Source organism: Lactuca virosa, chromosome 5 (genome assembly GCF_052849685.1).
Source record: "Lactuca virosa cultivar CGN04683 chromosome 5, Lactuca_virosa_CGN04683_v6, whole genome shotgun sequence".
NCBI lineage: Eukaryota > Viridiplantae > Streptophyta > Magnoliopsida > Asterales > Asteraceae > Lactuca > Lactuca virosa.
In genome coordinates, this window is record NC_136430.1 from 373193600 (window position 1) to 373265688 (window position 72089).

The 72089-nt window shown below is 35.0% G+C and overlaps 3 protein-coding genes and 1 long non-coding RNA gene across 4 annotated transcripts; 1 reads left to right on the forward strand and 3 right to left on the reverse strand.

The window, feature by feature from the left end:
• The first annotated feature begins 17556 nt into the window (after window positions 1-17556).
• Window positions 17557-17988, forward strand: LOC145113647 (uncharacterized). The gene has a single exon (XM_079049714.1). The coding sequence runs from the start codon at window positions 17557-17559 to the stop codon at window positions 17986-17988; it is 432 nt and encodes a 143-aa protein (XP_078905840.1).
• Window positions 17989-34085: 16097 nt separating this feature from the next.
• LOC145111233 (RING-box protein 1a-like) lies at window positions 34086-35762 on the reverse strand. Its single transcript, XM_079047530.1, has 5 exons — window positions 35483-35762; window positions 35364-35414; window positions 34978-35037; window positions 34342-34413; window positions 34086-34255 (listed from the first exon to the last, which is right to left on the reverse strand). Exons 1-5 carry the CDS (start codon window positions 35637-35639, stop codon window positions 34218-34220), a joined length of 378 nt encoding a protein of 125 aa, XP_078903656.1. The 5' UTR covers window positions 35640-35762; the 3' UTR covers window positions 34086-34217.
• Window positions 35763-47135: 11373 nt separating this feature from the next.
• On the reverse strand, window positions 47136-47608 carry LOC145113460 (uncharacterized). The gene is made up of 3 exons (XR_013710781.1): window positions 47484-47608; window positions 47335-47395; window positions 47136-47236 (listed from the first exon to the last, which is right to left on the reverse strand). It is a non-coding gene; the product is annotated as an uncharacterized LOC145113460 (long non-coding RNA).
• Window positions 47609-50099: 2491 nt separating this feature from the next.
• RIPK (Protein kinase superfamily protein) lies at window positions 50100-52791 on the reverse strand. The gene is made up of 5 exons (XM_079053599.1): window positions 52323-52791; window positions 52063-52198; window positions 51308-51444; window positions 51096-51219; window positions 50100-50990 (listed from the first exon to the last, which is right to left on the reverse strand). The coding sequence occupies exons 1-5, from the start codon at window positions 52707-52709 to the stop codon at window positions 50461-50463; spliced, it is 1314 nt and encodes a 437-aa protein (XP_078909725.1). The 5' UTR covers window positions 52710-52791; the 3' UTR covers window positions 50100-50460.
• Between the last annotated feature and the right edge of the window lie 19298 nt (window positions 52792-72089).

The window sequence follows — 72089 nt, forward strand, 5'->3', positions numbered from 1 at the left end:
TAAGGCCCAATTATCCATCCCTTGCTATTGGGCCTAAAGTCCCAGTCCAAAATCCTTAATGGGCCACTTGGCCCAATAAGGCCCAATCAATATATCTATGTTCCACAACGAATGAAATAACCCATAATTCCCAGAATACCACCAAGCCTAATAATCAAATGAGGCCCAAAAGCTCAAAGGCCAAAAACAGATTTGGCTCCACTGTGATGCGTACGCTTAGCGTACCATCCTGGTACGCGCAGCGTACTGAGGTTCTAGGGCTTACGCGCAGCGTACACTGGGTTACGCCCAACGTACTAACGGTTTAAGCACTTTTTCCATTAAGTGCTTAATACTCGATTACTTTACGTCTATAAATCAGATCTAACCCTATTAAGACGACCTAAGGCATAAAGTTGGCAACTTTATGCCTTTGCATGTCTCATATGCTCCCAACACCCTCATTAAGACCTTTTTAAAGCTCTTAACCTATGCATGAGGTCAAAATACCCACCAAGACTCCATTTTTATGCTGAAAAAGGACTAAGGGACCTCATATCTGTCATTTCCATCCTTTGGAGTTGCATAACTCACCAATGGAGGTCCAAAATCAACCAAAAGGGACAAGGAAGAAAACCCTAGCTAAATCTAGAGATTAAAGAAGAAAGATCCAAGCTTTTTACCTCCAGTAGCTTTGCAATATGACTAAGATGCAGGTTCTTGAAGCACCAACTCGTTCCAAGCTTGTTTATCCACCTCTTCTTCTTGGAAAGAACACTAAAAAGGCCACAATGCACTCTTTAAAGCTCAACAATTGTCTCACAAGTTTCTCTGGAGTGTAAGGACGTTCTAAGGCAGTGGAGGCTCTCTAGGGTTAAGTCCAAGGGACTTAAGGTTGCTTAAATAGGTCTCATGTCCGAAAATTAGGGTTTTGGACCCCTGGCACGTACGCCCAGCGTACGGCTTGGTACGCCCAGCGTACCTCCAGTTCCTCCGCGACCATTGATGTGTAGTACGCTAAGCGTACACTTAAGTACGCCCATCGTACGTAAAGGGCCAATTATGTTAAAATGAAATTCTTGAGGGTTTCAAGACATACCAGCTTTAGGGTGTTGCAACTTTCCCCCACTTGAACTAGACTTCGTCCTCGAATTCCGTAGCTGTAAACAGTTCGGGGTAATGCTCCCGCATCTCCTCCTCTGGCTCCCAAGTCCATTCGGAGGCCTTCCAGTGCTGCCATTGTACCTTTACCAGCTTCACTTCTTTGTTCCGAAGACCCTTCGTCTTCCTATCTAAGATAGCGACCGGCTTCTCGACATAGTTCAGGCTCCCATCCACCTGAATGTCATTCGTGGAAACAACTGCGGACTCGTCAGCAACACACTTCCAAAGCTGAGACACGTGGAAGGTGTTGTGGATCTGACTAAGCTCCTCTGGCAGCTCCAATCGATATGCCACTCTGCCCACCCAGGCCGTGATCCTGAACGGGCCTACAAACCGAGGCCCCAACTTGCCCCTATTCCGGAACCTGACAATCCCTTTCCATGGAAACACCTTCAGCAGTACAAAATCCCCCACCAGAAACTCGAGATCCGAACGTCGTCGGTCAGCATAACTTTTCTGACGGCTCTGCGTGACTCGCAACTGGTCACGCACCTGCTGAATCAATCCGGTGGTCTTGAGCACTACCTCAGTGCTCCCCATGACCCGATGCCCAACCTCGTCCCAACACACTGGGGTCCTACACCTCCGACCATATAACATCTCAAATGGGGCTCGGTCTATACTAGTATGATAACTATTGTTGTACGAGAACTCTGCCAGTGGGAGGTATGTATCCCAACTCCCTCCAAAACCTAGTACGCATGCTCGAAGCATGTCCTCCCGCGTCTGAATCGTCCTTTCACTCTGACTATCAGTCTTAGGGTGGTACGCTGTACTGAAATGTAGATGAGTGTCCAGCTCCTCGTGGAACTTCCTCCAAAACCTGGAAGTGAACTGGACATCTCTGTCGGAGACTACAGACACGAGCACCCCGTGTCTAGCCACTACTTCCCGGACGTAAATGTCTGCCAGCTTCTCCGCGGAGATACTCTCGGAAATCGGAATAAAATGGGTACTCTTCGTTAGTCTGTCCACGATCACCCAAATAGCGTCCACTCCCCTCGCCGTCCTAGGCAACTTCGTGATGAAGTCCATCGTGATCTCTTCCCACTTTCACATGGGAATAGGTAGTGGCTGAACCTTGCCATGAGGCCGCTGATGCTCGGACTTGACCTTCCTGCAAGTCAAGCACCGTTCGACGAACCAGGCGATCTCCCGCTTCATGCAGGGCCACCAGTAACCCAGCCTCAAGTCCCTATACATTTTCGTAGCTCCTTGGTGTATAGAGAACTTGGACTTGTGCGCCTCCTCTAATAACCTCTGTCTAACTCCCCCTGTCACTGGTACCCATACATGACCACATTGCGTCAAAAGTCTGCGGCAATCCTTCACAAACAAAGGGTATTATCCTCGAATCTGCTCGATCTTCCAGTTCTCCTTCTTCATCCCTTCGACCTGAGCCTCTTTGATCATGCCCAACAAAGGAGAAGTCACTGTCATCCTCATACAAATGTCCCTAATCAGGGACCCTACCGTCTTGCGGCTCAGTGCATCAGCCACCATGTTGGATTTCCCTGGGTGGTATACAATCTCGCAATCATAATCCTTCAGCACATCCAGCCACCTCCTCTGTCGCATGTTGAGGTTCTGCTGATCCATCAAATACTTCAGACTCTTGTGATCGGTATAGATAGTGAACCGCACTCCATATAAGTAGTGCCTCCAAATCTTGAGGGCAAACACCACTACCCCCAATTCCAAGTCATGAGTGGGGTAATTCGCCTCATGAGGCTTCAACTGCCTCGAGGCGTAAGCTATCACATGCCCCCTCTGCATCAGTACCGCCCCTAACCCTGAGATCGACGCGTCGCAGTACACCACCAAATCATCTAACCCCTCAGGTATTACTAGAATCGGAGCCTCGCATAACCTCCGTCTCAGGGTCTCAAAAGCCAGTTGCTGATCCGCACCCCACCGAAAAGTCACATTTTTCTTGGTCAAGCGGGTCAATGGCACGGCAATCTTGGAGAAATCCTGAATAAATCTCCGATAGTAGCCCGCTAAGCTCAAAAAGCTACGAATCTCCGATGCATTCTTCGGTACTTCCCACCGCATCACAGCCTCAACCTTGGCTGGATCAACCGAAATACCCTCCTGATTGATGACATGCCCCAAAAATTGTAATTCCCGCAGCCAGAAATCACACTTGGAGAACTTCGCATAAAGTTTTTCCGCCCTCAGGGTCTCTAATACCTCCCTCAAATGCTACTCGTGCTGGTCCCTGGTCTTAGAGTAGACCAGAATATCATCAATAAAAACAATCACCAACCGATCCAACATCGGCCTACACACTCTGTTCATGAGGTCCATGAACGCTGGTGGGGCATTGGTGATCCCGAACGGCATCACCACAAACTCATAGTGCCCATACCGAGTCCTGAAAGCCGTCTTCGGTATATCCTCATCCCGAATCCTCATCTGATGATACCCAGACCGAGGGTCAATCTTGGAAAACCAAGACGCACCCTGAAGCTGATCAAACAAATCATCAATCCTCGGCAACGGATAACGGTTCTTCACCATTAGTTTGTTTAGCTCCCTCTAATCGATGTACATCCTGTGCGATCCATCCTTCTTTTTCACGAAAAGAATTGGTGCCCCCCACGAGGAACTGCTCGGACGGACGAACCCTCGGTCTAGCAGCTCTTGAAGTTGTGTGGATAACTCATGCATCTTCGGTGGTGCCAACCGATATGGAGCCTTTGCTATCAGAGCGACACCCGGCACCAAGTCAATATGAAACTCCACCTGCTCTCCGGAGGCACTCTTGGTAACTCTTTGGGGAAAACGTCCCGAAAGTCCTGTACAAATGGCACACTGCCCGCATCCGTCGCGGTCTCTACCCTCGTATCCGAGATGTAAGCCAGAAATCACGTGCAACCCTGCTGCAAAAACCTCCTAGCCCTTGCAGCCGAATAGAGGGTCGGTCCCTGTGAGGCCCTCTCACCATGAATATCCAGTTCTCCCCCACTTGGGGTTCGAACCCTGACCAACTGGCGCTCACAATCAATCATGGCCCCGTTGGCCCCCAACCAGTCCATCCTGACAATCACTTTCGACCCTCGCAACGGTATCGGAACTAGATCAACATGGAACCTTTCACCCAACACGTTCAGGACACAGACCTGATATACCCTCGCAACACTAACGGTGCGGTCGTCTACAATCTCTACCTCGAGCGGGGAATCCAAGATCCCCGACGCGTCCCTAAACTTCTTGCTAAGCGCAAGTGACACAAATGATCGGGTAGCACCCGAATCAAACAAGACATGAGCAGGCATACCATTGACCAAAAAGGTCCCTATACAATCACAGAATACACATAAGTCACATAAATCCTAATGAGCAGAGGATAATAGATATGTACCAGCCACAACGTCTGGTGCTGCCCAAGCCTCCTCGGTGGTCAACTGAAATGTGCGGCTCTTCACCGCCGAAACATCCGCCTTGACAGGGCGGCCATCGGTAATCCTCAGTGTGGCGGGCGCGGGCGCCGCCACTGCTCCTCCCCCTCCCTGCAACTTCAGACAATCGGCCCGCTTGTGGCCGGTCTGGTTGCAGTGAAAACATATCAAGCCCTTCTTGGGGCAGTCCCTGCTCACGTGGCCCGGCTGACCACAGGTATTACACGCCGTGCCCTGTCCCCTACAAGCTCCTCCATGTGACCTCCCACACTTGGCGCACCGGCCCCGGGCCTGACTAGATGGATCCAAGGTCTTTGGCTTTTTAGCCTGACCTACTACTGTCTGGGCCTGCTCAGGCTTCCGCTTCGTGCGGAAGTCCAACTCCATCTCCCGCTCACGGGCCTTCTCCACCATCTCATTCAAGGTTTTTCACCCCGTAAAGCTCACAAACTCCCGAATTTCATCCCTCAGCATGGAATGTTATCGGGTACACCTCAACTCCTCATCAGTAGCATACTGCGGAATCAACAAGGCTTGTTCCTGAAACTTGGCGGTGATCTCCGCCACAGTCTCGGTGGTCTGCTGCAAGTCATGAAACTCCCTCACTAGTCGTTGCACCTCAATAGGTGGTGCAAACTCCGAATCAAATCGCCAAACAAACTCGGCCCATGTCATCTTTGCCACCCCGGCTGGCCCCACCTGGCTAGTAACCTCGCCCCACCAATCTCGGGCCCTATCCATCAGCATACATGAAGCAAACCCAACCTTTTCCGCATCCGGGCAGGAACTCGTGCGCTGGGCGTTCTCGATATCCGCTACCCAGTGTCGGCTAACAATGGGGTCCCTGACCCCGGAAAACTCCGGCGCCCCACACGACTTGAACTCCCGAAACGAGGGAGTTCGGGCCCCAATCTGACCCGCGGCCAACTCATCCCTGAAAGATCTGAGTCTCTCCTCCATAATCTCCATAAGCCCTCCTTGACCGTCCCGAAAATGACTAGGGTCGCGTCAAGGATACCCCTGGTAACCTCGGCTGCAATGAGCTCGCGTAGCCTCTCATCGATGACATCAGTAGTGTCTCCTGATCCCGCCCCGGATCCAGACCCAGATCCTGATCTTCCTGCTCCAAATCGTGTCACCACCATGCTGGACTGAAATATCATAAATTGCAATGATCAGGATTTCCATATAAGGGATCTTCCCACACTGGTCCTCCTTGAAATCGTCAAATCTAACATTGGTTCGGGTGCAGATCCTGTGCTTTCAGTAGTACGGGCCCAATACTACCTTCCACACCTACCTGTACCTTTCCCCAATGCCCTACCTGACAACCCTAAATTGTCCCAAAACTAAACCATATTCCACAAACTACCGCATACATCAAATCTCAGGCCGTCCTAAGATTTATTCTACTCACATCTATCAAACCAATCCTGATAGGTTCCCTTTTTGCATGTAAATAGTACACAGAAAAAGGATCAAATAGACTTTCGAATAAAAGATTCTACCCTAGGACCACAACCAAACAAGGAACAGGAAATAAGGCCAAATCGATCATTCTGAGGCTATAAGCTCCTAACCGTATACAATTTAAAAGCATACACATAGCAAGTCCCATGTAATCAACAAGCTCAAATATCAATATAACATGGCTAACATATTGAGGAACTACTTACTTGGCTCGGCTGATCACGCGCGTTGCACTCTTACCTTTTCATTTCCTTTTGAAAGCCCTTTTTAAATTACTTTTTGAAAACTATTTTACCATTTCCTTAGTTTGAGTCCTGACACACTCGAGAGTGTGCCCGAATCCCTCAAACCAAGCCTCGGATACCAACTTGTAACAACCCAATTTTAACAAAGAAAATTTTCATTTTTAATTAGTAAACACACTTGCATAAACCATGAAATTCCAACATAATTGTTTAAAATCCACATTCATTACAGCTTTGTTTAAATCATCAGAGTGTCCCAAAACATATTAGTGAAAAAGGGAGATAGAGTGCACGCCGCGCCATCACGCCTTGCCTTTGCCCTTGGGCTCAGATGTACCTGCAACAAATCTACAAACGGTAAGCTTGGAAGCTTAGTGAGTTCCCCAGAGCACACCCACACAAGAACACATACAACATGTCATGCTAGCTAAACAGCAATACAAAACACATAATCCATGTAAAAAAACACATAAGGAAGCCCTGGAAACCCTCCAGGGTCTTACTCCGGGTGCCATGGGAACCCCCACATGGTCTTAGCCCAATGCCCCGGGAACCCCCTGGGGTCTTTGACCTAGGAAGCCAAGGAAACCCTCCAAGGTCTTATACCTAAGTCCCTCGGGAACCCCCCGAGGTCTTTGACCTAGGAAGCCAAGGAAACCCTCCAAGGTCTTACACCTAAGTGCCTCGGGAACCCCCCGAGGTCTTCCATACACAATACATAGAAACAACTAGCACATTGCATATCAAATAGTCCAAATAGCATATACGTAACAGTTAATGGGCCGGCCTTGGTGCCTTCGACCCATTGGTATGGTGAGGAGACTCACCTCTGTCTGCTGAATACAAAAGCTGCTCTCCTAACAGTCTGCAACCTCCGGTGCTGAATAATAATATTAGATAATGTTAGGACTTTGAATAACCAAGGGAGACCCAAACTCCCAACCCTTCCATAAGGCCTAATTATCCATCCCTTGCTATTGGGCCCAAAGTCCAAGTCCAAAATCCTTAATGGGCCACTTGGCCCAATAAGGCCCAATCAATATATCTATGGTCCACATCGAATGATATAGCCCATAATTCCCAGAATACCACCAAGCCCAATAATCAAATGAGGCCCAAAAGCACAAAGGCCCAAAACAGATTTGGCTACACTGTGATGCGTACGCTTAACGTACCATCCTGGTACGCGCAGCGTACTGAGGTTCCAGGGCTTACGCGCAGCGTACACTGGGTTACGCCCAGCGTACTAACGGTTTAAGCACTTTTTCCATTAAGTGCTTAATACTCGATTCCTTTACGTCTAGAAATAAGATCTAGCCCTATTAACGACCTAAGGCATAAAGTTGGCAACTTTATGCCTTTGCATGTCTCATATGCTCCCAACACCCTCATTAAGACCTTTTTAACGCTCTTAACCCATGCGTGAGGTCAAAATACCCACCAAGACTCCATTTTTATGCTGAAAAGGGACTAAGGGACCTCAGATCTGTCATTTCCATCCTTTGGAGTTGCATAACTCACCAATGGAGGCCCAAAATCAACCAAAAGGGACAAGGAAGAAAACCCTAGCTAAATTTAGAGATTAAAGAAGAAAGATCCAAGCTTTTTACCACCAGTAGCTTTGCAAGATGACTAAGATGCAGGTTCTTGAAGCACCAACTCGTTCCAAGCTTGTTTATCCACCTCTTCTTCTTGGAAAGAACACTAAAAAGGCCACAATGCACTCTTTAAAGCTCAAAAATGGTCTCACAAGTTTCTCTGGAGTGTAAGGACGTTCTAAGGCAGTGGAGGCTCTCTAGGGTTAAGTCCAAGGGACTTAAGGTTGCTTAAATAGGTCTCATGTCTGAAAATTAGGGTTTTGGACCCCTGGCACGTACGCCCAGCGTACGGCTTGGTACGCCCAGCATACCTCCATTTCCTCCGCGACCAATCATGCGTAGTACCTTAAGCGTACACTTAAGTACGCCCAGCGTACTTAAAGGGCCAATTATGCTAAAATGAAATTCTTGAGGGTTTCAAGACATACCAGCTTTAGGGTGTTACCGATGTCAAGGATGTTATGTTTGTCGGGCGTGATAAGGACTTTTGGATCGTGGTCAGGGCCAACGGTCCAATTATAACATCCATCCACCGATCATAACATCCTTATGGAATCGAAAACCGTTGTGGTGAGATAGGGATGACTGGGTGATGGTAGATGATTATCGGGATATGGGACTCGGACTAGTGCGCTTTAGGCTAACAAGGTGACAATTCCTCCACAGTAAATTTTTCCAGATCGGGTCGTTCTGATGCGCATGAGCTTATGGGAAAGAAACGATATGAGTGGGGCTGAGGTACAGTTCTGGGTGGGCCATGGCATAAAGAATTCATAGTTGTTCTATACCAGAAATGGTGCTTCACTCCTCTTTAGGGATGACCATCGAAGCAATAATCCGGTGGGCCACTTCCATCACTCACTGGACGATAGATCAGGCTTTGGTTGCACTTGAATTGTAGATAGATTCACAGGTAATCTCACACCACCAACTAAGTTCATTGTATCCACCAATCGGTTGAGTGGATCCAAAAGTGTCTTGTATAGGGGACCCATTAATAGCATTCATTTGGTCCAAAGTGATTCAGCAGTCACGATTCATAAGCCTGAAATTTAGGACACCATGGTCTAGATAGATAGAGGAAAAAAAACTCAGCAGTTGGCATTTTGTAACTGAGTTCATGGACTTGCAATAGTCATTTCCATCCAACATTTTTGAACAATGTATGCACTTGATGGTAGACATGTATTTCACGAAGGGATGACACATGAGAGAATTTTTGGATAGTGTGGGTACAGTAGAGGAAAGACTCAAACTTGGCTTCTCTGGAGTGGGCCAAGACAGTTGACACCACCATGACTCGTGTTAACCGGATGAGGGGGTGGTTTATTTGGTGTTGGGGACAGACAACGAGACGAGGCAGTGGACTTGGTGAGTCTAGTCCTTTTTACGTTGTTAATTATCCATGTTCAAATTGGCCAAGTCAAAAAGTCAACGGGTCAAAAGGTCCAAAATTACAATTGCCTGACGGGTCCACTCAACAAGAATTTTGGTTTCAAAAAATTCAAGGGAAACTCATATTTGAATGATTCTCAAGTTATTGTCCAGTCCAAAATTACCACAAATGCATGCAATTTCACTTTAAAAACACAAAATCAACAATTCAAGAATTGGAAAGATTATACCGAATCGTTGTATGGAACCTCGCAATTTGTGATGATATCTACTTCTCCTTCCACCCCAATCTTGCCTATAATAAGAATCAAGCACAAAAACACCAAAAAATTATAAAATTTTCGAACCTAGGGTTTGTAGAAATCCTAAAATCCACCATGAAAGTGCACGAAAATGGTGTGTATGGTGTAGGAGATGAAGTGTAAAAGATAAAAATCAAACCTTTTTGAAGATTTAAGCAAGAATCGTGAAAGAATCGAGGATTTTGAAGAGAAAATCGGACTTGGTGTTTCTTGGGGGAGAGAAAACTGTTTTAGGGGGTGTTTGTGGGGGAATGAAGTGGAAAACCCCATTTTTAAGTGAATAATATTATGCTAGTTCATGAAAACGGCTCGTGTCGATTTGAACTATACCACCAGGCCCCATGTTGGCGCAGGTTTTGCAGGAATGAAATTTCGAAAAAATTCAAATACCATGCGTGTCGATTTGAACTAAACCAACACGAACCGTGTTCACGACGTACTTCTGGGATGAATTTTTCAAAAAATCGAACACGACCCATGTTGAATCGTAAGCCAAAAATGAACACGACCCATGTTGAATCGTAAGCCAAAAATGAACACGACCCATATTGGTCTCTGTTTCCAAGTGCAATCTTGATTTTCCAACTTTTTCCGCTTCGCCTCTAATTGCTGCGATATCTTCACCCATGCATTCTGGCACCTCCCAAAGCGTGTTTCCACCTCCGGATCATCTGAAAAGACCGTAAAAACATGCAAATAAGGCTTTTCTACTAACTAACATGACTTGTGATGAAATGTATGTAAAATGAAATAAACTATACTAAATGGATGCATAAAATGGACGAAAAGGTGTGCAAAAAGGTGCATAAACATCTTATGGAGTTTCAGTTTTTAGGGTTTCAAAATCTATTCACAAACACGATTTCAGATTGTGTATTTACACACATACATAAAACATGATTTCTTATTCACATAAATGAAACCCACACACATAACCCCCAAAATTGAAATAAGTTAGGGTTTCGAAGAAAGATAAAAAGATGGAGAAGGGTAGATAGATATGAAACGGAAACTGTAACTCACTATATGTGGAAGCGGTTAAAGGTGGCAGCGGTTAAAGGTGGAAGTGGTTGAAGGTTCTGCGTTTGGTTCTTATATCGACAGTTGGTGATAGTTCTACGTTTGGCTCTCAGATCGACGAATAGTGGTGGCTCTATGTTTGGCTCTCATCTGTCATCGTCATCACCGGAAAAACATGGGTTGTGTGTAGTGTGGGTAGTGTCTATAACCGTTGGCGGTCACCATCGCTAAAAAAACATGGGTTACGTGTAGTGTGGGTTGTATCCAGAACCTTCGGTGGGATCTGTCGCCATTTACGAATAACAACTTTTTCCTGAAACCCTAATCCGTAAGTATGTATCCTTATTAGATTCAAGTTATATATATATATATATATATATATATATATATATATATATATATATATATATATATATATATATATATGTGTGTGTGTGTGTGTGTGTGTGTGTGTGTGTGGTGTTTATTCATCACCTTTCAGATCTGATGTTCATCAGAGTTCTTTATGTGTTCGTTGTCGACGGTGCTATTTAAAAACACACCTTCGACTTTTCATGTGGTTGTTGTGGAACTTAACCCATATGTGGAACCATGTAAAAAACTTCAGAGGATGTTTGAGATTAAATTGGGTACCAATTGCGTGTCCGACAAAACTAGTTGATAGCAGGTAGCTGGTACCGTTTTGTCAAACACTATGTGAGATAGCTTTTAAATTTAAAGTGTTTTGTTTAAACTAAATGGTAAAAGCTTGTAGTGTCATTTGGTGTCGATTTTACTAACTCCAATCTAGACAGGATGTAGTTGTACGTCATAAAAAAATTTATAAAAAATAATAATAAAATAAACCTAAATTTAACCCTACATAATCGATTCGACATATCTAATATTAAAACATATCAATTGAAAAAGAAGCTTTAATCACTAGGGGTTGGTTCATGAAGACCTAGAGGTTATAGATGAGGAAGGGAGAACTGCGATGGGAGACCTGGTGGATAGGTGGTGGTGGTAAGGTGGTAGATGGGGATTTAGGGTTTAGGTTGTTTGGGCAGTGAGTTATCTTTTAGTATTTAAAACATTTATTTAAAATAGAAAAAAAAATAACATTTGATAAAAAAATCAATCATGGATATAATAGTAATTTTAGATCAACTTTGAAACAAAATGAAACCACATGGATTAATTACGTATGAAATAAAACACAACGACCAAACGTACAAACTTGTTGCTAGTTGTACTTAATCAACATGTTTTGACAAACTACCACCAATCGTATAATTTTATCTAAAAACTAACATTATATTGTATCAAACCTTTTTATATTAATATGAATATTTCAATATTAAACTAATTAATGACAAAGAGTTTTCTATTTACTTTTAGGTTTAAAACTGATTCCTTTTATTCCATTAATATTTGCAATATCATTACAAATTTATGGCATTGTGCAACTCTTGAATGTTAACATGAGTTAGAACTCAAAAGATGTATTCTAAAATTAGAAACTATTCTTTTACGACCTTTTTATGTTTGTGCTCTTTTAAAAAAACAATTGTTGATTACTTATATAAATATCATGTAATTGTTTTCCAAAAAACAATCTAACACCTTATTTACCAGTAACAAATAATAATAATAATAATAATAAACAAAAGCATGCCGCTTAAACTTCAAATAATTGCACAAATATATATATATATATATATATATATATATATATATATATATATATATATATATATATATATATATATATATATATATATATGTGAGAGTGAGGTGTCCCCACCCAATGTCTGACCGCAAATAGTGGCGCTATCTCGGCCAAGAGGACTTGAGGAGCCAGCCTTCTTTGTTTCCTATCAACATATAATGCCGCGTGATTACTGCTTTCCCATACCTGCCTCCCTCTCATTTTCTTTTGTGCTAAAAATACCAAAATGGTAACTTCAGTTTTGTGAGAGAATACCATTTTGCAATAACTATTCAATACTATTTCGACCAAAAAAATCAATTGTAAACATTCATCAAAACAATATATGATTGACGCTTCATTACGTTATCCTATCTATCTACATATAATATAATATCTCTTTTGTTTGCTTCTGATTGATGGTAAGATTTCACATTATATGGATATTTTGCAACTGAAGTGCGAAACATATTTTTCTTATTAGTTTTAAAGATATTATTTTTAACAATTGGGATCTTCATTTCAAAATGGTAATATTTGATGTTTGTTTGATACAATGGAATTGAATAATAATAAAATAAAATAAACAATGTATCCAAATGTGTATTGAAATCAATGAATCTTCACATTTTGTTACCATGTTTGGTTATCTCGAAAATAAAATAAAATGAATCATTCAAACATATTGTTTATTACAATATAAATATAAAAATAAAATAAAATAAATTTGACGATAAATAAAATGTCAAAATTGACGTTGATATAAAAGTGTAATGTAATACAATGAAATCAATGAATCTCACATTTTGTTAACATGTTTGTTTATCTCGAAAATAAAATAAAATGAATCATTCAAACATATTGTTTATTACGATATAAATATAAAAATAAAATAAAATAAATTTGACGATAAATAAAATGTCAATTTATAAAAAAAATAGACGTTGAATATATATATATATATATATATATATATATATAGAGAGAGAGAGAGAGAGAGAGGAGGGTTCAATTGAGAAAAAAAAAACTGTTGAGAATTGGAGAAAAAAAAACCTTGAACAGTGTAGATTGACACTGTGAATCTAAACTGTAAATATTTCAATTTTCAACATTCACAATGTGAAAAAAAAACTCGATCAGTTCATATTCACATTGTAATTTGACTTACTATTATACACACTATGAATCTGAGAAAGTTAAAAAAAAAATGTCGATCGGTGTAGATTCACACTGCGAATCTAAACTGTAAATATTTCAAATTTTAACATTCACAATCTGAAAAAGTTCGATCAGTTCAGATTCACACTGTGAATCTGACTTACTATTATGCACAATATGAATCTGAGAATGTTTACAATGTGAATATGAACAGGTTCACAATATGAATCTGAACAGGTTCACAATGTGAATCTGAACTGAAACATAGTTTTTTTTTCCCGAATATGAATCTATGTTTAAAAAGTATAACAAAACATGAATTTTGATATACTTATTATTTTTTTCCTATAAAAAAATAGACCTTAACTTTTCAACAAAGAAAATGAAGTGAGTTTTTTTTGAAAAAAAAATCGTTTTTATATATCATCATGGATCTCTTTGGAAAGAGGACGAAAAATCCGGTACATGTGCGTCCATTGTAAAAGTCTACAACCCTTCCTTTTGCCGTTGATCGCTTTAAATTTCGACGCTTTGGATTGGTTCCTTGGTTCCTTGATTAATAAATGTTCTCTATTGAACTTTTCCATATATATATATATATATATATATATATATATATATATATATATATATATATATATAGGTAATGGTTCAAATGAGAACCAAAAAAGATTAAGAACCTGTAAGAACCACTTTTTTTGACAAATTAAACTTAAAACTTATTATTATGTATCAGATGTCAAACACTAAAGTACTCAAACTCTTTCAAACTCTCTCACCAAACTTGAAGAACACACCAACTTTACCACCACCTACCACCAACCACCACCGCACCATCGTTGTTGCCGTCTCCTACCACCGGCCAACCACTTCCATCAGATTTTTATGCTCCAAACGATTTCAGATCTTCATTTTCAGTTTCAGATCCACGATTAACGTCACTAGATCTATGATTTTCTGTTCCAGATCTACAAGTTCCGACAAGCAACGAAGATCCACCAATATCGTCAATGATCGTCACCGCTGTTATCATCATCCTCTGACCTCCGGTGAAACACCATCAGATGTGTCGCCTCCTTCTATTTCTCTCGCGTCCTTCTCATCCTCTCTGATATTTGGTGAAAAACTACTAGATCTTATGTGGATTTGATGTGTTTCAGGTTACATCTGATGTGTTTCAGGTTACATCTCAAGTGAAACATTACCGTCTACGTCGCATCAGAGCTTACTCACACTAGATCTATCATCTTTGTTTCCTCTACTGCAAGATTAAAAGTTTTCTGGTCCAGATCTATGATTTTCGCCACCACAAATGTCTAGATCTGCGATTTTTGTCAACATAGATGTACAGGTTTACAAGTTCCGACGGGATTTGGTTTCGTTTTCTTCAAGTCTCAAATTTAGTGAAACACCGCCAACTTTTGTCTCCATCTTTTTCTCTCTGATCTCTGGTGAAACACCACCAGATCCGACATCAGGTATGTCAATTTTGTGTTGATTATTTTTTCCTTTTGTTAAACTGTGGATTTAATGTTTTAATCTATTTTTTATTGTTTACTTTTCTTAATATTAGTTTTAACTACTATTAAGTTGTGAATTCAATGTTATTAATACGCGAATCCAAGTTTATGTTCTTATTTGTTATGATACTTGCATAGATTTTTGTTTCATAACTTAGGTTTTTTAGTTGTTATGTTGTGAATTGAATTTAAAATGTGTTATAATGTTAATGTTTTCTCAAATAATGTGAATCTAGGCTTTTTAAGTTGTGAACTGTGATGTTTAAATATTATTATTAATTTTTTAACCATGTTAATATTAGTTTTAAATGTTATGAATAAGAAAATGTTAGTTTTATGTTGTGAATACATGATTTGTTACAAGGTTAAGTTGTGAATATATGATTTTATAAGTTTTAAGCTGTGAATGCATGTTTTATATTTATTTTTCTACTTACATCTATTATAGATCTCTACGGTGCATTTTTTTATCGTTTTTGTTCTTCTGTTAAGGTGTGAATTTAATGTTTTAATCTTTCATTTGTTTTTTTTATAATCTTAGTGTTAACTTCTATTAAGATGTGAATTTTCTGTTTAAACTGTGAATTGACTATATAAGATGTGAAATTTGTGTATTGAATTGTTCGTTCATTGTATTAAGCTGTAAATTTTGTGTATTAAACTGTGAATTAATTGTATTAAGAGTATTAAGTTGATAATATGGTTGTGAATGCATACTTTTTGAATATTAAACTGATATTTATTGTACTAAACTATGAACTTTGTATATTAAGATGTTATTTTTGTGTTTTAAATTGTGAATTGACTGCATTAAGCTGTGATTTTTTTGTTTAAACTGTGAGTTGATTGTATTAAGTTATGAATTTTTTGTATTAAACTGTGATTTTGTGTTTTAAACTATGAATTGAATGCATTAAGTTGTTGATTTTCTATATTAAACTGTGAACTTTTTATATTAAACTGTGATTTTTGTGTTTAAAAATGTGAATTGACTGCATTAAACTATGAATTTTTTGTTTAAATTGTGAATTGACTGCATTTTGATGTGAATTTTTTATTATTTGTGTTAAAATATGAATGATTATGTATAAATTTTTGTGTTAATTTTCTTATGAATATATTTATTTTTTGTTGTATAAATTTGTAAGAATCCACTAGTTTTTATAATTGTTTTGCATTAAATTCAAAACGAGTGAAATAATAGGCTTTATTAGACTGTGAACGTAGTATTTAAGTTGTTAATGCATGACTTTATCTATAGATCTGATTTGGAAGAAATGGCGGCTACTATGTTGATACAGATGGTTGGTGGTGGCAGCATGAGATGGTAGAGTTTGAGTTTTTTACTTCTTTAAATTAGTGAATTAATGTAAAACAGTTTATACTAAGTTGTGAATTTTTTGCATTAAACTGTAAATGGATTGTGTAAATATGTATTTAATATAAGTTTTGTTTTAAAATATGAGAGCATATACGGATGAAAATATTAGACTGTAAAAATTATAAGTTTGTTCTTTTCATACCAAAAACACAAAAAAATTAGGATTTTAGTATGTTTAATATGAGTATCGTGTAAATATTTACTAATTAATTTGGGTTCTTAGGGTTCTTAATCTTTTATGGTTCTCATTTGAACCACCCATATATATATATATATATATATATATATATATATATATATATATATATATATATATATATATATATATATATATATATATATTATTTCATGTATCTGTATATCAAATACTTAAAAAGAATTATTTATCATTTAAAGATATTGTTAAAAACTGAAAAGTTAAATTAACAACCATGAAACCTTACAAAAAAATATAATAAAAAAATTACTATTGTTTGAAAAAAAAAAACTTCTTTTTTATATAAAAAGATTAGTATTATTCACAAATATATAAATAATAGTAATTTATGATAATAATATATCATTCTATTTTTTAAAGGAATGAAAAAATTAGCTCCTCATTAAAATGAAAAGCAGCCTAATGAAAGGAATCACATTCAACAAGGAATCATTTTATTCTTTTGTAGCAAACAAATAGGATTTTTTATCCCACCGTTATGCTTCAATATATTCCTTTTGATTGTATATCAAACACCACCTTCCTATAGAGTTATAAAAAATTGTATAGAGTCTAAAACATATCTCACTAAACTTGGAAATTATGCACTTAAAGGTGTTTCAAAATGTTACATACACAATTATTTGCAGTATAAACACAAAAGACAACAAAGAGGTTATGGAAACCATACTTGGAGGACCATTCTATAACTTATCTTTAGTATAGGGTGTAAAATGTAAATACTTAGAGTTAGTTATAGTTTGTTATTCTTGTTTTTGTATAAACACTGTAATGTTGAATTAATCGAGTTCATTACACAAATTATGTTTCACTCTCTAAAATTGAAATTGTATCAAAGCATTAGATCCATTTTTGTGAGATCATGGATTTAATTCCAGGCAGTAATCAGTCTTCTTTGATCAATTCTACACGTAATTATACACCAAATTCCACACCTAACTCTAAAAAAAATAATCCAAACATGTTTCTGGTATATTAGCATCTTATCGCATCTTACTGGAAGCGAAAATTACATGCAATGGAAGTATTCGATTCAAATTGCTTTAGGAGCAAAGAAGAAAGTTGGATTTATTGATGGAACCTTGAAGAAACCAAAGGTTGAATGTAGCGATCTTGATGACTGGACCAACAATGATTGCATGGTTCGATCATGGCTACTAAATGCGATTTCGAAAGAAACCATTGGAGCTTTTATTTTTGATACCACTGTTCGTGAACTTTGGAACGAGCTTGAAGAACACTTCTCCGAAAGCAATGGACCTCTCATCTATCAGCTTCAAAGACAAATCGCCTCAATTAACCAATGTGATTCCTCTGTTTCTAAATACAATACCAAACTTAAACAATTATGGGATCAGTTGAGTTGTCTTGTGCAATTGCCTATGTGCAATTGTGGATCTACAAAAGCCATGTCAGACTTTGCTGCTTCTACTCGACTCATGTAGTTCCTTATGGGATTAAATGATACTTTTGCAAATCTGAGAAACCAAATTTTGGTTCTCGGTCCTTTACCTTATGTGCACAAGGCTTACTCCATGGCCTTGAGAGTTGAAAAACAAAAAAAAGTCCAGATTAATTTCTATTTCGACAGAATCTGCTATGTTTGTTAAATCTTCTGCACAAAATACCGATGATAAAAGACAATTCTATTATAAACCTAAAGTTGATTCCAAGAAAAGAACAATAATGATAGATACTGTAATTTTGCAAAGTAAATGGACACACGAGAGATACATATTTCAAACTAAATGGCTATCTGGATTAGTATAAGGATTTGAAAGATAAGAAAAAAGGAAACATCAATGTTGTTCATATGGCAAATACCAATCAACATGATAATAATCCTCTATTTAACAAAAATGATTCCACACAAGACAATACAAATTCTGTGAATGCTATTTTCCAACAATTCAGTCAATTCATGAAGGCAAGTCGAAATTTTGAAGATGGATTCTCACTTTGCAAATTTCTCTCACTTTGGAGATTTTTAGGTATGAATATCCCTTTGTTGGATTCATTAAAGAGTGATAGGTTTGATAAGAATGTGTGAAGTTTAGATACTGGAGCAACCGATCACATGTGTTCACATTTATCCTATATGACAAGATTAACTCAAGTAACTAGTTACATACCTATGTTCCTACCTGATGGATCAATCAATTTTGTTACTCATACAAGTGTCATAGAATAAAGCCCTAAGTTGGTTTTAGACAACGTTCTTCATGTACCTGATTTCAAATTTAGTATTCTCTCTATGAGATGTTTGGCATTCACTGCATACATTATGTTTAAGTTTTACTCAACACATTGTGTTTTGCAGGATCTTGAGACAAAGGAAGTGGTGATTGAAGGAAAAGTTTCAGGAAAACTTTATATTCTTGATAGTAATTGTTTGATGAGTCTTATAGATAGATCCATAAATGTTCATACAGTTGTCGATGATAAATCTTGTAATGCTACACATTCATGTAATGTTGATGATATCATAAATAAGGACTCTTTTTCAATCTGGCATAAGAGACTTGGGCATTCTTCGTAATTTTTGTTACAACATTTAAAGTTAATTCCTTCAAAATGTGAAAATGAATTAACTACATGTGTTCCTTGTCATATGGAAAAACAGAAAAGACTTCCATTTCCAAACAGTGAATCTTATGTTAATGAGATTTTTTATATAGTCCATGTTGATCTATGAGGTCTATATAGATCAAAAACAGTGTCAGGTGCTTCTTATTTGTTAACTATTGTGGATAATCATGCAAGGTCTGTTTGGACATTCTTGTTGAATGATAAAACTTAAGTGTTTCAAACACTATCTCATGTATTTGCCTATGTTACTAATTAGTTCAAGACACCTGTAAAGGTTATAAGAATTGATAATGGAAGTGAGATTGTCAACCAAAACAGTTTGAATCTCCTCTCAAAATTGGGAGTTATTCATCAGAAAACAGTTTCTTATCCGAATTCAAATGAAAGAGTTATGTTTCTTCGAAGTTTCACAATTAAACCAACACGGCTCTGCGTCTCGTAAAAAGTAGATTTTTGATAAATTACTTTTTAGCCTAGGAGTTCTAAATGAAATTCATGGTAGTCGCTAAACCGATAACGTGCATATAGAGAACGTCCAAATCTGACTTCGTGAGAGGAAGTTATGATTTTTCTAATATTCGGCATAACAGTATTCTGCTCAAAAATCGAATTTTAGATCTTTCGTTTTTAGCCAAAATAATATAAATGGAAGTTTAATATCTCATTAATAGGAGTTCAACGATAAAAAGTCTGTCGAACACATACACCGAATGAGTGAGTTATGCTTTTTATACGACCTTTAACAGTCTAAACCTGTGTGAAAAAAAATAAAGTCAAAACTAGCCGACATAGTCTAAATGAAAGTTGTAGATCTCGTCGAGATCTTTCCGGGGATATAAAGAAGTCAAAAACAGAGATCTTATGAAGAAGATACACAATTTTGAAAATCTGAAAATAGGCACGTTTATGCACGACGCACAAAAGGTTCTAGAAGCTGCTACGCCGCCCCACCCAAATCGTGTCACGCGTCAGCAGGCCTGAGGATCCACGACACATTATGCACGGAGTGCCCCCATACTGCACAGCGCGCATCCCAAGGGACCTGCCTATAAATAGCAGCTCACTCATTCTTTCATTCTCACACCCTTCCATTGACTTCTCTCTGAAATTTTCGATACTTAGTCCCTTTTTCCTTCGTTTCTGCTCTGCGGTGAAGCCCTGCGACGCCCCAGAGTACTCATATGAGTAGTAACCTTCGAGTAGGAGATCTCGAGTCAGTATTCTACCCGCGTAGATCCCGGTTCTCATCTATTGTACTCTGTAAGTGAGCTACACTTACTCTACTTGTGTGTAATCTACAATTATAGTTATAAGTCATTACTAGGAACTTGTAAGTAAGATTTATCAATGATTCGAATTCATTATACTGCTTGATCTATTTATGGGAGTAATGTTGAGGCTGGATTTAGTGAGGTGTTTAAAGTGGGATTTCCAAACAGTATACTCTTTATACCAAACGGACGCTACCTCTGATATGATCCTACCTGGTTATTCCTTATTTAGATCTTGAAGTAGACTTTGGGATTATTGAGGAATCTAAATCCTTAGGATAATAGTTCCTTGAAGTATGAAATTAGACTAGGACTTAACGTTATGTACATTTAGGTCTTTTGGAAAAGGTGTAAAGCGAAGCTCTGCCCGATTCACCAATCACCAGACACTTTTGTTAGATGAGTGCGTAGTTTCTATCAAGATCATAATCTAAATTAAAAGTATTATTTGTATAAGACATTAAACGCTTGCCTGTATTATCTATGCTATTTGTATAATTAGGATAATATTATTGAATTAGAAACCGTAGTGGAAATCGATTGCCTTTAAGCATAAGTATTGCCTTAGGTTAAGAATAAGACTTTTAAAGGATACTTAGTTGAATTTAGGTTAGATATCGACTAGGTATTATAACTGGGGTAGGGTGTGTGATATCAGAGTGGAGTGTTTCTCCTCTTTCTTGGATGGCCATAAATGGTGGGTCCATATCAGACAATTGGCAAGTATGTCTGGGTTATCGACCAGAGTAGATGACAACACTTGACTATTCTAGGCAGTCTAGTGAATTATGTTGCTAACATGGACTTATAACCAATGGATGTAGATAAAATGGGATACCATATTTATCAAATATCTAAACATTGGTTTCCTTATATGACTTACAGTGGCCAAGGATACCCCTAGCTGTGTATTCAAACAGTTGCTCAAACGATTCATTGGGTTGGGTGATTCCTACAGATAATCATTGCTTTAGGATCCATGAGGATCAGTTAGGTTGGGTAGTTAGTCTTAGGTCAGATCTTATATCAGTTATTTGATAACGTTGTTTGCAGGAATGATATTAATTATTATCATTAAATTGTTATGGGCTTGAAAACCCTATGTATCTCACTAGGTTTTCCCAAACCTGACCCACTCATTTTTATGCATCACAAGTAGTGGAACCAACCCCTAGCTGTGTATTCAAATAGTTGCTCAAACGATTCATCGGGTTGGGTGATTCCTCCAGATAATCGTTGCTTTAGGATCCATGAGGATCAGTTGGGTTGGGTAGTTAGTCTTAGGTCAGATCTTATATCAATTATTTGATAACGTTGTTTGCAGGAATGATATTAATTATTATCATTAAATTGTTATGGGCTTGAAAACCATATGTATCTCACTAGGTTTTCCCAAACCTGACCCACTCATTTTTATGCATCACAGGTAGTGGAACCAAGGCTGCAGTAGTCTAGTTAGAATGTTGAGTGGAATAAAGAGATGTGCCTGTAATCTATAGTTTCGGGATCTTTTATACTTTACGCTATAACGTATGTTTAGATATAAACGAATGACATCCTCAATGTTTTAATAAAATAACTTTTGTTATCTTAAAAATGTTTTATTTAACTAGGAGTTTCCGCATCTTAATTTATAAAGCGTAAAGAAAATGTTTTAATTGGTTCTGAAAAATGGGGAATGTCATACTAAATAAGTTTAACTTTCCTTCCATTAAGGGAAAGTAAGATCCATCCAAAAGATGAGGGAAATAAAATTTCAACCGGGAATCTTGAAGATTAGTGTATTATCCTTTTACTTCTAACAATACATATCAAACCCCTCTGTCACCACCTGACAACACCCACCACCATCATTGCCACCATAGCTACCACCACCAGTCAATACCTCCTCCATCACCACCACCAACGCTACAACTACCCACCACGACACTAACATTACATGCACCTCCACCTTCGCCACCAGCCACCACCATCGCCACCACTACCAGCCACCACCTACGACCTCCGCCTACCACCAACCACCACCTCTGCCACCACCACCACCGATTAGCACTGCTGCCGCCACCATTTCCATCACCTCTGCCACCACCACCTTCACCATCATTGTTGCCACAACCACCTTCACTAACATTGTCACCACCACCACAACATCCATCACCATCGCCATGACCATCTACCACCTCTGCCACCACCGACACCACCACTAGCTACTACCATCGCCATCACAACATCTACCACAAACACCCACCACTTCTGCCACCAACACTACTACTACCACCCACTATTACTTCCTTCACCACCACCCACAACCATCGCCACCACCACTGACACCACAACCACCGCCACTACCATCTACCATCCATCACCGCCACAACCAACCACCATCATCTCCACCACCACCCACCACCATTACTTCCACCACTATTGTCACCATCCGCATCACTGCCACCACCACCCGCCACCATTGCTACCACCACCCACCACCATTACGACCATCACCATTTATTATTTTTATAATTTATATAATATATCTTTGTATAGAAGTTATAAAACACAGTAAAATTAAGCAAAAAAGGCAATTATGTCATTTTATATTATTCCAACTCCATTTCCTACCAAGTAAACATAGTATGGAATTAGATTCAAATTCTAATTCCTGCCAACCAAACATGATATAGAATTGGATTACAATTCCTGACAAATTTCAATTCCTTAACAAATTTCAATTACCTTCGAAAAGTTCTACGAACCAAACACACCCTTAGGGACATTTTCTTGGGTTTTCTGCCAAATGCCCTTTTAAAACCTTCAAACGTAATTTCTTTGGATTTGGGGTCTTTGTGCTACCGCAATGAAACTCTAGTGGTTGAGGTATGAAATTCCACATATGAGGTCTACAGTTTAAACCATGGCACACCCAATAATCAGCAAGTGTTATGTGATTAACCTCCCGTATGGGGATTGAACGGGTTGACATGGATCACTTAGATGAGGCAACTTATCACTTTTTTTATATTATTTGTTTCATAATTTTTCTCTTTTATTTGATAAATAAGGCTTTTAGTAACGACATTTGGGATCCTCTAAGTTAATGTAATATACTCTTATTTACCTAAAATTCTCATTTTTCATATTTAGGGCAGAGTACTAAAAATAACAATTAATGTAATTATAAATTCAATATACCTTAACTCTTATCATGTGAAAGTTCACCGGTGTTTTATTATTGAGTAAATTACACGAGTCGTCCCTCGTGTAGGTGCCACAAGGTACGTTCAATCCTTATTTTCAAAAATTAACTCAGACCGTCCCTTAAAACACAAAAACTGCACGCTTAGTCCCTAACAGCATGAAGTGACTATATTGCCCTTTTCAAATTCTTTTTCAATTATATTTAATGTTTCTAATTAATTTTAATTATTAAAAATATTTTAATTTAATTAATTTGTTTATTATTAATTAAATTTTTGAAAAAGCCCACTACACCCACACCCACTTTTAATGAATACGCGCACTCTCAAAACCCTAACTCCTAGTCCGGAGTTGTAGCAGAGAAAGGAAAAAAAAGAGAAAAGAAAAGAAAAGAATGGAAAAGAAATTTGTCTTTTGTGTTCCTGAGTCGGAGAGAAGTGGAAAGAAAATTAAACATTTTGTTCTTTCTCTCCAAATCCTTCCGAATCGGAAGGAAAGTTACGAGGGAAAGTGATCATTCCATTTCCCTTTACTTCTTTCCTTTAATGAAAGTCGAGAACACCAATTTCTTTTACTTTCTTCTCACTTCCGCTCATTTCCTCTCTTTTCTCTCGTTAAGTTGAACTCGGGAACTAGGTGTAAAACCTAAATCCCTTTCTTCTTTCTTTCATTAGAAACCACCGTCCACCACCTATCCACCAGACACCACCCTCCACCGCTTTGAACTACCAACCACCACCTGTACGCCGGAAACAACCATCGACTACCACTGAAACCAATGGTTTCTCTCCATCTCTCTTACAGACGACCAAGACAATCAACAAATCAGTAAAAAGCATAATCTCAGGCAAGCAACATCATCATCGGATCTGTTAACGTCGTCGTCGAAGATTAGATCCACCGGAAAGTAGCACCTGCATGTTGTCCCTCTCTTCACCTGATTTTTTTCCATCTCTTCAGCATATCTATACAACCACCACCTTAGATTTAAGGTTTCAACGGGCGAAGCACACATTTGCTAGTTTCAACAGGTGACGAATAGATCTATCAGTTTCAACGGCGCAAGGGTTTCAAACGACGTTAAGGTTTTCAAGTGGCGATGACGGAGCTAGGTTTCAGGCGAAGATTAGGGGAGGGGATATCATAGGGAGAGAAAACGATGGTGGTGATGTTTTTTCAAACGGGGGTCTACATCTGTGACGGTGGTCCACATCTCCGGTGCAGGTGGTACGTGTCGGACGTGAACAGACGGGAAATGAGGTGGTAGTCAGTGGCGGCCATCAAGAGAACTCTAGTGGTGGTTGTTCACATTTCCAGTGATGTTGGTGGTGCAGCCGGTGGTGGTGGTGGTTAAGTATCCTTCAGCAAAAAGAGACAGGAAGATATATGTATTTGTAGATATTAGGTTTATAGTTTTAAAAAGATAAGGTGGATCATAATTTCAATTAAAAGTCTTTTCTAATAATTAAAAATATTTTTTAATAATTAAAAATAATCAAAAATATTAAAAATAAATGAAAAATAAGTTGAAGAGGACATTATAGTCATTTCATGTCTCGCAAGGGATAAACCGTGCAAATTTAAACTAGCGAGGGATGAAACGTGCAACTTTTAACCAAATGACGGACGACCCGAGTTAATTTTTGAAAATAGGGATTGAACATGCATTTTGGCAGTTGCACGAGAGACGATTCGTGTAATTTACTCTTTATTATTTCTCCATTTATTGTATCTACATTCATAATAGATTTAATACCATTACTTAAACAATTAGATGGCATTTTCTCAATATAAGATTAAAGCATCTAGCCTCCAAATCCTATGTTACATATATCTATGGATATATCATAGGTGCATTGGTTTGCTTCGAGAGTTAGAACCGCATACTTAAATGCTCACAATTTACGACAGTTGTACAACACTAAATTATGTTAAATTTTGGAAATAGGATTTTATAAAGTTTGAGTGATCTCCACAAGTTGTTACAGTCAATGGATTATTGGGGTCGATGACGCCTATAAATTGTGTCAAGCATCAAGTTGGTTTTTTGTGAAGCTCATCATGTACCTTAGTATGTCGGCTCCTTAGGAAAATATGGTCCTTTTATTTGCATGTTTATACAGTTATTAAGTGTGTGGAAGGACTCGAAAGTATAAGGATACTATTAAGGCCACTATAGCTTACCTTATCACATACTTTATAATTATATATGTGATATTGTATTTTTTATGATATAGAAATAAATGCTTAGTTAAATATTAGATATATAATGTTTTTGTGGCAAAATTTTACATTAAGTACAAGATAGCTAAAGAACTATTTATGTAACTAATTATTTTTCTTGGAATTCCAGATATCCATCCGGATATAACTCCTTGTCTTCATCAATTCATCAATCCATATTCCTCACTGAATTACTTTTGGAGCAGCTGCCAAAAGTCTAGTTTGTCGTTGTAAATCAATTTTCCCATTTTTCTAATTTCCTTTTTGGTTTCTTCAATACATTTTTTTTTCTATGATTTTCTTTACAAGGTGGATACTGTGCCACATTATATCCTTGCACTCTTCAACATCCTTTTTGCTCCATGGTTTAAACATGTCCATACAATAATCTTACATCTAGCCGGGTATCGTCGATGGTATTGTGTACCAAGAGGAACCCAAGGATCATATGGAACCTATGTTTCAGGATATAGGATATATGATTGATCCTTTGTTGTTATAAACCGAAGTTAGGGATCCATGGTTTCACAAGGTCATTTAATCTTATCACACAAAAAAAATATTTACTTTTCCGGCTTAATTGGACAAGGCAACAGACAATCTTTAATAAAAAAATTAAAATAAAGTATATAAAAAATTAAAATCATTTATGTATGAAACTTCAACATTTTTAGAAAACATATATGCATTTCACTAAGAAATCAAAGGTGTGTTCTATGGAGAGTGTGCTCATTGAGGAAGGAGATGTGATAGCTTCTCATACAAATTGCTTTAATTTTAATAAGGTGTGAGACTGTGTATTACACGGATTTATTAAAGTTAAAAGTTTTATATCAATATGTAAACATTAAATATTTTTAATGCCTATTTCATCTTAAAGTTTAACAAAACATATTTTATTATATCTCAATTTTCACAATATTGGTTTATAATATTTCATTATTTTAATTTGAAAAATTAAATATCTTTCTAACTTTTGTTCCTATAAATCATTCTACCCAATTAAATGGTGCTCATAATTTAATGATATTTTAGTATAGTAATGTGACATATGTCATCATTTAAATGGGTAGGAGGATTGATAGGAACAAAAGATAAGAAAATATTTAATTTCTCTTTTAATTTATGTAACAAAAAAATCATAACAAATGTTTTTAGTGGTAGAAAAAACAAACTATTTATTATTATATTCATTTTATAGAGAAATATATATATATATATATATATATATATATATATATATTACTTTAAATAATAAATGTTTCATTAATTATAGTGTTGATTTACACATTTAATACAATAAATATTTTACATATATAATAATAGATGTGTTAATTAGTAGAATTGATTAATTTTTTATTAACAAAAAAATGAAAATACCACATAATGACATGTGGAATTTAAGTAATTCAAAAATCTCACATAATGTCATGTGGTAAAAATCTTGAGGAAATGACAAGTGACAAAAACAATTTCATTTATTAGGGCAGATGTTTATGCTCCTCAAGATAGACACCTTAAGAAAGCGGTTTGGGATTATATTATGTTGGCGATTTTAATATTATCAACATATTTTAGTGTAGTTATTATTAATATTGAGATAGGTTGAGTTCTATTTACTCACCGAGACTGGAGGTGCGGGGTGCACACTCGGAGTGATAAATATGAACTTGGAAATACGGGGTTCCTAGGATAACACCCTTAGGTACAGGGTTCTAAGAGGCAGCGCCCCTTGCGGGGTCCAAGGGGCAGAGCCCCTAGAAGTGGTATCTTATAACTACCTTTCTAACTATCATTTTTGGCGCCAAAATGAATGTAACCACCATTTAACCATGTTTATTCCTTGTATAAGAACATAGAAATTGTTTCTGAAAAGGGTTGGATGATCTATACTCAAAATTATCATCGGATTCTCTCTATCTCTCTAAACACAAAATAACAAGGTACTTTCTGTGTTTCGAATTTAGAAGTGGTCAAATTGTCTCTTTTGGATTATCCCAAATAAGATACCTCAGACAAAAGGATCGAAATCACAGATTTTGGAAAGTGACTGCAATCATAATCCTAAAAATGATCCAAGTATATATCGATATACTTAGACCCAAAATCTAACATATTACTACTTTTATGAGACATAAGAATGGTGAGTTCATTGTTTTTGGCGGCTTCAATGTAGTTTGGGAGGTTAATGAAAGAAATGCAACAATTTTTTGTCAAAATGAAGTAGGCGGCTTTAATAACTTTATTACTGAAACATATCTTTTGGAATTGGGTGGTAGAAGGTTCACGACGGTCGACAAACAATTCTTAAATATGGCAAAACTTGATCGATTTCTTGTTTCTAGTGGTGTTATGAACTTGTTTCCTAACAATGGGGAGGGGGGTGTTCTTCCCGAATTTGGTCTGATCACAACCTTATTATGCTAAAAAATAAGTACAATGATTATAGCCCTACCACTTTTAAATTGTTTCACTCGTGGTTCTTGCTTGGGGGTTTAAAGCCACGATTTTGAATGCTTGGATAAATGATGATTCAGAGGTGAATTCTAATAAGTTCATTGTCTTTGAAATAAGATGGAGAATGTTAAAGAGAGATTAAAGGAGTGTCATAAAATTGAGGTGAATTCTAGTAAGTTCATTATCTTTCATTTGATGTTGGCTTGGATTGATATCTGCACATCAAGTGAAAGATAAGGTTTTTGAGTTTTTTTAGAGATAAATGCTAAGTGTTTTATGTAGCTAATATTTATCAGCCTAGCTCCGACTAGAATAGCTTGCCACAACCCAAAGAACGGTTTGGGCTCTCGGTTTTCTCATGATGAAGTAAGTGTTTCTGTTTGTTCTTATAGTAGTGATCATGCCTCAGGACCGGTTGGTTTTTCTTTCCGATCTATTAGGAAGTTTTAGGAGATTATAAGATAATATATTTTTAATTTTGTTTATGAATGTTTTGATTCAGGATTGATTCCTAATGGCTACAATTCTTCTTTTATTACTTTAATCTTAAAGGTTAGCAGCCCCAAGTTTATCAAAGAGTATAGGCATATTAGTCTAATTGGGGTTCAATATAAAATTATTGTGAAACTTTTAGCTAATAGGTTGGATCTCGTGATTGACAATATAGTTAGCCCGGTTCAGTTTGCTTTCATCACAGGGAGACAAATTTTAGATGGCCCTTTGATGGTTAATGAATGCATTGATTGGAGCAGATGATGACAAAAAATGAAATGTTTTTAAAGTGGACTGGATAAGGCCTACGATTTAGTGAGTTGGAAGTATCTTTTTCAAATTATGGGATATATGAGTTTTGATCAGAAATAGATAGGGTGGATTAGAGCCTGTTTGGTTTCGTCATGTGCTTCCATTTTCGTGATAAGAAATCCTACTCAGGAGTCCCCTTTGCAGCGAGGTCTTCATCAAGGTGTCCCTTTATATCCCTTTTTGTTTATTGTGGTCATGAAGGCTTTAAATGTAGCGATTGATCATGTTGTGAGTCAGGGTTTATTTCGAGGTGTGGTCGTGGGTGAGGAGGGATGTACTTTGTCTCATCTATTTTATACAGATGATGACTTGTTATTGGGAGAGAAGGAGGACCGAAATATTGAAAATATGATCACAATTATGAATTTTTTTTATTTGGTTGAAAGATTAAAAGTTAACCTTTAGAAACCCGATTTGTATGGATTGGGAATTGATTTGCAACATATGTAAGACATGGTTATTGTTACGGGATGTTCTGTTGCTACTATACCTTTTACTTATCTTGGTTTACATGTGGTCTCGAATATGGTTCATGATGAAAACTAGAATACAATCCTCCAGATGTTTAAGAAGTGATTGGTGAATTAGAAAGTAAAATTACTTTATATAGGGGGGATTGACTTTGATCATGTTGGTTCTTGGTAGTATGGGTATTTACTATATGTCCATGTTCAAGATGCTAGAGGCCGTGGTAAATTACTTGGAGTCTTTAAGAGCCAAGTTCTTTTGGGGAAGTAATGATTTAGATAAAAATATTCCTTGGGTAAAGTGGGATAATATTTTAAACTCCAGAGACAAGGATGGATTGGGAATTGGTAGTTTAAGGGATTTTAATGTAGCCTTACTGCTTAAATGGAGTTGGAGGTTCCATAATGACTGTAATTCCTTGTGAGTGTAGTAAGAAGCATTTATGAAGTGCATGGAGGTCTCGACCCTCACATGTACAATTTGAAGGGAGGTTGTGTTTGGATTCTATGGTGAAGCTTTTTGACAAAATGCACGCAAAAAAATAATTCCTCATTTGTTTTTTACGAAAGAGAATTGGGAATGTAGATACCACTTATTTTTTGGAAGATACTTGGTTAGGTGATGATACTCTTATGCATAGATTTCCTAGGCTTTATGTGATGGAAACTAATAAAGTGCGTTTCATTTGTGGTAGATGGTGTGATGGGTTGTGGAGTTGGAGTTGGAATAGACCTATTAGAGATAGTGGGATTACGACTTCCCAATTTTTGACCTTGAGGGACATTCTTTCTCAAGTGCATTTTTGAAATTATGCAGATAGGTGAGAGTGGGAGATAGGATCAGATGGGGCTTTTGTTATTAACACTACTAGACAACATATTAATGGTATCTTGCTTCAAGATAGAGTTAGTGCTACAAGATGGTGTAAGATAGTCCCTGTCAAGTTAAATGTTCTTATTTGGCACGTTGTGCTTGATACACTCCATACTAGAGTTAACTTGATGGATCAAAATGTTGATGTTCTTTCAGCGCAATGCCCATGCCCTTCTTGTTCTTTAAAGGTGAAGATATTGTAGTCAGTTGTTTGTTCATTGCGAGGTGTCAACCAAATTTGGCGGAAAGTTGTTAAGTGGTTCGATTTTCCTTTTCGTCTTTTTCAAAATATCGCGGAGTTGTTGTCTTAGACAGATTCTACCTTGAATTTGGCAAAGAGGCGAGCTCTATTAGTCATTGTGGTGGCCACAATCTGGATGCTTTGGAAGTACAAGTGTAGTATCATTTTTCAAATAGCTACCATTAGGAAAAGTTTTGTTTTTAAAATTATTGTTATGAATTCATATGAGTGATTTTCTAATGGATATAGCGAATATAGCATAACTTGGACATTGTGGTTACCCTAGTGATCCATAACTCTTTGTTTTTGCTATTTGTTTCTAGCTTCTTGCTAGTTTGATGTTTTATAAAATTCAACCGTCCAAAAAAATCACAAAGAAAATGAATTTTGTAATAGTCATTAAAACTTAAGATATTTTGCTACAAAATGGAATTTCCAATAGACCAATACACCTTCTATCTATATCCACTTTTTATGTCGATAGAGTTGTTTATGGTCATTTTGTTATTCTAGACAAAACTATTATAATTATGTTAAATAGAACCTTCCATTTTGTTTTTGCTTTTCGTCTTAACCCTATTCTTTTTCTTGTTAAAAAACACCCATTATAACTAATTAGACCATAAACAAACTCAATTTCAATATTAATAATAAGGGAAATCTCCATAAAAGTCCCAATATTTACTGAAAAGTTACACTTTAGTTCCAAGATTTTTTTTTTTTGAACGAAAAAATCCTGAAAACCGGCAAAAATTTACAGTTTGACCATTTTTGACCGGTTGAAACCAGTACCTAATTAATTTGGGACTATTTCGTAAACCAACCCAAAATATTGGGACTTTTCTGTAACCCAAAAATATTAAGACTTTTCTGTAAGCAAAAATATTAGGACTTTTCTGCAAACAAAACCCTTATTATTATTATTATTATTATTATTATTATTATTATTATTATTATTATTATTAAGAATACTATTTTTTGAACTTGTATTATTAATATTGTTAATAAAACATATAAATGCATTTAAATGAAAAATTAATGACATTGTTTAAAGGTGGAGGTGGAAGAGATGGTGATGCTTTTAGCATTGAAATCATATGAATTTATGCTTGTATATTTTTACTTTTTATATGGCCATTTCACATTTGTTATTATTGTTTTCAATTCAGAATATTAATACTTAACAATTTAAAAGAAATAGCATTTTTGTAAAATTGTTTGTAAATAGTTTAAGGTAGAAGGAGTTCTCAGTTTGTATATAAAATTGTTTAAGGTAGAATGATTACTTTCCAAATCCAACAGATCCACTACAAACATCTACATAGATAGGTAGCCCATATCAAAATTCAAAAGTATTAATTACAATATCTTGTTTAATAAAAAGTATAGGACATGTTTTTTGGATTAATACTTTTGAATTATTCCTATTACATTTTATTAAACAAGATATTGTCATTAATACTTTTGAATTTTGATATGGGCTACCTATCTATGTAAATGTTTGTAGTGGATCTGTTGGATTTGGAAAGTAATCATTCTACCTTAAACAATTTTATATACAAACTGAGAAATCCTTATACCTTAAACTATTTACAAACAATTTTACAAATATGCAATTTCTTTTAAATTGTTAAGTATTAATATTCTGAATTGAAAACAATAATAACAAATGTGAAATGACCATATACAAAGCAAAAATTCATGATTTCAATGCTAAAAGCATCACCATCTCCTCCACCTCCACCCTTAAACAATGTCATTATTTTTTCATTTAAATGCATTTATATGTTTGATTAACAATATTAATAATACAAGTTCAACAAATAGTATTCTTATTTATATTTTTAATAATAATAATAATAATAATAATAATAATAATAATAATAATAATAAGGGTTTTGTTTACAGAAAAGTCATAATATTTTTGTTTACAGAAAAGTCATAGTATTTTTGGGTTACAGAAAAGTCATAGTATTTTTGGGTTACAGAAAAGTCCCAATATTTTGGGTTAGTTTACGAAATAGTCTCAAATTAATTTGGTACCGGTTTCAACCGGTCAAAAAAGGTCAAACTGCAAAATTTTGCCGGTTTTCAGGATTTTTTTGTTCAAAAAAAAAATCTTAGGACTAAAGTGTAACTTTTCCGTAAATATTGGGACTTTTCTGGAGATTTCCCTTAATAATAATACAAGATCTGATTCAAAATTATCTTCGAAACCCCGACATATTTAAAAGAAACGCAATCAAGAGCAACATATAGACTCCATGTTAAAGGCCTTCCACAGTTATTCCCTCAAAAATGTTTTCTAATACACAAGTCCACAACAAAAACAACTAAAATGAAGACTTTATAAGTCAACATAGAAAAAGTTTATTCTTTAAGAGGCAAAAGGCCTTTATGGTGACCTACTTTTGCCCATAATTTGTATCAAGATCTCAAGTGTTTACATAATCGAGGACTCCCCTTCTTTCACTCGAGTTCGACACTTTAAACTTCCTTTTAATAATGGTCAATCACCTAAAATTGATTCCATAGTGTACCCATGTCACCTTTTTTTTCCACCGATTATCATATCCATTAATTGCATCCATAATATTTTGATCATGCATATAAATAATTTACACACTCAAACAAATTCCCTTTAAAAAGAAACTAGACACGCATTATTTAGGTGGTAGGGGATATATATGATTTAATAGTAAGTGTTATACAGCTTCAAATTTCAATACCCCACCATTAACCTTCTAAAAATAATAGGAGAAATACAAACAATGGTGCACCAAAAAAGCACTAGTAACTTTGGTACATATATATCCAAATTCCAAATGTATGATTGACAAATGACAATGCATGATTTCAGCAAGCAAACAAGTACATGATTTGTGAAGCAATTTCCACTAAAATATTAGTAGTATAACCTACAAAATCGTTTTTGCAATTACTAAGATTTGGTTGTAACTTGTAACATATTATAATTAGACGGAATATAACATAAAGAGAACCAAACACATGGTGAGTTGGATATATATATCTTAAATTCTACCTTTTTAGGATGTAAAAACATCAAAATCATAAAGTGCACATGCGATGTTGGTTATAGAGTTAAAGATTTATAAAAGTTTTCCGTACGCAATTAATGAAAAACGTACACATCAATTAAGACGTTATTCTACTTTCTGTTGTACTTTACATACATTGGTGTTAATATTTCAAATTTACAATTTAATTTACTAATTGTAATCATCGGAAAAAACAAAAACAAAGAACAAAGAGCATCTAACAACAGTATAATTTTGTGTGGGGTTGTGTGGTGTAGATCTCGGGAACAGCAACATACAGAATTTAGTGATTTAAAATTATAGATAATTTAAAATAAAAAAAAGAAGCTGGATCTAATTCCAGCTATGCAATTTGAGCAAGCATGTGGTAGAAGTTATTTAAAATAAGTCTCAATAACAAGAAGATTCCTAATATTACATGATATGTGAATATAAAGTATTTCAGTAATAATAAAGTTGTTTGTTAAATGATTGAATGAAAATGAAGTAGAAAGCTTCTAGTGACCATACTTCTGGAATTCCCATTCACTGTTATCTGCATAAACAAAAAAAAAATGAAAATATAAAAAATAATGTCATGAATGAAGATTGGAGAGGAAGTAATTATGGGAGATGGGGTACCTAATGGGCAGACTTGACGAGTTTTGAGCCATCTGCTAATACAGTGAAAGTGGAAGGCATGATTGCAGACACCTAAAGATGTGGAAACAAAAGGTTTTGATTTGATTTAATAAAACACAAGATAAGATAATAAACATGATTAGCAAAATAAAAGAAGGAAGCAATACATAAGCGATTAAAATTAAAAGCCGACATTATGAAGAGGTAGGGTTTGTACCCATTGATAACAATTTTCAAACATGAGCCCACTTTTTAAAATGTTTTTTTTCCAAATTTTATTGAAACATATCGAACATTACAATTACAGAAACCAAATAAATGGTAGTCTAGGTTCACCTATGTTAGGAGGAGGAGAAGCCAAGTCAAATACTAGTATTTAGTAGTCAATATAATAAAAGGTTGTGGTAGGGGTATTTATGTCTTTCTCTTTGTTAATTCGTAGGTAGCACTTAGCAGGATAAATACGTAGACAGAGAGAGTTTGAGGCATCGAATTCTTGGAATTCTTTGTTTTTTTCTAATACAATTGATCAATCGAAACTTGCTAACTTAAATTTTACAGTCTATGAATAACATATACTTTCTTATGTTATCAAAAGAATGGAATTGGAATTTGAAAGAGAGTTACATTACATACCCCAAGCAACTGTGCATTCCTCACTGGTAGCACTGGCTTGGTTAGCTTGACATTCAATGCCTGTAAATCAACACACCAGTGAGAGTTTGGTAAGATAAATGTATAAAATTGCGTAACTGATGATTGAAGTATATGGACGGAGTTTTGAATAGATTTATAAAGTTGTGATTTTCATGATGAATATGATAAACTAGTGAGAAGGTTACATGAACGGGTCTCACTAATTTCACCCATAAGAACTAAAATGCCCTGAATCAGATGAACTTAACTGAACCCTAAACAATGTTCGCTACCATTAGCATCTTTTTCCCTAGGTTTAAACGCGAATTTTAATTACCGAAGATATAATTGAATTAATGAAATTAATAGGGGGAAACAGAACTTACAGAGATCCATGATATGATTCCTACATATCGCGCAATTATCCACGACGATATCTGCATCAAACAACAAATTAGGAAATAAAAGATGATGAAAACAAAGAACGGGGGATGTATTAGCATACCCCAAGCCCATAGAGAAACAGCGTTCCACTTTTTGATCTCAAATCGCTTAGCTTTCTTGGTTGACGAAGAAGTGGAGGCGGTGGAAGAAGAAGGTCCGGCTCCGCCTGAACCCTCGCCAGCCGGAACCATGGTGACATCGGTGTCTAGAGAAGCCATGAGCTATTCAGGCGAGTACCAAACGGAAGTATTTTGGGGCGAAGAATTTCTTGCTTCAAGCTTACAACAACCGATCAGTCGTGAGAAGACGATTTTGACGATTGATTGTGTTTAGGTCATGTCGACATGATGATGCGACTGATTATGCATAAGCACCTATCTTTTTTTTTCTTTTCTTTTCTTTTTTTTTTTGACACGGATAAAACTTGGAAAAAATTTACATAAAAAATAGCAAATTACAAAAATAGTCCTTATGGTTTAGTCGATTGCACCTTTTTTTTACAAGGATAAAACTTTACGTAAAAAATAGTAAATTACAAAAATAGTCCTTATGGTAACCTATCTTTTTTTTTTCTTTTTTTTTTTACATGGATAAACTTGGAAAAAGTTTACATAAAATGTAGTAAATTATAAAAATAGTCCTTATGGTTTAGTCCATTGCACCTCTCTCTCTCTCTCTCTCTCTCTCTCTCTCTCTCTCTCTCTCTCTCTCTCTCTCTCTCTCTCTCTCTCTCTCTCTCTCTCTCCAAGGATAAAACTTGGCAAAATTTACATAAAAAAATAGTAAATTACAAAAATAGTCCTTATGATTTAGTCCATTGCACCTATCTCTCTTTCTCTCTCTCTTTTTTTTTTACAAGGATAAAACTTGGAAAAAGTTTACATAAAAAATAGTAAATTACAAAGATAGTCCTTATGGTTTCGTCCATTGCACCTATCTTTTTTTTACAAGGATAAAACTTGGAAAAAGTTTACATAAAAATAGTAAATTACAAAAATAGTCCTTATGGTTTAGTTCATTTTTTTTAAAAAAAATTTGCCAAATTGCTTCCTTGTGGTTTTTGAAAATTACATGGACGGTCTTGGTAATTGTAAAAGACTATTCTATCCTTTGTAATTTCCCACTTTTTCTTTTACCCATTAATAATTTTTAATAATATAGGGTAAATTACACAGATGGTCCGTGTGGTTTAGGGTAATTTGCGTGCTTAGTCATTAACAACTTTATTTTTTTAACTCAGACCGTCTCTACTTTATATTTTTGTTGCACGCTTGGTCTTTATTAGATGTAAAAAGACTACTCTGCCCACATCTTATATAATTCTATATTAATGATTTATTTATTTTTTATTGATATATAAATTAAATATAAAAAAGGTTAAAAAGAATCCTAAACCTAATCTAATCCCACTTCCAAATTCTCTCGTTCACGTTTTCTCCCACCTCCCGTCTTCTTCATTCATCGCCTCTAACCCCTTCTAACCATTGTCGACCATCAGCAACTATTTCCCCCTACCACCAGCTTTCGATGATGGTTGTATTTCCATCACGTTCTTCCTTCAAAGCACACCGACTGAACAACAAAAATCTCAGAGCATACTGACGAAGTTCACCAAAGAAGGAGGAAATAAAGCAGACACTCGAACCAGACGATACGATAAAAACTTGAGCCATTAGCCTCTTTCCCCATCTCAGACTGGGAAACTTGTTATCGAATTAGACACGACAAATATAATAGATCTAGGTTGCAACAGGACTGTGGTTCATCTTCGCCCTTTACCCTTGTCGGTGCCCAAACCAACCCTACAACACCGGTTCGATATGATTTCAGGTTCAATTTTCTGTTTAAGGTTTGATTGAGTTTCAGTATTGAATTAAGTTTCATATTCAATTTTCATTTTCATTTCATGTTTGATTTCGGTGTGACATCCCCATTTTCACGGCCAGAAAAGACCGATTTTTGTTTATGCTTTATAAAAATCAGAGTACCTCTTTTAATAAAAATGTTGCGGAATTTGTTCCGAGAAGAACATGATAAATACGTTATCAAAGCATTTCCGAAGAAATGTATTTTTATTCATTTTAAAAACCTTGGGATGTCATTGTCAATACAGAAACATAAGCATAAACAGAACTTACATTCATTTACACTAGTGATCTACATCTCTTTTAAATCTCTCAGTGTAAAGTAGCTTCATATCGACACCTGTGATACAAATAAGCTTGAGTGGGTCAGTTTGGGAAACCTGGTGAGTACATAGGGTTTTCAACCCACAATAATATAATTATTATGTTTAAACATCAAACAATCAACCCAATTACTCATCCCCATTATCTTCTTTACTCTTAAGGATCTACCCTAAGAATAAGCTATTCCTCGTTCATTCATTCCTAAGGATTATCCTAAGGAATAGGCACGAAATCCATCGTTGCTAATGACACATCTGTCAAGCACAACTGCTAATATTATCACTTAGGCGCATCTGCCAGAATTGTGACATTCTTTATGGGGCGCTTCTGCCGGTATTGTCCTTTAAACGCTACTATCACGGTTATAATGTCCTCTATTAGGCGCAGCTGCCGATACTATCCTTAGAGCGCAGCTGCTAGGATGTTTAGAGTACCTCGTAGATCCAACAACATCTACAGGTTATGGCGCATCTGCCAATGCTCATCTATAGGGTACTAGGTCCATTGCTGCTAATGTCCACCTATAGGGCACTATATCCACACTACCAATGTTCCTCTATATCAGCTTTCGTCCCTCATCATTCATCTATCCATGTTATACCCAACATATTTGTAGATATAAAATACATATACAGTTTAAATCATTTAAAACATGTATAAAAATCTTTCACACAGCATAGACAACAAGTATTCAGACAATATGCACACATAGCACGGAATTTAAATAAAATACTTCATATCTATGTGTAAGATGAAAGTAACTATGCACTCACCTTATTAGGTGGTGACTTGGCACTTGAACAGCACTTCGTTATCTCAAAACAATTTTCCTCGACCAAAACCCAGTATAAATACCACTAGGGTTTAGTTTTAACGTTAACCGCGACTAATTAATAGTCTAGCTATTATTATTATTATTAAAGTGTTAAATAACACTCAATATAACTCATAATAATAGCCCAAATAATTATTTTAAGGACCCAATAACATTACTATAATTATTTAAAAGTTATATTAAAAATTGCGTAGGCGTTGCTCACTTACAGCGAATTTTAAAGAAAACCGGGCTTTGCTCGGAGCAGCGTTTCCGAACCGAAAGACCCTTTTTCTCGGGACTCCGGGAGCCTCGGGGCTTCCTTTAGGTGCTAAGGGTTTTTCCTAGGGTTTAGGGAGGGGGTTATAGGGGTAGTGAGAGAAAGTAGAGAGAGAAAGGAATGAAGAAATGAGTGAGAAATCCGGAACATTTCGCCCCCCTTTTATAGCCTGTGAGGCCTCGGATTACGCTGGGCGTAACTTCGGATGAGGCTGCCAGCGAGCCTCCAGCTGTCTCGTACTCGGAACGGATAAGAGCCGGAGTACGCGGGGCCTACCCAACCTCGAACGCGGGGCGTAATGGCGAGGCGACGTGTCCGAATCCAAAGACCAGACCGTGATCAGCAAGCGACGGCCCTGATTGAGCCACATCATCACCCCCCTCGCAGTTTCGTATTTTTCTTTCCCAACTTCTAAAAATCATAACTTTCGCATACGAGCTCCGTTTTCGACGTTCTTTATATCCACGCGTAGGCGGGAACGTACTCTACAACTTTCGTTTAGACTTCGTTGGCTAATTTTGACTTTATTTTAAATTTATATTTTTAACAGGCCGGGACAGGATTGGTCCGTTAAAAATTCATAACTTCTTCATTCGACGTCCGTTTTCGTCTGTCTTTTTATCGATACGCTACTATTGACGAGATCTTCGATCCTCGTTTAGGTTGTGTCGGCTAAAAACCGCTCGATCTAATATTCGAACTTCGGGCTGTACACTGCTAAGCCGAAACTTCGAAAAATCATAACTTCCTCATACGAAGTCAGATTTGGGCGTTCTTTTTATGGACGCCCTCGGTTTAACGTTTTCTACGACTTTCGTTTAGATCGCTAAGACTAAAAGTCACTCTGTCGTAAATTCACTATTTACGCTTCTCGGTGTCGTGCCGGTTCCGTCGCGAAACTTCGACGTGCCATAACTTCTTCGTTATAACTCGGATTTCAGCGTTCTTTATATGTACGGAACCCTTGAGACATATTCTACAACTTGGTTAAGATTATTTATCCTAAATAATCTTTAGTCGAAAAGTCGTTTTCGACCCCTATTATCTCTAGATTGACTAGCCCGGACCTACGGGCGTTACATTCGGTTTTAGGTTTGAATTCATATTTGATTTTGAGTTTTGAGTTTGATTTCAGTTTCAGTTCTATTTCAAGCTTCAAATTGCCATCGATTTTGATTTCAGTTTGCATGTTCTTTTGGTTTCAGGTTTGCTTCCAGGATCAATTTAAGGTTCAAGTTCCAATTTTGGTGTTTATTGGAATCTGATTTGTAGCCGGAGAAGACCAGAATCTCCATAGATTTCATAAGGAACCACTTATTTGACTTCTGATAACGTGACTCATAACCACTAACGACCTGTTTGAGATCTCTTCCCGGTTGATTTTTGTTTTTTTTTAATTCATGGAATGCGATTGGGTTTGGTGGAGGTTTGCTGGAGAATACATTATTTTGATTTTCGCTTAGTATTGTTGGTGGTTCGCCGGAGAAGACGAGGTTATGGGTGGTTCGCCGAAGAAGACGAAGTTGTTGGTGGTTTATGTAGAAGAAGAAGGAGAGGGGTGGGCTGGGTGGAGTGGTAATGGGGTTGTAGGACCCATCATATTTTAATATTTAATTAATATCATTTTCGCATTTAATTATTATTTTTCTTAATTAACTGATCATTTAAAAAATCTAAAAGAAATCAATAAGGGTAAATAAGTCTTTTTAGAATGGACAGGGACCAAACATGCAACAAAAATATAAGATAGAGACGGTCCAAGTTAAAAAAAAGACAAAATTACAAAAATGGTCCCTGTGGTATGCATTTTTTTGGGTTTTAGTCCAAACCCCGACTTTTTTGGTTTTGTGGTCCTTTTGGCCATGTTTATATGTAGATTTGGTCTCTCGTAAAATTGAAATAACTGTAATGCCCTTCTGATATATTTTTTTTATGTTTTTTTTATTTAATTTAAATCAAAAAGAAAATAAATAATTAATTTGGGCTCTCTCTCTCTCTCACAGATTTTTGGGTTTATTTTGTGCAAATTGCAACAAAAAAAAATTACAGTCTCTTCCCTTTTGTAATCTAAGACTATGTGCATTTTTCATCTGTGTTATTAATCTCATTTGTAATCTAAGACTATGTGCATTTTTCCTTTGTGTTAATCGAGCCACCACCCGAAACCCCCAGCAAAATCGAGAGATTCACCCTGCAATGGTTGCCCCAACCTTTGATCTGAATCATAAAAAAATATTAACAACCTTTTTATTCATGAGTCTATGTGTGTTCTCACTCACATCCGATTCACATAGCAAGGGTAAAAGAAAGGATTCCATAACAAGGGTAAGCTCATTTTTGTATGTCCCTGTTAAGATAAAATCGATAGTTGCAGGAAAGATTTGAAGAATAATGGTTGTTGGCATGTTGTTTAAGAGTGTATTTGTATCTCTCCCTCTTGATCTGAGTTGCAAGTGTGGGTAAAGAGAATTTTGACGAACATATGCGCCCCGTTGCTGATGTGTTGTTTATGTCTCCTCCATTTCAGTAATCAGCGATTTTTATAAGTTGAATCAAATTGATTCAGCCAACAAAGGGCTAGATCGGACGAGAAATCAAGGGTTATGCTCATATCTGCTTAATTTTTCCATATCTCCATTCTTCTATGGATTCGGGAAAAAAGAAGGAGAATGGAAACGAAAATGGTGGTTGTTCGTGGGTTTGAGTTGCAAGGAGGAAGAACAAGGGGTTTGGGTTAATGACTCAGCGACTAAACATCCCAAGTGATACTGATCCTCATCCTCCGACAATTAATTAGTGGTTGCTCGAATCAACGTTGAAATCCTAAAAATGGGGTTTACAGTTCCTTAATTTATGATGTCGACTTGCTTCCTCCCGCGTCTTATCGTAGCCAAATGAACGAGTCAAAACACATGTATTTGAGATCAAATAGTTTGAAGGAAGGATTGAGTCAAGTACCGAGTTAAAAAGTATGGATTTATCTGATCGATTCGATTTGAGTGTTCATCATTCTTGGTTTAAAGAACATAATTAATGTTTTGGGGCTACAATCAAGTGGTTTTGGAGAGAGAGAGAGAGAGAGAGAGAGAGAGAGAGAATGTGGGCCCTTATTTTTATTTATATATATATATATATATATATATATATATATATATATATATATATATATATATATATATATATATACTTATAGGAAAAAAATGAAAAATAAATATAATAAGAGAAATTTAGTCTTTTCAGTTTACTGAAGGACCAAAATCACAAGCAAACTACCTTAAAATGACCATCAATCCAAAAAAGTCGTGGTTTGGACTAAAACCCCCAAAAATTGAATACCACAGAGACCATTTTTGCAATTTTGTCTAAAAAAATTATTAGGGACCAAACATACAAATTACCCTAAACCACAGGGACCATCCGTGTAATTTACCCAATAATATAAAACATAATTAAGGGTCTACCTCCCCTAACCACCACCCTACTCTGTCTTAGCTTGATCTTTTTTCTTCTCACATGAACAAAAAAAATAAATAAATAAATAAACACATACAAACAAAGACACAAAGGCATATGTTGAAATCAATCCAATGTGGTTTCATCTTCTTCTTAACATAACAAATTCCATATTAGTTCTACACTATTGTGAAAAACATATTCCAATGATGTTTCCTTCACTTGCAGGTTTTCAATGTGTTTGTGTAAAAGAGATAAAGAGGATTGAGTGTTTGTGGGTTAATAAAGTCACATTTCTGACAAAATTACAAAAATGGTCCCTGTGGTTTGCCAAAAGTCACAAAGTCAGTCCCTGCTAATTTTTTTGATGTAAATGGTCCTTGTGGTTTGCAAAACTTGCAAAGATGGCCCTTTTTACTAACGCCGTTAGTATTCAGCCGTTATGGACTTAATCTGTAAGGGTATTTTCGTCTTTTCAAGTATAAAGGGACTGAATTCGTGACATTTGATAAACCATAGGGACCATTTTTGTAATTTGTCTTAAAATAATATAAATGATAGAAAATGAAGGGTACTAGATTCGAAATTTGGACCTCCTACCTTTCTCCCTTAATCAACCAAAGCCTTAACCAACTAGGCTAGAGCCACACTTGATTTATATTTTCGAAAACTAACTAATATTATCTACAAATCGTAAATAAATTAATAATAAAATATTAAAAAAACATATTTTTACAAAAAAAAATTAATAAAACAAAATATATTTTTAGCGTATTGAAAAAAAAATACAAACAATTATTTGTTTTTTTACGTATTTAAAAAAATAAGTTTCCGTATACTTTTAAATACATAAAAAAAACGTAATAACATATTATACAAAAACGTAATCCTAAAAAACATAAAAAAAGTTTTTTGTATATATTTATTTTATGTGAAGTATGTTTTTTATATTTTTTTATGTATTTATTTTATGTATTTATTTTACGTAAATATGTTTTTTATGTAATTAAAAAAATACGTTTTTATATAATATGTTATTACGTTGTACTGGAATACAAAAACTTATTTGACCGATTTTGTATTTCAGTACAACGTAATAACATATTATATAAAAACGTATTTTTTTAATTACATAAAAAAACATATTTACATAAAATAAATACATAAAAAAAATATAAAAAACATACTTCACATAAAATAAATATATACAAATTTTTTTTTTATGTTTTTTAGGATTACGTTTTTGTATAATATGTTATTACGTTTTTTTTATGTATTTAAAAGTATACAGAAACTTATTTTTTAAATACGTAAAACAAATACGTAAAAAAACAAATAATTGTTCGTATTTTTTTTTACAATACGCTAAAAATATATTTTTTTATTAATATTTTTTTTGTAAAAATATGTTTTTTTTAATATTTTATTATTAATTTATTTACAATTTATAGATAATATTAGTTAGTTTTCGAAAATATAAATGAAGTGTGGCTCTAGCCTAATTGGTTAAGGCTTTGGTTGATTAAGGGAGAAAGGTAGGAGGTCCAAAGTTCGAATCTAGTACCCTTCATTTTCTATCATTTATATTATTTTAAGACAAATTACAAAAATGGTCCCTATGGTTTATCAAATGTCACGAATTTAGTCCCTTTATACTTGAAAATACGAAAATACCCTCATAGATTCAGTCCCTAACGGCGTTAGTAAAAAGGGTCATCTTTGCAAGTTTTGCAAACCACAAGGACCATTACATCAAAAAAAAATTAGCAGGGACTGACTTTGTGACTTTTGGCAAACCACAGGGACCATTTTTGTAATTTTGTCCACATGTTAGGTGGCGCTCATAACCCACAAAGTAGAAAATAAATAAGGTGATATCAACGCTCATGCAAAAAAAGGAATAAAAGCATGACATTTTTGTTACCTTCTTCTTCATTTCCATTAGGCTATATAGACTTATGAATTTAACTTCCAAATATTTTATGTGACTACTACTCGTTACGGGTTATAATTAAGAAAAAAATTAAACACTAAAATTTATTAGAAGCTTTATAATAAAAAAAAAATAGAGTTGTGAAGTGAAACAACGGAAGAAGAATGGTTTATTCGTTCTATGTGTGGACTGTTATAGTTGCATCCATTTTGGAAATCATAATTCCTCTCTCTGACATCCGATGACTCACTCCCATGCTTTGCCCAATGAAGCCTCAAATCAATCGGATTTGCAAAACTATAACCTTAGAAGCAAACTTTCCCAATACTTTCTTGAATGCACCATTACTCGTCTTTCTCCCACCATTTTTTTTCTCCATATCTTTTAGTGATCATTGGCAATTGATACATTAAAATGGTGAAGGTGCAACAAGCTAATTGTCACCCACATGAACCTCATCAATAACAATGCAAAGTCTTCTTTGGTAAGATTGGAAAAGGGTAAAAAAAAATTATCTGGACCAATGACCACAAGTGTAATTTCTCCAAACCACATGGATGATCCCTATCAACTTTTCAAAGGTGAACAAAACATGTGAGAAAAAACAAATGGTATTTTACTCCATACAAAAAAGGTGAGGCTTGAATGTACTTTTGATAAGGAAAATGGGATAAATTATAGTGTTAATTTTAGAATAATAAAAAAAGTTAGTATTTGAATGTACTTTCGATAAAATGGGATAAATGACAGTGTTAATTTTAGAACAATAAAAAAATTAAGTATTTATATCATAAATGATTGTATTTAGTTTCTTTGAATTAACGATCAAATATACCAATGTTTTGAGAAAATTCTTTGCGAATCACGAAAAGAAGAGAAATGGTCTTTATATTTCGTTTTTTTCATGTTCAATTTGTGAATTCGTTGAACCAGTCCATCTCAAGAACCATTGGGAAGCATTTAGTTATGTAAATATATGTGACACATATAATTATTAATTCCTTTGAATCCATAAGCACTTCGCATGTGTTTCACATATTTTCTAGTCAAATTGTAATATTTGTAGTTAATTTGGACTAAATATGTGTATTTTATTGTTCTTGTATGATAAAATATAGTGGTTGTTGATAATAGGGATGTAAGTGGGTTCAAACCCGACCCGATTAGACCCGGACCCGGAAACCGGAATTGACGGATTATAAGACCCGAGAACCGGACCGGTATACAGGAACCGGTTCCGGTTCGGTTCCAGGTATTGGGCCGGATAAAGTGGGTATGGAACCGGTTGGAACCGAAAATTACTAATTGGAACCGGTTTCGTATATTAGACCCGGATGGACTCGGAAACCCGAAAATATAAATGCAAAAAATTACATATTAGCTTCTCATATAAAATGGAAAAATAACATGTTATGAAAAGAAAAAAAATAGTTTTGTTTTTTGGCAACAAGCTACTGTTTATAATATTTTTTGGGGGCTGCAATTTATACGGAATGCAATTTATATATTTTTTTTCTTTACTGCAAAGTGCAAACGGTAGAAACAAAATAAAAAAAAAATGGCGCAGTTTTTTTTTGGGCAGCTTTCGTAATATAACATGTTTTTTTTGGATGAGTCCACCGTATGGAAAATGTCATTGCGCTCAACTGGTAAGACCATGTGCTCATGCAAAATAGACTCGCATGCGAAACGTATAGGCCCCCAATTTATTTTTTTAGTTAAACTTGAGTTTTATTCTGCATTTATTGATAATTATTGTGGTGGTCTGATTTATTTATTTTGACCTTTAAACTCCTTTAAAAATACTTTGTTTTTCTTAAATTTAAACTGTATATACTATATGTACATAAATCAATTTGTTACATAGCAAATATAAATTTTGGTTTAGTTCGTACTTTCAATGGAAAATAAGTTCCACAATAACCCGGTTCCACATTATACCCGGTTCCGGTTTTTTAAACCCGGACCCGGTCCATTAAACCCGGTTCCGGTTTTTTAAACAAAACCGGTTCAAAAACCCGGATTAACCGGACCCGTTGGACCCATACCCGAAATACCCGGAACCCGGATAAGAGTAATTTTGAAATCCAATATCCGGACCGTTTAAGCATTTTCCGGTTATACCGGTTCCGGTTCCGGTCCGATTCCGGTTCCGGTCCGGTTTTCCGGTTTTATAACTCATCCCTAGTTGATAATTAATTTCGTTAAAGTATAATTGCTTCGCAAACAGTAGTCATTTTAACATTTTTTTTTAATATTTGTTTTCTTCTAATGAGTATAAAGAGTATAAAGATGGATAGAAACAAAAAAAATATAAAAAGTATATTTAATTTTAATTTTACAACCACTTATCACGAAATATATAAGGGTATCTTGTCATTGTCAATAAATATATGAATCAATTTGAAAATAATTACTTGTGGTTTCCATATTTCTTGCTAAAGCCATGGGTTTAAATCCAGCTTAATTACAATAATTTTTTTATTAAATCTCCAATATATATTACAAATGCCCTACGAACTTTCTAGGGTTTATCTTTTTAGTCCCTAAACAATTTTTGTGGCCTTATGAGGGAACAGAGTTGTGTTTGTCGGGTCGATTACATCCTTTTGGCCAAAGTGAAGGGGTCACCCGGTTACTTCTTTGACACATTGACATTTGTTGACCAATTTTCTTATATTGACTTTGAATTTTCTCTACTCTCTCTCTCTCTCTCTCTCTCTCTCTCTCTCTCTCTCTCTCTCTCTCTCTCTCTTTTGGACTTTATGAAAGTCAACTTTTCCCTCCCTCCCACTAAATTACTGCCAAGGAACGAAGGGGGAACAAGAGTGGTCAAGGATTGTCACCCTCGACCACCCACTGCCACCGGGAACCACCAAGAGTCGCTGCCAGCACCCACCATCGTGTTCTCTTGGGCTGCCAACGCAACCCACACCCACCCATTACCACTGTTGTTGCCGGAAACATCTTTCCTGATCTCCCTCTCATCTCCAACTAATCACTCCGTCGAGCAGAAGCCAAAACGAACCAGTAGGAGTCCGCCGGAGCAAAAATTCAAAGGAGTTATATCAAAACATCTTTCTAAGTCTTACCAAACCAGGACTCATTTTCGCAAGGCAAGCTGGAGACAAAACTTTAGCAGATCCCTAAACAAACAAATCAAATTCAATAATCAAAAATTTTGATGCTATTTTTGTGCCTGAAATTGAGAGTGGAAAAAAGGGGATTTCAATTTTGAACGTACATGTGTTCTAACGACGTGAGCGTAGAAGCCTTCGATGTGACTTTGCCCTATAATCGTCTTCCTGTTGATGAATCAAAAACGTGAAATCAATACATCAAAAACGAAGGGGAAACGTGAAGTAAACATTGGAAATGGAAGCGGAAGCTTACGCATTGATGAAAAATCCGGCATCGAAAAGGCATTTCACTTTAGTCGTCGCCGGTAATTGTGATCGGAAATTATCGCACTGCAATATCGAAGTCAATCTACCAACTGAACACCCCGCTAGAATGGCCTACAACATGATTTATTTTTTTGTTAATTAGTTATAAAGTAGGGGTGATGATGTAGTGGTGGTGTTAATGATGAGAATGCAGGTTATATATATATATATATATATATATATATATATATATATATATATATAGTGAGAGAGAGAGAGAGGTGGACCCTAAGTTTTGTCTATTTGTTTCCTAAACCGGCTAAAACAAGTAAAGGGGACTAAATGTACAGGTTGCCACAACTTGGTTCCCTCATAAAGCCACGAAAAAACTTAAGTGACTAAAAAGATCAACCCGAAAAAATTCATAGGGCATTTGTGTCATTTTCCCAAATTTTATGGTAAAAAATTATGTACTTGGTTAAAGTACATAATGACAAAGTCATATTGCCCATGTCAACAAATTGACCAATGAAAAGGTTCAAAAACTCATCCAAAGTCTAACCTAATATCGTTTTTTTATTTTTCTAAAAGAAAAAGAAAAAGATATTTAACATTTTCTTTCGCAGGGACCCAATCTTTCTTTTCGATTTTATCCGAATGTAGGAAAATTATATCAATGGATAGATGGAGACCGTAGAAAATAATCAAACGTCATGCATCCTATAAAAATTTAATGTTGTTCAAAACTTTTGAATTTTTTTTTTTATTTTACAACACGTTTGAATAGTAATTTTTCTATTAACGGTTAAGGAAGCTATTATCCTGATTGTGGAATAAATGGCATCTATAATTATTAAATTCTTTAAAGTTTAATGTGTTGTTGATATATTAACATTTCACTTTTCTACAACTTAATCATTGAACCTCTAGAATATATAAATCTTTGAACCTCTAGAAATCTTTGAAGTTTAATGGATTATCAAATCAACATAATATTAAATATTTCTAATTAATAAAAATAATATAAAACCTATCTAAACAACAATCAACATTTAAATGGGGATACAATGGCGCCACCTTTAACATTTCAATTATCTCACACTAAAAAATATCCATAATGCATTAAACCCCTATCAAATTTGATGTCATTTCACTCTTTTTCTTCTTTATTGAACTTGAATTATGAATGCTCTGAAATATAACTAAGAGAAAATGACTTATTAAGGTAACTAACTATTTCAGTTGTCTATATATAGGTAATGTTTTTTTTTTGTACACATTAAGGTAACTAACTTGTTTTGTTTGTTCACATTTAGGTAATATGACCGACTATCACCTGTTTTTGTTTATGTGGCATCCACCTGACATATAACTTGAATACGTTGCACCTACGTGGCATGGTGCATATATTGTCTTCATTCGATTACACTATAACTGTGTCATACGATTCCACCCCTAATTCTAAACCCTAGATCGATCGACGATGGCTTCTTCTTCCTCATCTTATTCTTCAAAACGACAAGATGAATTTCAAGCTGATCATCCATATGATTGCGACTTACCATCTCGTGTGAAGATTTCAAGAACTCCTGCAACATATTCAACAATATTGATTTACCATCGAGTTTTGACAAACTCTAAATTTTCTTCCAGGGTTGTCAGGAGTTCTTGAAATCTTCACACGAGATGGTAAGCCGCAATCACATGGATGATCAGCTTGAAATTCATCTTGTCGTTTTGAAGAATAAGACGAGGAAGAAGAAACAAAACAAGTCATATGCCAGGTGGATGCCACGTAGGTGCAACGTATTCAAGTCATATGTCAGGTGGATGCCACATAAGCAAAAACAAGTGATAGCCAGTCATATTACCTAAATGTGAACAAACAAAACAAGTTAGTTACCTTAATGTGTACAAAAAAAAAGAACATTACATATATATGGACAACTGAAATAGTTAGTTACCTTAATAAGTCTTTTTCTCATATATGCACCATGCCACGTAGGTGCAACGTATTCAAGTCATATGCCAGGTGGATGCCACATAAGCAAAAACAGGTGATAGCCGGTCATATTACCTAAATGTAAACAAATAAAACAAGTTAGTTACCTTAATGTGTACAAAAAAAAAGAAACATTACCTATACATGGACAACTGAAATAGTTAGTTACCTTAATAAGTCATTTTCCCTATAACTAAACACATCGTTCGAACGAGCTGTGCACACGGGTGATTATTCATTAATGTACATACTTATAAACATATATTTTAATATGTACCCGTTATAAAATATAAACAATTGAGATCAATATATTTAAAAAAACACGTCTTTTGCAGGAGATTATTTGCATTGTGTCGGAGCTCATCCACAGAAGTATTTATGGCTTCTGACTTCTCACCTCCCCTTACACGAATCTTATAGGACTTAGGTACAATTACAATTATAGTTACGTATGTTTCAAACAAAAGATATAAACTAACGTAATATTAACATTATATGTTTTTTTCTATTATCGACAATACCATCATGTGGATGCGACAATACCATCATGTGGATGCGAGTTCCTTCAAAAATATCCAACATAACTAAGACCGATACTCAAATTAGCATGACACGACTAAGTAATAGTAAATTATAATTTAATTGCTTTTGCGAATACGTAAAGAAATTTCCTTTAGGAAGTTTACCTTCCATATACAATTCTATTAATATATTTAGAAAAAATAAATAAAAAAACAAAAGAAATTTGATGATTCAACCCACACAATCAAGAAAATTTCTAATCTACACAATTACGTATCTCCTATACCCACCAAAAACGTAGCTTTTGACGTCATCCGCTTTTTGATGTATGTCCCATGATTTTTGAACATTATTCATATGCTCGATTCAAATTCATATTCAAGGTCTTGAAATTATACTATGGGAGCCATGAGCTACTTAAATAAGCTAAAATAATTTGTCCTATTTCCAAATCCATCATCTATCCTCTTTTTAATCTTTGTTGTTGCATTGGAGAACTCGGCCACAACCCGACACTCCGATGATGTATATTTGGGTCCGAATGAACTACATGCGGAGACAAGGGCGATTTCGTCCTGTTTCTTTCATAATTATGGCTATGATGATGTCCATTCACATCTTTTTTACTTTCCTTTTTCTCTTCTTTTGGAGCAGTGTACACAAAGGGTCCAATTTGTACATCGTTGAAGTCCACTAATGGCTCGAGAGTTTTAACAATCGTGCTCATATTTGGCCTTGCTTTAGGCCTATGGCTAAGACATTGATAAGCCAATTCCGCTGCCTTTTCTAATCCGAATTCCGAGTATTGCCCTTCGAGTCTCGGGTCTATTATTCGGTTGAGTTTCCGATGACACTTGAGTTGAGGCCTAGCCCAATCGGCTAGGTTTTGCTCACGGTTTGGACGACTCTTGTCCATTGATTTCCGACCTGTCAGAAGCTCCAACAGTACAACTCCAAAGCTATAAACATCACTCGCTGCAGTTAAATGACCTAGTGAAAAAAAAACATATTCCATATTTAATAAAATCGTAACAAAAATAAAGGTTGTGTAATAAAAATACAAGTTAACTTAATGCATAAATATACGTATATTACCTGTCATGAGGTATTCGGGGGCAGCATAGCCGTGTGTACCCATAACTCGAGTAGAAACGTGTGTTTCGTCTCCCTCCGGGCCATCTTTTGCAAGTCCAAAGTCCGAAAGTTTAGCCGTATAATCCTATAAATAAAAAGTTACATAAAACCTATTAGAAATTACGTTATTTTGATAAAGAATTACTATCAACTATTGATTAGAAAAAACTTACAGAATCTAATAATATATTTGATGCTTTGAAATCACGATATATAACAGGCTTTTTCGCTTCGTGAAGAAACGCAAGCCCTTTCGCGGCGCCTAATGCGATTTTCATTCTTATCGACCAAGAGAGTGACACTGAATACCCTGAAAATTCATACCAGATTTTATTAGATAAACGTGTGACATTTTGTTTTGGGATAACAAAAGTTCAAATACTAAAATAAAAGACTTCTAGAAGTTCATATCTATATTATTTAACATTAATAATGTGAGGTTGCTTTGCAAAAACAATGTTTGACTTTAAGAGTTAACATATGCAAGTCACGGAGCAGGTAAACTGTCCTGTAAACTTCCAAAAAGTCAAAAGTTTGGAAGACAAAGAACAATTCCTTGCCCTAATACTAGTCAACAATCCATAGAAAAACGAACATTATTAATCATAAACAAATAACTTGCAAGATTTTTTTATAATTCCATTTGATATTTGATTACATTTTATATGCATATACAAGAGGTTCCTTTGTCACCATGCTATATAATAATATCGAGTTACCCACTAAAACGTTACTTTAACAAGTCAGAACTGAGATCACATATTAAAATATATAACAGAAAACGATGATATGCACGAATATTTCAACACCAAGAACTGAATTAACGTGTATTTAAATACTATAAAGCAAAATTTCCTCATCATGCACTAATTTGATGGCTAATAATTAACGATGATAATACTTAATTTACAAAAATTAATGAACTTACTTCGAAAGAGTTGATTCTCTAAACTGCCTCGTGGCATGTACTCGTAGACAAGTAGCCTGTGTTCATCTTCGCAGCAGAATCCTATCAACTTCACCAAATGCGGGTGTCTCAATTCTCCAAGAAATGTCACTTCCGTCTGTTGCAAACGGGTAAAATGTTAGAAAAATCATTTCAATATGTTAATGGGTTTCTATTGCTAATGTTTAAAACATATATTTTTCTATAAAATATATGGTATACTCAAGAAACTAGGATCATACCAGCCATTCTCTATGGCCTTGTAACCCTTCCAAGTCAAGGAGCTTAACAGCCACAGGCTGAGCCTTCAAACCATGTCGAAGTTTATCATCAATGAACCCTTTATGAACTGGTCCGAACCCACCTTCACCCAAGAAATTCGATGAAGAAAACGACTGTGTGATTAGCTTAAGCTCCGCTAGGGTGAACACATGGAGATTAGAACCAGCGAGTGAATTTGATATATCCTCAGAGATCGTAGAGCTGCTTAAATCCGTAAAAGAGATCCTGGGGAAAGAGTTATGAGATGCAATAGCAGATTTCTTTTTGGGTTTATTCAATGGACGAATTGATGCTTGAATCTTGAAACAATTTGGCAAGAATGATATTGCTGTTTTCTTGAGAGTCATGGTTTCTTGTTCTTCCAGGAACAAGTAAAATGGGGGTGAAGGAGAAGAGAAGAGAGAAAAAGTTTGGATGAAATGAAGAATGGCTAAGGTGGTTTTATATGAAGGAGAGATATAGAGAGAGAAATAGAAGGGTTCCACAAAAAGAAATTTTCAAATAAGCAACCACTTGTTTTATTGCCTTTTGAATTCCTATTAATTATTATTCTTTTGTTTTACTGCATACCAACATTGAGATAGAGGCTTGCAACACCTTTATGAGTAGACTTTATAATCTTGTTCATATTCAAATGTAGTTCTTTCCTTTCACAAACGCAGTTTTTTATCATGTGTTTATTGACTTACGTTATAAAATTTCCACCGTGCATTTAATTTCATAGAGTTCAATTATTTCAAAAAGTTCAATGGATAGTTATATATTTTTTTTATGAGAAATTAAATTACCTCCTATGTTTTATGCTTACAATTATTCATACCTATTAAAATTATAACAAATTATCATTCAATTTAATTTTATTTGATATATTCATAATATAATATTAATGAGTTAGTTAAAAAAATATTGAATGATGACACTTGTCATAATTTTATTGGGTAGAAACATTTGTAGACATAAAAAGTAGGAAGCAATTTAATTTCTCTTTTTTTATATTTCATACGACTTTATTAATTTTTTTTTCATAATGTATTGAACTCTATAAAATTCAATAGAATATTATAAAAACTAATGTATAACATATATATATATATATATATATATATATATATATATATATATATATATATATATATATATATATATATATATATATATATATATATATATTGAGAATTAAAAACCTTCATTTTTTCATTGAAAAATTCAATGATTATTGAACTCCAAATCCATTGAATGCCAATATGACATCTCACTATATAGATTTTAATCCATTGAATGACAAATAAATTTGTCACTTCATTCAACTCTCTTATTGAATTCGTCATTATTATAGATGCTCTAACTTTATGTGTTTAAAGGGTTAATATCCAAATACATAAATATGAAATTTAAAATCAATACCATTTAAATTATTGCAAAAGCTATGTTTTTAATACCTAATAAGTTTGTTTTTGTTCCGTCGTAATATCTCATTCCATCATCTTATCGATTTATTTTTCCACATTAGCATTTTTATTTCATGTATAAATCAGCATTATTTTCACTTATTGAGATACATGCACCTCTAACAATTAAATGATTAATATATAAAGATCGATGCTATCAGAATACAAGAATAATAAGTTATTTTAAAAATGTTAAATTATTTGAAAAAAGGCCAAATAATACAGATTTCACAAATAATACAGATTTCAATGAAGAAACATAGAAAGTGTACGTGAGTATGATATAATAGTGATTTGTAACTTGTTAGAATGTGATATCATACGTAGAAGTCTACGGAATTTGGGTAAATGGGAAAAAGGACTTATTAGTTGGCAAACCCACATTTTGACTTTTATATATATATATATATATATATATATATATATATATATATATATATATATATATATATATATATATATATATATATATATATATATATATATATATATATATATATATATATATATATATACACCCTTTAAGGGTATATGGATTTATGTACCTAAAATTTAAAACTACGACGTTTTTTTTTGATAAGGGATTTCATTTCCTTTCATCGGATCCTCGCTAATTCCACAAACAAGTTTTTAGTTTTATTTCTCGACTTCACAATCCAGGTTCATCAATTCAATCATCTTCAAGAAATTTTCTCCATATTTAATTTTCTTCTGAATCCTAGCAACAATCAAAGATGTGACAACCCGATACTTTATAGTCAACAAAAGTCAATTTCCGTTAAATAAAATTTTGAATTTTATTTATTCCGTTAAGTTTTTGTGGGTTAGAAAATAATCTAAAATATATAATTAGAGATTATATATAAGTTTTCGGAACCAAAAACGCTCGAAAAATCAAGATTTCCCTCGAAAAACCAGAAAAACTTGTTCAGCTAGGCGTTTACGGCCGCAAACCCCTGGGCCGTAAACCCCCTTGGCCGTAAACCCCTGGGTCGTAAACCCGTTTACCGCCGAGAACCCATTTCCGGCCGTAAACCCAACCGGTATAAAGGTTTTTCCCGGAGAGATTCTTCATTTCTCATCTTTTTCACCCAAAAACTCTCTCAAGTTGCTCCCAAGAACATTCATATCCTCAAGAACGAACCTTCAAATTTTCATATTTTCACCAAGAACACCAAGAACAGCCTTCATATCTTCAAAGGCTACAAACCCGTTTACAGCCGCAAACGAGTTCACAGCCGCAAACCCGTTTACAACCGCAAACTAGTTCACGGTCGTAAACCCAGTTCACTGCCGCAAACAGCCTTGAGCCGTGAACCTTGGCTGAAAACCCTCTTTTTCCACTTCAAACAAGTCTCGGTAACAATCCTAACCCAAAAGCAAGTGTTTTCGAACACTTTAATTAATGGATTCGCTAATTTAAATACAATTATGTGCTTAATTATCATTAGGATACCGTTAATTTCCGCTTACTCCAACTCGAGGGTCATCTATCCGGTTTTGCTGTCGAGCACGTGCACATAATCAACTGTGAGTTCATACCCCTACACTTTTACTGTTTTTAACGTTTTTAGGGGGAATACAAGCAAAACACAAAGAAATTTGTGTTCTTATATAAATGATTTCAACAGGATTAAAACTTATGCAATTGATACAACCAAGAGATCACTACATTTTATAAAATATTTAGATATTTTATCCCTTTTGTAACATGCTGAGCATAACGGAAGTTTTCAACATACAACCATAATTGCAAAGTTTTCATTACAATACATAAACCGAATACATAACATGCATGCAAACTATAATAGGTATAGTTTGGGATTCAACACACGATTTTATCAACTCCAGAGCTTATACATTAACAAACATATAAACTATGATAGATATAGTTTATGGCATACAATACTATTTTCTGAGAACAAGAGTACAATACTAAATAATTATCTAAGTATAATTATTTTTACTCTACAAGTATACATGCAGTTTCAAATACAAGAGAACACAATAACACTACATGTAAACTAGTTAATACCGGGTTGTGAGGCACTACTTCAATTGTACCCTTCAGGGTGCGAAACTAAATCCTACCACAGTATAACCAAAGTCTCATGGAGGGAGAGCGTGAGATTTCTGAATAGATCTATTCGGGATTGACAATCTCACACCTAAACTGCTAGCTACAGTTAGGCAGGCATGCATGGGGTGACGAATGTCATAACATCCGACACCTGAAGAACGTCGTAGAGGTCACTATGTCATATCAAGCATGGTTATATCAAACTCACAACAGTATAAACTAACCATTTGTTTACGGGATTTCAATTCTTCAAATAGTTTTATTTTCATTAATAGAACTATCATACACTACAACTGGAGGATTCCAGGGAATACAAATACATGGTTTTATTTTAAGTAATAAAACTACTATACATATTGGTGGCAGCCAGGGTTTTTATACAAGAGTTTTCATACAGAACACACTATACATTACTGGTGATAGCCAGGGTTTTCATACAAGGGTTTTCATACATAACACACTATACATTACTGGTGATAGCCAGGTTTTCAATACAAAGGTTTTCGTACAAAACAGACTATACAATTCAACTGGTGGTAACCAAGCATACAAACTAACATTTTCATATACTAATACAGGATATAGTAATGAACGTACATTTTAGTCTTAGGGTTTAAGACTACTTTTCAATACTAAAGAAAATATTGGATTTTCTTGAGAACATGCAAACATTTTACAGATTCACAGACAGGTTTTCATTACAAAAATATACTTATGAACTCACCAGCTTAAATGTTGATACTCTTTCAAAACCGTTTGTATTCTCAGGGAACCGGTTGACAGGTACACCCGCAGGTTTTTGAGAAGACAGAGGTTTTAGAGTCGCGTCTTTTATACTTTTGTTATACTTTTGTTGTATACAAACTATGTATCAAACAGATGTAAATACCTTATATATTCAATGTAATGGTTGTGTTTACTTTGATTACTATGATGCAATTGTTGTGATACTGTACATGAAGTCCTCCACCCCCGAACGTTTCCGCCGTTCCGGTTTGGGGGTGTGACAAAAGATCTTTTTCTCACTCCATGATTCCCTGATCTTTTTCTATCTCATTATGAAAGCGGGTTTCAATTTCTATTTCAGATGGAGGGTTTTGGGATTTAAGAATCGAATGATTCAGATGTTGACTGTGATTCGATTCAATTTGATGCAGGTTTTGGGGGTTTCTAGGTCTCGTGCTTTCGATTCAGATTTTGGTGTTTCAGATTCACCAATGGTATGATTATGGTCTCTTACAAATTACTTGCCCTCATTTCGCCTTTGGTTCCTTCATTGGGTGTTTCAAAGACACTGTAAGTTTTGTCATAGCAACAGGAACGTGTTTTTACCAAATAGAATTGTTCCAATTCACGATTAGGATCGTCAATTTGGAGTTTGGAACACCGAATTAGAGATCGGCTGGAAATTGATCGCCGAATGAATGGGATTTCTATGGTGTGTACACCAAGTGTTAGATTAAATGCCTTAGTGAACTTATGTTTCAAAATTGGGAACCAAAATCCCACAAACTTTGTTCTTTTCCAACAAGAACAACGATTCTCTAAAATCCCATGTAAAATTCTTGGTTTCCTTTCATTGTCGCAATTACCCAAAATCCCGAACCTCCATTTGCTGTCTAAATGCATTTGACCAAAAATCCAAAGTTTTTGACGAAATGGAGAAGAACGACAATTGGACCTGCTCCATTGAGACACAAACTTAATATTTTAATCATGCTACTCAGCTACTGTTACTTGATGATTTTTGTTATATTTGTAGACTTGCAAGTTCAACTCTTGCCTTTGTGCACAAGAAAGTCAAACAAAAGAGGGACAAAAAACGGATCTGAACAAAGGCAAAAAGATAACAGGGGAGTTGTTATTGTGCACCAAGTTGAATGAAACATAAGAACATGACATAAGTGAACGAATGGGGAATTAAACAATAAGAAGGCAGGTTTCCAAAAATACCCCTGGCACTAAACTCTTTCCCATAATCTGAATTATCCCAACAATATATTAGTAATGCTCATTAACTTCTTTTCTTGCTTATTCATAGTTTGTCTAATTATTTAATTGTCTTTTTAGGGATCAAACTCTTTAGATAAATCAAATCCAAAAGTTGCACGGGTGCATCTTTAGAATTCTCACCTTATTAACCATACACACTCTCCAAGATCTGCTCCTACTAAATTTGGCATTTCAAAAACATCTACTGTGGGTAAAAAACATATTAACAACCAACAATGAAAAACATTCGGTTATATATAAGTTCTATAGCTTGATTAGTTGTTTCGACTTCACTCATTATGGCCTGCAATAGACAACGATGCATAATGAAACAATATACGTAAAAACATATTAACAACAAACAATGAAAAACAAAAAAAAAAATTAAATACATTGGATATTTTACCTTTTCAGAAAAATCGTTAACCAACCGCAATGTCTACCTCTAGAAACAACAATGTCAATAATAAAATCCTAGAACAAATACAAATTCAACAGCTAATGGAGAACACTATAAACAATAATGTCGAATATTAAAAATCAAAAACACTTCAAAAAATATGTTTAAAAAAATTACTTGGAAGTACTTACCGTATGCAATTCCAGAAAAAACGTTGGAGGCTATACTGTTGATCGAATCCAAATTCTGGAATTGAAACTTTTAGTTTTTCCGTTAATTGCGATTGGAGGCAATGATCGAAGAGAATTTTTCAATTCAAACTTTTTTTGATTTCTGATCATTATTTTGGTCTCGTTTCTTTTCTGTGAATTACAATTTCATGGTGTTGACGATTTTTCCTGGCCGATTATCATAGTCATTCGAAATTCAAGGAAAAAATCAAGTTGGATATCGTACATGAATAAGGAAAACGCAACAATTTTTTTAGGAAATTGTTTTTTTTTAATTATTTCACTAATCAAAGTACCTATGTTTATATACCTTTAAGGGTATATTCACTTTTCCATATATATATATATATATATATATATATATATATATATATATATATATATATATATATATATAGGTTCAAATGTGGATGAATATATATTGTGTGGATGTGGAGATAATTGTGGACCAATCAATTCGAAAAAATGGATACGGGTAGATTAGTAATTTTCTTATTTAATTAATAATATTAATTAATTAGATTAGATGTGATTTCCAGTAATACACCTTTTTTTATGGCTAATATTATTCAAATATGAAATTAAATTCATTATCATTCCACCATAATTTATTCCACCAGTAGCTTCACTCCAGAAAATGGGCACTCCAGCAAATGTCTGTCAGCGCAAAACGGTGACGATAAATAATTTTTTTGACGAATAATTTCTTACAGGGAAATAATTATTAGATTTTCTTATTATTTATTATGTAATAAAAAATTACCATTTTTAAATAAAATATTTATGTTTATACCTTATATTTATATTGCCTATTTATACTATTGATATAAATTAATTAATATTGATGTATAGTTTAAGAAATATAAATATATTTATATACATTAATTTAATATTTTAAATTTGTATTTTTACTCCAAATTGATTTTTCTTAACTACTTTCCTTAATTTAAGTCTTCAAACTTTTGGTAAGTATTAATGAATTGTTTATGGATAATTGATTTGTACAAAAAAAAAACCTTTGTAACTTATATATCTTAAAATCCAAGATATGACTACTATATTTTATAATATAATATAAAATAGATTGAATTGTTTATTTATTTATCATTTTGTTTGTATTTGTTTCAAAATTTACTTTAAAAATTATTTAATTTTTTTTAGTCAATCCTATAATATGTAGGTCCCTATAGTCTTAATTTATTTAATTATATAGATTAAAGAGTTACTCTGTAGTCCTAGTTTATTTTTATTTAAGTATATAGATTGAATGAGTTACTCTAAGTAACTTAAAAGCGGATTTACTTTTAGATTCGGTTCAAATTAAATTGTCACGTTGTTTCGTTTGTATTTGGCAGGCTAAGCAAGTGGGTAACGGCCAAGACTCTGTTGTGGCGCGTCGGGAGGTCATTAATTTGACCGACTTAATGCTTTCCTTTTCTATATTGAACCATGTAATCGTGTATTTGGATTATTCTTAACTCTATTCCCCCATACAAGCAATAACAAAGAACGTTATTCTTCTTTTATTTCCCATATATTACTGTTTGATAACTGTTTTTGAACAAAATGAAAACCACCACTGGAAGACAATTTTATTTTTTCTTAATTGCTTATCGATTACTATAATTTGGATATTATAAATTTATGATATCTAATATACTCTCTTTTATATAAATATTCAAATAATATATGTATTCTCTTTTGTAACAAATGGGTTTCTAAAAAATACCTTTCATTACTGACTTAAGGGCAAGTAATATGTATGTCATGCTACGGTATTAGTATGTGAGATTAAGAGAAACTAACGTAAAATTTGAGGTCATGAAAAGGGATTAAAATGGTATTTTGATTAAAAAGTTGTTTTTATTGACTGATGTTGGGTGGGTATTAAACAGACATGGGTTTTGCAATACACCCAGACAAACATGTTTGAAAGGCAAAAATAAACAAGGTTATTTGGTGTCATGTCGTCTTGTCATATTATTAAAATGTGATACGTTGTTTGTGGGTATAGCCCCAAATCTTAGTTTCATATTTTAATATTTGACAAATTTCAGGAAAATTTAAAATATCTCCATTTATTATTTTTTTTTTAAATTATATCATTTTTTAATGTATTAGAATACTTATATTTTCTGAAAGTTTTATTTAAACTTTTTTGATGTAAGAAAAATCCTACTTATTTTCATCCACACATTTAAAATACCACTATACTATTTTTTAGTACATTAAAATTTTTATATTTTTAATTTTTTTTTATCTAAACGGATTCTAACCAACAAACTTTTGATTGTCGATTACCTAGTATTTGTGGTTATCTAGGGTTTGTCGATCTCAAAACCTTAGATGAGACAAGAGAAATATAGTTTTATCTTGTCTTATATTGATGGTCGAAGACAATTCAAGTCAATGTGGAAATTGCTAGAGTGACTTGTCTTATATTGGGGACACGAATAAGTAATCCGGCCTGAACGAAATGAATAAACACCGATTGACGATTTTGAAGGGATATGTGTTTGGAGTAGGCGAAAGGCTCAACCCTATAGTTGCTAGGTTTATGGATTTACTATGTTTATTGAAGAAACTCGAATAGCGATTATGGATATATACTTGTATATGGTCCGACCCTATAATTGCATGGATTAGCAGTTATAAGTATTCCTAGATATGGATTACGATTTAATCACTTTGAAAACATGTGAGTAATAGAAGAGTTTTCTAGTTTCTATTAGCATACTTAGGTCACATCAATCGAATTATGTTAATTCTCATGTTTAACATGTTTTTTTTAGTGTTTTCTTTGATTGTTTGTGTATCATTATTGGGGGGGGGGGGGGGGGGGGGGCATAAAGTTTATAGATTGTTGTGAGCCAACTAACCCAATTTAACAATTAAAATTCCTAATAATTTGATTAGGGAAAGAAGTTTGTGTAAGTATCTAAAATTGTTTTAACAATTAAAATTCCTAATAATTATATTAAGGAAAAACTATTATTATCATTACATCCTTGTACGAAAAAACAATGATCTATGGATCGATAACAATATAAATGTTTTTGCTCATAGAATATATATATATATATATATATATATATATATATATATATATATATATATATATATATATATATATATATATATATATATATAGACTAATGCCTAATGAACATGAGGTGAGGATTGATACTATATAAACACTTTAAAAAGTAAATGTAACAAAATATATGGGACTAGGGCATAAAAAGTCTTTTGGGCTAATAAAGGGCATTGATTATCAAATAAATAACAAACAATCACAACAAAACAATCTTAAACTTGTGCAATTTCATATATAAATTTTGTTTAGTCATATCTTTCATTCTAGAACCTTATTCCCGTAAGCTTTCAGCAATAATGTTGATGATTATTTTATTTTTTCTTAAAGACCTAAAAAAGATGCCTCGCTTTTGTTAGGTCCACAACACTAAAAGCTATGTGTAACCGTGATATTGAATCTTGAAAATGGAAGCCGTCTGATGTAAATTGGTATGAGAAACAAATAGGTAGTTCACATACAAAAAAATGCTTCTACATATAGACTTCACCATATATATATATATATATATATATATATATATATATATATATATATATATATATATATATATATATATATATATATATATAGAGAGAGAGAGAGAGAGAGAGAGAGTGTGTGTGAGGTTCAATAGAAAACCATAATTAACCAATGAACCAATCTTTTTTTCAACATTTAGAACTTGTTTTTTAATTTAAAAAAAAAACTAAAATTATAGAAGTTCATAACTTTTTATCATTTTTCCAATGATATCAGATTCGATAAAAAAATTGTCAAATTCACAGTGTGAATCTGAATTCACACGGTGAACTCGAAAAATATATAATTTATTTTTTAGTATTCACAATGTGAAGTTATTAATTTAGAAATTTTTATTTTTTTTTGGAACTCGAGGAGGGTCTGGTTCTTGTTTTGGTTCCGGTTCAGGCTCTGGCGATGAACCAATTGATGAGAGGATATACAAGTTTATCACATGGGATGTCAAGCACGGTATCATGGATGCGACATAGGTGATTTTTGGTACAATCAAGGAGGCGGTCATGGAGTTACTGGATGAGCACTTATTGGCATTTCATGCAGCGATTGTAGCTGGTCAGTTTGGAGCACAGTCTCTCACTTTCTCAGAGTTTAAGGATTGTGGGGCCCCAGAGTTCTTTGGGAAGAAGGACCTTATTGCAAGACGACAATGAATTGCGGACATAGAGAGTAATCAACGGATGAGCTTCTGCCTTGAGGGATTGAGGGTGAGATTTGCAGCCTACCTTCTGAGGGATATGACTCGCGATTAGTGGGAGGAGGTTGATCATGCCTTGGGAAAGGAGGCATTGGAGGTCATGACCTAGCCTGATCTTTTTACCATATTTAGATCGGAGTTTGCACCTACAATTGAGATGGAAAAGTTGGCAAGGGAGTTTCAGGATCTTCGCCAAACGATGGAGATTGTGGCAGTGATCACTGCCATGTTCAGGGAGAGGGCTTTGCTGGTTCCGCAATATGTTACAGATGACAAGGTGAAGAAGACGAGGTACCATTACATGCTGTGGGACGATATCAAGGAGTTTGTTAGCATTTCGTGATGCAGGACCCTGGAAGACATGAGTGACACGGCCCAGGAGCGGGGGATTGAGTTGGAGCTTCGGGCAAAGCGCAAGCCAACGCAGGTTCAGACAGATAAGGGTCCAGCGAAGAGACCCAATACTTCTGAATATGACCTTGAGGTCATAGATTCGTGGCTGATGTGGCAAGTATAGGAGAACGCATGAGGGAAGTTTTCGTGAGAATGGTGGGAGTTGCTTCAAATTGCCACCAGACTAGACATTATAGCATAGATTTAACACGAGGAGCACTGATATGCTTCAACTGCAATCAGAAAGGCCTCAAGAATGCTGATACACATTGAGGATTACTGATAACCATGAGGGAAAGGCAGAGGCTTCGATAATGAAGATGAGAGCTTTCCAGTTGACGACCGAGGAGGCCCGGGCAGCACCAGACGTGGTCACTGGTGTGTATCCCTTTTGTATCTTTTCCTATGTTCGTTATTTATGCTTATGTTTTATTTTCTTGTGATTAGGGATGTTAATAGTAAATGGTGTGAGAACTCATGTCCTTTTCGATTCGGGGGCTACCCGATATTTTTTTATCTCTTGCGCTTAGCAAGAAGTTTAGTGACGCTTCAGGGGCGTTGCATTACCCATTAGAGGTGTAGATTATTGTACATTGAGTGCTCCAAGAGTCCATAGAGGTTGCATTCTCAATATATTCCCCGAGAAGTATCTGATAGACTTGGTCCTAATTCCACTACGAGGGACAAAGATCATTGTGGGCATGGACTGGTTGAGCCAGTATGGGGCTATGATTGATTGTGGGCATCAGTTGGAGAGGGTTCGCACCCTAAGTAGGGGAGAACTGGTTATTCACGGTAAGGGTACTCAACACGAACCGACTATTTGCTCAGTTGTGAGAGCTAGGAGGTATTTTTAGTAGGGATTCCCATATGTATTTCCTAGAGATTTACCGCAAGTGCCTCCAAAGAGGCTGGTAGAGTTTCGGGTTAATTTGGTTCAGGTGCGGCTCCGATAGCCAAGGCACTGTATCCCCTAGCACCATCGAATATGCAGGAGTTGTCTACCCACCTGTAGGACCTGTTAGACAAGGGATTCATCCGGCTAGTTAGTTCACCGTGGGGAGCACCAATCCTATTTGTAAAGAAAAATGATGGTTTACAAAGGATGTGTATTGATTACAGGGAGCTGAACAATTTGGCTGTTAATAACCGTTACACACTTCTGAGGATTGATGATTTATTTGATTAGATTCAGGATGTGTCTTAGTTCTCCAAGATTGATTTGAGATTGATATATCATCATATGAGGGTTAGGGATGAGGGTGTGTAGAAGATGACATTTAAAACTTGTTATGGGAATTACGATTTTGTGGTGATGTCATTCGAGCTCACCAACGCATCGACAACATTCATGGATCTCATGAACCGGGTGTGCAGGCAGATGTTATACCATCTGTGATTTATATTTATTGATGATATATTGGTGTATTATAAGACCAAGGAGCAGCATGAAGAGCACTTGCGAGAGGTTTTGGAGACTTTGAGGAGAAAGAGTCTTTATGTCAAGTTCTCCAAGTGCGACTTTTGGTTGGGTGAGGTGCATTTCTTGGTTCACCTCGTCAACGAAGATGGTATATGTTGGGTTTTGAGCATTATAACACTCCTATGGTGTACATGCAACCCTATAAACCTTGGATCTATGTTTTCTCTATTATACATGCAAATATTAACTATTCCAAGGTTTCATCCTAACTAGCATATTATGAAGCACCTATACTATAAAGTTCTAGTTAGATGACATACCTTTTGATGTAGCTTGATGTCTTCAAGCTTTAAGAGCTTAGCCCCAATAGTGTGGAAGCCTCAAATGGAATCACAAATCACCAAAACACCTTGGAAGAACTTGAGAGAATATGTATGCACACTAAAATCGGCCCACTCTTATTTTCACACACTTGTGCCAATTTTGTGAGCCAAGGACCCCTTTATATATTATGGAGGATTAGGGTTACATCCATGTAAACCCTAATACCCATGACCTTTCATTTACATAGGATCCATGGGTTAAAAGCTCCATGGACCATCCATGAAAGCTTAGCCCAACCTAAATGAACTTGGCCCATTCCATATATATAAGAGTCCATATTTAATTAGTTCTTTTTGATCACTTAATTAATTCTAAATTAATTCTTGATCAATACTAATTAAATAATATGATTCCATATTAATATATTAGAACTTATAATATATTAATATAAATCATAAATATACTATTCTCAAAAGACTGTCCATATAAATTGTGCCGGTGAAGTGCAACCCGAATGGACCATGCCGGGTCGGGTCAAGTACATACCAAATATAGTTATGGACTTAGACATTAATCCAACAGTCTCCCACTTGGATAAGTCTAAAACTATTATTGAGTATGACTTCAAAACCTAACTGGCAATCGTAGCTCTTAAAGCCGCTGTCGAACTCTGACCTTGTCAATGACTTGTCCATTAGATAAGGGATTATATATTCCTCCATTCTAGATATCATATGGACTGAGACATGGATTATAATCATTCTCTCTGTCCATTTGTTGTTTCCCGATTTTCGATTTATGATGACTGACTGATTGAACAAATCAAATCAGTCCTGGCTTGGCCAAGCACTCACATGTGTCATCGCTAAATCATCGAGGGGCCCACAGATATCGCTTTTATCCCGAAGGTAAAAGGAATGGATAAACTTCGACTCATATGGCTTGTTCTACTACTTGTTGAATCATACACAAAGGCACATTTTATAACATCGAGTTACCAAATGCGTTTTCGTGCAATCAATGTATAACCAACTCATAATAACAACTCATATCTATAGGTTTGAAGAATATAAGATATTATCGTCTCATGATCACTCGTGATAAAATCCATGAAGTGATTCAAATGAGCGCGGGTTGAATCCAATACTCAGAACTTATGAGCACTCATGAGTGTTGTAGCACCACTTTGTCCACCAACTTGGACCTCTACAAACCAACCCATGACAGTCTTGATTCATATCTACTTCCAACATATGACCGACTGTGGATGGTTTGAATAACTTAATCATTCAGGAAGAGCGACTTAGTTATTCTGGAAGTCAAAACATGCAAAGTGAAACACAAGAACAAATGAATCAAATATGGTATCAAACCCTATGAATATAAATAAACACTTTTATTTATCACCATACTGATTGCTCATTATTCATTGTTTCGGTTTTATCAACTTTATACTTGAATTAAAAACACTAGTTGTCCCATGCTCCAAGCATGTACACTATGTTTTTCTTAAACAATAGCTTTGCCATACACCAAGTATGCACTCTATGTTTGTCTATGATCCTTACTTTGTGAAATAAACCAATTGAACATAATTTCAATGATTCTAATTTCACACTCCCAAATCCTTATCGAAAAATGTGAGAATTTCAAATTCCTATCATTTATCGAAATTTGTTTAGATTTTAAACTTATATGCATTGACCCTCCTGTAATGAATATGTACAAAGTCACAAAGACTTGTCAACAGTCATTATAAGGTATTCCAATGGAGATCAACTCCATGGAAACTAAGTCTCATATTCAAAGTACATTGCTTTGGACATGCTTCTTGCATTAAGTTTTCTAATCTTACACAGATAACTTCCACCTATGGAGACAACTCCATATTCTCATTTTGACTATCACTTCTGAATAAGAGATGGCTCTTTTCAGAATATGTCAATATGGTCCTTCTAAAATTAGCACTATACTTCCAACTGTCCCTGAGCAACCAATCTTTGGTAAACCTCAGATTGTCCTCGACAATTGCTTAATCATTTTAGTCATATCCAATTCTAGACCTTTTCCCTTCTTAATGCCTCTGGGCATTTGGAAAAATTTAGAAATGACAAATATTATAGCACATGCAATCGATCCTGTACCCAAAGCAAATGGACACGATTCATGATGTCTCACATAAAGACATGATTCTAGACCAGTCTTTTGCTACAATATTTTTATTTGCCATGTTTTCAAAATTTGACTATGAAGAGGGATGCCGTAATCATAATCGAATTTTAAGAACGCAATATATAGAATTTCCTTAAGTTGAACCAATCCAACATGAAATTCATATATATATTCTTGACTAAAGATGATGAAGGTCTCAATCTAAGCCTTTAGAACTGAAATGAAGTATATCCTCTCCCTTAATTATAGCAAAACAACTTTTTCAATCCCTGCAGCCTCACGAATTGAAACTTTTGTTTTCTATAATTAACATTGCTAACTTACAACACTAACAATAATTATCATGCTCCCACTAACATGATGATTATTAGCATAAAACTTATGCTCCCACTAGCTTTGACATGTACTCAGAAATCAGCTGGACTTCTAGAAATCAATACTTTATTGACTTTCTTACCAAAGTTTAGATTTCTGATACGAGATGCTTTGATAAAACTTTATCAAAATCATACACCTTTCCTTAGATAGCATGCATGTGTGTCTAAACAATTTCAGAACTATGAAAAGGGATGCCGTAATCATAGTATCAATTGTTTAGACCTTTTGTCATCTGCTTCAAATCTACTTGGTGGAAGTGTTTCCTCACCATCATTTTCATGAATCTGAGAGAAACCTTATGACCCTTAGATTTTATGGTGTATGTGTTCTTATCCATGTGAATCGTCAAAACCATAGTCACAAGACAAGGATAATGACAAATCCAAACTCATATGGACTGAACTTATGCAATATTAACTTCTTGCCACCTGGCAGTACAGGGCCTGCCATTGCTTCCAAGTTGTTATGCAACCAATTGAGAACTTTCAGAACTCCTATGCAAAGCCAACTTTAACTGGAATGGGCACAGAATATGTCAACACGATAGGTTATAAACCTCAAGTCGTGTGCTAGTGAAGAACCTCAGGTTTTATTCTTGATTAGTTCTTGAAATTCTTTTTAGGATCTTTAAGACTCCCACTATCCTCTTGACATATAAGACTATCTTGCCAAATATTCAAGAGATAGTGCGGATTCTTTATCAAGACAAACACTTCACACAATTGGCCTTAGTTGGTCTTTGTTTTATCCAAAACATCACAACTTACCAATTTCAAATGTACAAGAGTAGGACACTTTTACTCTTACATTTGACAAGTGTTTTAAACCTTTCTTTAAGATATGTCACTCAAGTTACAATCTTGGAGTATGACTCTAAGAATTGTTTTGGAACGAAGTATGACTCATCTTCCTGATCTAACCATTTCAACAATTCATGACTCCTCTTCTTAGTCATAAGAATGCACTAAGATGACCTTTAGAGGACTAACTGTGATATGATTTCTAAATCATTAAGATGATCACAAACATGATACTAAAGTACTCTCCCATCTTTTCAGATTTGAGAAACTTTTATCTTTCTGCCTAATTTGATTCTTCCCATTCGTTCTGCCATACATTGAGACTTTTCCAATGTTTCAGAATTATACTTAAACTTGTAAGTATAACCATATTTACTAAACTTTAGTAAATCAAATAGTCTTAACGAGATTTGTGGTGGACATGACGAGTGCACAAGAATGTGTACTCGATCCCTTTAGTCCTTCACTTGACTCACACATCCATGTGAACAAGTAATTAGTCTTGATTTTCCAATGCTTGAAAGTTCTCATTCATCATACTATTCAACTTGCATGATTCCAAGTTTCGGTCCAATTGAAACTTGGGCGATGAGGAACTTTCCTGATTTGGTAAATTTAGACACTACCACAAATGAAAGAATCAAATCCATTTTCCAATATTGCTGTCAGTGGAATCATATAAGCAACAATTTTCCACAAATTTCATTGTAAGGATACTTCAAATAAATAAAATTAAACAATTTTCTTTTATTTTAAAACTTTGCGGAAAAAATTATCCTTACAATCCACATGGAAAATTGTTGTTATCTATTCCTTAGCAATATATCATAACTTCTTAAGCAACTGCTCAAAATTCTGATGCGATCGAAATCCACCTTCGCGATCAGAATCAGCATATACTTCCTTTAAGATTTCTCTCTATTCTTTGATTCTTAAAACATCAACATGTGACCCAGTCACATCATGTAATGAGGATCTCAGAATAGAACTTAACAGAGTTAGATAATGGGCTCTATCTGATGTAGAGTCAAACTTATTGACTTTAACATCCTTAGGTAAATTTGGCAGCTTTGCAATCAACGCCCCTTCCTTTGGAAAAATAAACATATGGACCCTTTGGTAATGGGACTATCTCAGACTTAGCCTTTCTCTTTACCATTTGGTCAACCGGGTTGACTATGGCCAATCCCTTTCCATTGGGAAGAGAATGCTTTTTCTGGATTTCCAGTGTCACCATTGTCACTGTCCATAAAGTTTTTGGGAAGTTGATCTTCTAATCAAATTTGCTTTACTATCGTTCCAAATCATTGCTGATTCAGCAGCACCAAGCAAATAGATATGATCATTAAGGTTCATGTCATAGTCTGTTTCATAGTAGTCCCAAAGGAACTCACTATGTGACTTAGAAAGTGATTGAACATCCAACTTTCTCAAGACTTTGACACCCAACTCTCCCGGCTTGTCAATATGTGACTTCATCTCTAAGATGTGATCACACATAGACCTTGCTTTCCATTATGGCTTGAGTGACCTTGAACTTGTGGGTTAGGGAGAATAATTGGAGGAGGTGGAGGAAGAGAAGTATGACTTCCATGAGCCAAACTCGGGAAGTCATATTCATTAGGAAAGCTTGGTTTGGGAAGATCATTGTTGTCTAAACCAGACATCAACAATGGGAGAAATTCACGTAAAGTTGATTTAAGTCCTTAATATAACACCCAATATGATATATTAAGGCTAGGACCCAACAAACTATTTTATAACTTGGAAGAGGGATGTCGTAATCCAAGCTATAAAATATTTGAAGGTAGGTGAATGACGATTCACCAATTTCCACCAAGATAAACGAAATGTATTATTTGGTTTTAATTGGTTTTGAACCTCCTAGATTCTTTTGAGATTCATTGAACTTTTCAATGGCATGTTTCAATGTCGAGTGTGCCCTTCAGGTTTTGTGACTGGGATGCCGAGGATCACAAAACAAGGTGTGAAGTAACCATGCAAATATACTTGGTACCCTTAATATTTACCCCTCAATCGATGTGTCGGTTAACCACACACGCTCCAACGATACTATGATAAACATTATGTTACCCTTTGCCTACCTTGTTAAGTCCAGGTTAGTGTGCCGGTTAACCACACACGCTCCACTAACAGCTTAAACAAAGTGCAAAGTGTAATTTCATGGATTAGCACCTTATTCACATTTTCCTAAGTAACTAAGATTGGGAATTTATAAGTGTTTAGTTACTTAGTATTTATCATTATACTTATAATGAAGGGAGAATTATAGTCCTTGTCCTACCTGTTCGGCTAACGACCCTCCACCAGTCAAGGAAGCGGTGGGTGAGAGTGGACACCCATTAAACTGCCATTTTATAGGCAATAACCTTATACCCCCCTTATAGACCGACTTCGTGAATGAGGCCTACTAATGGTAAGACGACTTGCTCTTATACATATAATATATTAAAATTTTAATATTATAATAGTATAAGGGTGTATTTTAGACATTTAAAATACTTGGTGGTTTAATCTATTAATTAAACTATACTCTTAATTTAATTAAATTTAAACCATGTCATTATGGAATTATTAATTCTCTTTTAATTAAACATTTTAATTATCTATTAATAAAGTCCATAAGAGTTAATTGAATTATTCAATAAAAACATCATAATTCCAATTATTAAATTCAAAATTAAAACCATTTAATTAATTGTTTAAGTTATGAACCCAAGAGTTTTAGAATTCAATTCTTTTTTTTTCTTTTTTTTATCATAAAAAACCTTTTCCAAATTCCAAAACTTGAGGGCAAGTTTTGTAACTCTTGAAAACTTTTGGATTCCATAACTTATGGAGTTAAATACTTGTTTTATGATGAAACTTTTCATGTTCCATAACTTAAGAACAAGTTATGGAATTCTTTAAAACATTAAGACCAAGTTTTGTAACTCCATAAAAAACTTTGAATCAATTTTTTTAAAAAAAACCTTTTCATATACATAACTTATGGAGGTTTCAAAAAACTCTTTAGATCAAACTTTTAAAACTAATAAAATAATCATATCATTTTATCTTTTACTAAATTTGACCTAATTCAACTCATATAGCAAATGATTCAAATTTTACAAATAATTAGTTTTTCACAAAAACAAGTAATTATCTTAAAATTTGACAAACGTCATGTTTTTTTTTCCTTTTTTTTCAACTTGAAAATAAAACATTTGCATCAATATAACAGAAAACAACCCATGGCTCTGATACCACTGTTGGCTTTTGAGCATTCTAACACTCCTATGGTGTACATGCAACCCTATAAACCTTGGATCTATGTTTTCTCTATTATACATGCAAATATTAACTATTCCAAGGTTTCATCCTAACTAGCATATTATGAAGCACCTATACTACAAAGTTCTAGTTAGATGACATACCTTTTGATGTAGCTTGATGTCTTCAAGCTTTAAGAGCTTAGCCCCAATAGTGTGGAAGCCTCAAATGGAATCACAAATCACCAAAACACATTGGAAGAACTTGAGAGAATATGTATGCACACTAAAATCAGCCCTCTTATTTTCACACACTTGTGTCAATTTTGTGAGCCAAGGACCCCTTTATATATTATGGAGGATTAGGGTTACATCCATGTAAACCCTAATACCCATAACCTTTCATTTACATAGGATCCATGGGTTAAAAGCTCCATGGACCATCCATGAAAGCTTAGCCCAACCTAAATGAACTTGGCCCATTCCATATATATAAGAGTCCATA

Coding starts and splice junctions, on each gene's coding strand:
- LOC145113647 (XM_079049714.1), top strand. CDS start 17,557: ATGCAATGGAAGTATTCGATTCAAATTGCTTTAGGAGCAAAGAAGAAA.
- LOC145111233 (XM_079047530.1), bottom strand. CDS start 35,639: ATGGCTTCTCTAGACACCGATGTCACCATGGTTCCGGCTGGCGAGGGT. Junction 35,415..35,482: donor TGTTTCTCTATGGGCTTGGG/GTATGCTAATAC, acceptor TGTTTGATGCAG/ATATCGTCGTGGATAATTGC. Junction 35,038..35,363: donor GAATCATATCATGGATCTCT/GTAAGTTCTGTT, acceptor GTTGATTTACAG/GCATTGAATGTCAAGCTAAC.
- RIPK (XM_079053599.1), bottom strand. CDS start 52,709: ATGACTCTCAAGAAAACAGCAATATCATTCTTGCCAAATTGTTTCAAG. Junction 51,445..52,062: donor AGAGAATCAACTCTTTCGAA/GTAAGTTCATTA, acceptor ATGAATTTTCAG/GGTATTCAGTGTCACTCTCT. Junction 50,991..51,095: donor CCCCGAATACCTCATGACAG/GTAATATACGTA, acceptor TTTTTTCACTAG/GTCATTTAACTGCAGCGAGT.